Source organism: Centrocercus urophasianus, unplaced genomic scaffold (genome assembly GCF_019232065.1).
Source record: "Centrocercus urophasianus isolate 14NV4802_14NV808 unplaced genomic scaffold, USGS_Curo_1.0 seq_27, whole genome shotgun sequence".
In the NCBI taxonomy this organism is placed as follows: Eukaryota; Metazoa; Chordata; class Aves; order Galliformes; family Phasianidae; genus Centrocercus; species Centrocercus urophasianus.
This window is the reverse complement of record NW_024884833.1, coordinates 1,236,367-1,308,455: the sequence shown is the minus strand read 5'-3', so window position 1 is coordinate 1,308,455 and position 72,089 is coordinate 1,236,367. Positions and strand designations below refer to the sequence as shown.

The following is a 72,089-nucleotide window of genomic DNA, read 5'->3' as shown; positions in this document are numbered from 1 at the left end:
CTCCATGCAACCCCAGCCCGGTCAACAACACTGCATCAGCTCCCCTACCATCTGCACCCCACCCACTACAGGGACATAAGAGATGCATGCATAGAGTAGCTCTAGTGCCAATTTATTGCTGCACAACAACCACCTATATGTTGTGACACGCAACCGCCCCATGAACTCGTGACCCATTAAGCACCACCCAGAACCACCCCTTGTATTTCCCACCCACCATAACCTGAATACCACCCACACCAAGTATCGTCCACATCTCCCCCCTCTCTATGCCATGCTACCATGTCTCCAACTTTTTACTATTATTTCCCTCAGTCATTAGAACAAGAACAGCGTGTTGAAGTGCAGATATACTGGATCCGTCGAAAAAGATTAATCCTCGTCTACGGCTGTCATTGTGCAGAATCATAACACTAATTATATTAATAACATAATCATTATAACTCAATCAATGCCTCACTTGACAATGCTCTAAATGTGAGAAATACAAACAAAGCATAATGACAAGAAATACTGCTAACCTACTAAAAGAATACATACCTGTTTGGTCTGCAGCCCAACTTTCTGCAACCTGGAAATAAATCCCTGAATGTCCCATTCTGTGTTAATCTCTAACTGATTAGAAAGAGGTCTTCAACTTTCATATATTCTGATATACTGATTTTGAATGATCACTAAAATTTGTACAACAGATGCTTTTAGAGTGCTCATGATTATGCCTTTGGGCTAATAGAGAATTAATAGTCGGACAATGTTTGCATGCCAGATAGAACTAGGGGCATTTTTACTAACTGAGAACCAACAACATGCAGAAAAAGAGAGAAAAAGAACATTTGGTGATGAATGCAATAGGCAATGCCAGCAGGGCGTCCCTGCTTCAAGGTGCTCTTTCCTCTCTCACCCATCACAGCTTCTCTCTTGTTTTATTCTTCTCAGGGTCTGAAGCGTATTTTCCATTTGTACACTGCATTCACATGGCCAGTGTGTGATACAGAGCCCAAGCGGAGCACCTGCTTGCAAAACATAATAAACAATCAAGGTTAGCTCTCTTAGCGTGCGCCTTTGCCTCAGGTGCTGAGTGGTCATATTTTAAAAATCCTGATTAGTATGATGAAAGAGAGTTAATCATTCTATAATACAGGGTCATCCCTTTGCCTGGGATTTCTTTCCAGGTTTTGTCTTTGCAAATCAAGAAAAGCTAATTGATAGGCTGATAGCATCATAACCAAGAGTTACTAATACATTAAAAGGGCTATTCCTGTAGATTACAGCACTGGTAACATTAAATCCTGTTTAATCCACACTCAATCTACTACTAAAATAAAAGAAGCACACAACAACCTAGATAACGCCTAATAACTCTAATTCTTGAGACTGTATTGATAACACAGGAAAATCACCCACTATATCATACCACTACTACTGCTGCTATTTGCAATAGAAGAAGCTATAAAGCAATATCAACAAATAAGAAGCACACAATCGCAGTCATTATAAAGGCTGGATACTATTTTCTGCCTTGAGATGAGACCGAACGTATTGTGCTGGAACCAACTTAGGGCCAGTCCATAATCTTTCTTGTGGTGTGTCTCCTGTATTCCCCCTTTTTGTTTATTAAGAATAGATTTCAATGTTAGATGAGTATACTCAATGATAGCTTGTCCAGTGGGAGAATGAGGAATGCCTGAAATATGTCTAACCCCCCATTCTTGGAAGAAAGTTTGTGTAGCCTTACAAGCATATGCAGGTCCGTTATTATCTTTAACCAAGTTACCAGCAGGCTGCAGAGTTGCAGGAGCAGGTAATGTGGATGGGGCGGAGGGTGGCAGTGTCATGGCGAGTGACATGGATGGGGTGGAGGGCGGGGGCAGCATGGAGAACTTTGGGTATGGAGCAGAGGGCAAGAGCACGGTGAGCGTCATGGGCAGAGCCGAAGGTGAGAGTGGGATGAACGCCAAGGGGCAGAGCCGAGGGCAGCAGCGAGGGGGGGGTTGTGATTTCTCTTCTCCGTGGTCAGGGGTGGGGTTGAAGCTGCAGATCGAATCCGGACCAGGGCTGCTTTCTGCAGCAAGGGGCTGCAGCGGGGGTGGGAGGAAGGGCGATGGGGAATAGCCCGAAGAAATTCTTCCTTGTTGAATTTGTTTAAGTCCTTCCATTATTTGGTGCCAAACAGGCAAAGGTTTAGCAGCCATTCTGTCTTTAGTAATAGCCATCTGCACTTGTATAATAATTGTCTCTGCCTGAGTCCTCACCTGTTGCTCCCACACTGCACACTGTGCCAGTGTTAAGACTGCCCTGATGGTCTGCCACCAGTCAAACATAAGTGGTCCTGACGTCGTGATGGTATCTAACAGCAGCTGCACCCCTAATCCCGATATCCCTTCTGACTGAATAGCTGATCTCAACTGCAACAGAATTTTATAATCTACAGTATTCCACTGACAGATCCCAACTGGACCCACCAAAACCAGAAAAGCTGCCGAGGGCGGGGATGCGTCAGGCTCAATGGACCACAGCTGACAACCCATCAATACACAGTCCTTAGCCCTGATAAGCTACTCCCTTCCAGTTTCTTGCAGTGTGTCATTTAAGGCAGAGGCCTCAGTGTTTGACGTGATCCTCTTTGCTGCCCACTCTTCTTTTCTTTTATTGTCTCCTGCATTTTGCGTAATAGCCTCTGCACTGTTGTTTGCGTAGCTGCAGCCTCCTCTACACCCAGTTCCTGTTCCGCCTGCCCAGCCCCTTCTCCTCCAATCACTGGCCCTGGTTGCTCTTTTCCCTCCCTTTTTCGCTCCAATCGCAGGCTGGCTGCCTCCACCCCCTTGGCACTCACCCCAGTATACAGGGGAGGAGCTGTTGGTGCCGTTACTGAACCGGCAGTGGGCATAGGCATTGTCCCAGGAACATAGGAGAACGCGGGTGTGGCACCCCCATAACCCTCCAATTAGACACTGAGGGAGGCCACTCAGGTGCTGCCCAAGGCACATCATCTTTTGCCCCCAGAGTCCCCAGAGTGGCTCCCCCGACCCCACCATTCCTTCCAGGTGTATTCACTCCCAACTCCTCCTCCTGTTGCTCAGCCTCTGACTCTGACCTGCTGCTCTGTTCAACTTCTGCAACATCCTCCTCACCCCCCTTCACAGTCTCCACACCTCCATTCTCAGGCTCCTTCCCCGACTCCTCGCCTTCCTCCCCAGTCTGACCTAACACCAATTCCCAAGCCACCAGCCAACACCGCTCCTCTGTTCCCACTGCTTTCAGAGCTCTCTCTAAGCTTCCCAAGGTAGCAGTGATATCCACTGTGCCTTTTGCTCCTGATTTAACTTTTTCCCACAACTCCTCTCCCGCCTTATCTAAATTCCTGCAGGATAAGCATTCTGTGGGTTACTCCCACAACCACGGCGCTGAATCCAATTAATCAACACCGTTAGGGCTTTTGACAATAGCGAAACCCCTGCCTGCTTTCCCAGCATCTTCAGCATACTCACCACTTGCTGCACAGAAGCCATAATGTGAGCTGCTATCCCCCACCGTGTGCGCACACCTTATCATGTCGGGGACACGACTTGTTGCTAACCTCCCTGCAACCCCAGCCCAGTCAACAACACCACATCAGTGCCCCTACCATCTGCACCCCACCCACTACAGGGACACGACAGTATAGCTCAAGTGCCAATTTATTGCTGCACAACAACCGCCTATATTTTTTGACATACAACCTCCCCATGAACCCATGACCTGTTAAGCACCATAACCCAGAATCACCCCCAGTATCTCCCACCCACCATAACCTGAGTACCACCCACATCTTTCTTGTATACGGGAGTGACATTTGCTTTTTCTTTTTAATATATGTATAATTTTAATATATGTGAGATTAAGAAACAATGGTTCAAATGCTGGTCTGACTAATTTGTTATAAATCCTAATCAGGGAGAGGGGGAAGTGAAGGATGGCAACCATTCTGAATTAGGGTGACAGGGAAGGGAAGGAGGACCATAGAAAAAATAGGAAAGAAGCAAGAATTGCGTAAAGCAGCAATAGTCACCACCAGGATCCAGAAGTAGTCCCGTTGCATGACATTTCGAAGGTCCGAGGCAAAAGCACAGGGGAGAGCAGCAGCAGAGTGGCCAGGATTGGGCAGCAAGCAGGTAGCAGGAAGAAGTTGCGGAGCCAGTCCAGGAAGAAGCAGCAGGACTCAGGTAGCAAGGTGGCAGGCCCCGGACAGTCTGTCAGCATGCAGACATTCTGTAGTGAGGGACCTGATGGCAGACACCTTTGTTCTTCAGCATCTTGGTAGAGCGCAGAGCAAGTCCAAGAGGGAGACAGGCAGGTCATGAGGCTTCTCATGGCAGAAACCTCTTCTTCTTCATGAGGAATCTGTTGCCAGAAAACTTAAACCTCATGGTTGTAGGTCCCCCTTTTATCCTTCTTCTCCCAGCGTGGCATTCCTGGTTGCTTGGGTAAGAGTCATGTGCAGCACCTCCTGAGATGGTCATCTTCCTCGAAATAAGCTCACTCAAAAGACTGCTTCCTGGCCATTAATCTGTGGCTTATCTCTCTCATTGCCCCTGGCCTTGTCCATCTGTGTCCTTCAGACAAAGGATTTCCCAATCCTTTTCCAGGACTTGCTTGGACTTGTTCATCTCTGGCCCCAGCAAGCTTTGAGACAATGATGAAAAAAAGTAATCTCTTACAGGGGGAGAGATTTACTCCCCTATTTCCCACCTACAGGCTCAAGGATGTGGGCCTCAGTGATGTGAGAAATACCCTGAGAAGAAGAGCTTGGGTCTATTGGTGAACTAAAAATAAAACGTAAGTGGGCAATGTGTGCTTGGAGTCCAGAAAGCGAACCATATCCTGAGATTCATTGAAAAAAAAAAATATCTGGTAGACTGAGGGGCAATTCTCCCAAAAATATTCTCCTCTTACAAGATTCTACTTGGAGTACAGAGTGCACAATAAGTCCAAAGGAGGACAACAAGAATGATCAGAGGGCTGGAGCATCTCTCTTATGGAAAAACATTCATACAAGTAACTTTATATAGTTTCGAGAAGACAAGATTCCAGGGAGACTTTATGGCAGCTTTCCATTACTTAAAGTGGACCTATGAGAAAAAGGGAAAGAGACATTTTACCGGAGTGTGTAGTGATAGGACTTTTTACAACAAAAGATGGTAAAGTTGGATTAAATATTAGGAAGAAATTCCTTACTCTGAGGGTGGTGAGGCACTGGAATCTGTTGTCCAGAGAATGTGTGTGTGCCCCATCCCTGGAGGTTTCCAAGGGCAGGCCGGATGGTGATCTGGGTTGCCTGATCTAGTGAGTGGCAGCCCTACCAATGGCAGTAGGATTGGAACTAGATGGTCATCATTGTCTTTTCCAACCTAAATCATTCTATGATTCTATGATATGCAAGCAGTTCTAAAAATAAATACCTGAATCTTTGGTTTCTATTTGAGATTTTATCCCTCTCATTATGAATCTGAGCATTCAAAAGATTTGTACAGCCCAAAATACATTTATGGGAATACGTATACTGTATACAGTACAGTTTGGTTAACTTCATTTTCTCGTTATGGAAAAGCTCCCTCCATAACTTGCTAACCCTTAGCAATCAATAGAACTTGCCCTTTCATTCTTCGAAAGATTTCTAAGAAATTGTCAGTGCTTAGTTCACTAAAATTCAATTTGTATTTTACAATCTGAGTAAGGTGCATACACAGTAAATGAAGCCACCTCTCTGCATGTGGATATTTGTAACTACGTCTTATTAGTACTCTGTGGAGGAAAGATCAGGTTAAGGATTTGTGCATGACACTTCTGCAGAGATCATGGAATGATTAGTCTTGCTTATCCACCAGCTGAAACAAACAAGCAAACAAAGAAATAAAAAAACTTAACCAACAGATTTCCTTGTATGAAATTGTACAATAGTATTGGTCATTAAAAAACAGTATGTTCTGGCAAATGCTATGTTAATTACCATCTTGCTGTGTATGTATGTGTGTATTTTCTTTTCTTTAGGGCATGGGAGAAAACACTTTTTTGTTAGTCTGATGGACACTGTTCAAAATTACTTCTAAGTGGGTAGACCAGGTTAGGATATTTTGTTTTGCTATTGTGAACATCCTTCCATAGTCACACTTAATTCACTACTGATGAAAAAAATCCACGTTCATTTTTCATTAGTAAAATCCATTTTAAGGTCTCCAGGAGGTAATTGTTTTTAAAATTAGTTTTTATTTTATTAGTGAGGGTGTATGGTGTTAAAACCATGCTGGAGCCACTGGCACTTCAATCGAGTTTATTAATACTGCTACAGTCACTCTATGTCTCTGTTCAGTATGACACCATTAACCTTCTGAGACTAAGAAATACTTTTAAAGAGACAACAGATAATTTTTAACTAATTACTCTAGAACACATTTTAAAGCTTTTTTGTTTGTTTTCAGTAATTTAATTCTCTAAAAAAAGGAGCATGAGTAGCTATCAGCTGAGAATCAGAGGAGAAACATCAGCTGTCTGAAAGTACAATTTGTATACTTCCAGAAATTTTGGACAATGCATTTGAGTCTCAGATACATGAAAAGAGATGGAGAGCTAGCTTGCTTAGAGCAGTCCTCACAGTTTTGACATATGAAAATAATATGATAACAGAAGGAACTCTTTTAAAGATATCTACATTGTTTATGAAGTGATTAGTTTCCCATGTCAGACACTCACTCTTCAAATTTTACCCTTTCTCTACTGCAGTTTTTCCACTGGAATTGTCAACCATGTTAATTTGTAACACAAAAAAGCGGAGATAAAGGAAGAGAGCAGCACTTCATTCCCACTTGATAGCCCTAGTATTCTTTAGCAAACCTGACATTTTTCTCTGCAGGTTGAAGGAGAAAGTGATAATGACAGATAAATCAATTCTCGTTTCTGTTCTACACACTAACTAATAAATACATTAGCAAGACCATTAATATCATTACTGTAGACATTTTGTCCCTCACCCTTGCTAAAACTTCTGCATTCTTGCATATCAGTCCAATCATATTGTTGCCAAACTGCTGACTTATGGTAGGTTAAACTCAGAGGTAAAATGTGAGGTGATATGACAAAGCTGAATAGGCCTGGAAGATGGCACCTGAACCTAGTAAGCAGACATTATTTCAATGACATGACTGCAGAACTAAGTTGATGGCAAAAGAAAGTAATGAACATTTATTGAAAATTCTGTATACGCTGAGGTTAACACTGGGATCATCTCTGCATTAAAGAACAGAGATTTGGTCATTGTTTTGTTCAATACTATATCCCAAACCTTTAATGATTTTATGGAGCAAAATGAAACAATAGAGTTATTATTTATGTTACAGCCTTTGATGTGGGCCAACACATATGGAGAAAACTGAAGAGCTCAGTGACTTTTTTGCCTCAGTCTTCACCTGCAAGAGCTCTAACTACACCACCAAAGTTGCAGAAGTAGAAGGTAAGAACCAGGAGAAGAAAGAACTGCCTGCTGTAAGTGAAGATCAGGCTCAAGTTCATCTAAAGAACTTGAAGGAACACAAGTCCATGGGGCCTAATAAAATCCATCTACAGCTTCTGTGGAAGCTTGCAGCTGAAGTTGCCAAGCCACCATTCATTGTATTTAAAAGGTCGTGTCAGTTTGGTGAAGTTCGCACTGACTGGAAAAGGGAAACATAACCCCCATTTTCAAGAGGGAGAAAAAAGAAGATCCGGGGAACTGCAGGCCAGTCAATGTCACTTCTGTGCCTGGCAATATCACAGAGCAGATCCCCCTGAATTCCACACTAAGACACACCAAAAATAAAGATGATGTGATTGATAGTAAACAACTTGGATTCACCAAGGGCAAGTCATGCTTGACAAACTCGGTAGCCTTTTATGGTGGAGTTACAGCATCGATGAATAAAGAGCTACAAATATCATTGGACTGGTGCAAAACATATAACACTGTCCCACACAACATTCTGATCACTAAATTGGAGAAAAATTGGTTTGATAGACGAAATATTCACTGAATAAGGAATCAGCTGGATGGTCACACTCGAAACATTATGGTCAACATCTCGGAGTCCAAGTAGAGACTGGTGATGAGCAGCATTCCACAGGAATCAGTGCTAGAGACCAGCAGGTCAAAGGAGGTGATTCTTCTCCTCTACTCTGCCCTCATGAGTCCCCATCTGGAGTACTGCAATCAGTTCTGGGGCCTTCAACACAGGAAGGACATTGAGCTCTTGGAGCGGTTCCAGAGGAGGGCCACAAAGATGATCAGAAGGCTAGAGTACTTTCCCTACAGGGACATGCTGAGGCTCTTCAGCCTGAAGAGGAAAAGGCTCTGGGGGGAGATATAGTGGCCTTCCAGCACATGAAGGGGGCCTAAAAGAAAGCAGGAGAGGGACTTTTTATGAGGGTATGTAGCAATAGGATGAGGGGTAATGGCTTCAAGCTGGAAAAGAATGGATGTGGACTAGATATTACGAAAAAATTCTTTACTGTGAGGGTGGTGAGAGACTGGAATTGATTGCCCTGTGAGGTTGTGAATGTCTCTTCCCCGAAGTCATTGAAGATCAGGTTGGATAGGGCACTTAGCAACCTGATTTAGTGGCAGGTGTCCCTGCCAACCACAGAGGTTTGGAACTTGATCATTTTAAAGATCTCTTTTATCCAAACCGTTCTATGATTCTATGATTCTATGAACACACAATACAGTTTTACCAAGTCTTAATACACTTGCTATTCATTTTTTACAGGAAGACACAGACAGCAGTCGCACAAAATTTTTCACTCAATTGCAGTGATAGCTCACAAATGAAACCTAGGTCATTGTTATTGTTAAGGAGGGGAAAAGTGTGGAGAGGCTTCACAGAACAGCAGCAAATTGTGAATAAGGATATGTCTGCTCCTCTCTTGACAAAAGTAAATGCCTCTCACTTGCTAACTGTTTATACATTCTGCTCAGTTTATGAAGACAGTTTAGTGCCATCTATAAAAGTTACGGATGTGTACTCACTGGACAAAGTCTCCATGATGGTGAGCTGGAAGATCTGTTTTTTGCATTGTCTCACATGCTTCTAACTCTTATGAAATCCTAGTAAAGCAACTGAGAATTTTCAGTGGACAATATTTACTGTGTTTCAGGCTCTGAAACAATTTAATATTTGTCACTGAAGTGTTTAGGACCTATACCTGTTCTCTGTCACAATGGTATACATTAAGGGGAATGAACGTCATATATGAATCTTGATGCCATACCTTATGATGAGCCCCAGCTGTTGAGATATACTATCTCTAAGACCTGAACTCCATGTTTGAGTCTTCTCCATAAGGTTTTTTAATAATTCTCTGAAAAAGAAACCTGCTTTAAAATACTCTCCAATTTTTATTTGATATTTCAGTGACAGCAACTTTTTTTTCTATATTGCTGATAAAGAACTGTTCAAAGCATTTCTAAAAGCAGCCCTAGGTGACTTGTTACTCATTTGTTCATTCACTTATTTCTCATAGTCATACTAATGAAGCTGATTTGAGCCGAAGAAAACAATATGCTATTTTCCTTTCTTTTCTAAGACTATGTTGCTGGGCAACCAATGTTACACACAAATTGTGAAAACTTATGAAGTATTGAGAAAAAGGACTTAAGAAAAACATCTACATGAAGTACTACTGAAGATACGGTTTACGCTATCAGAATGTTTGGCTGAAATTTTTTATTCTATGAAATTTAAATATATTGTAAAAGAAAAAGTGCTAGACAAAAAGCTTTCTGTTCATCTGTTTAAAAGCGAGTATTAGTTTTTCCTGTATTTTCTTCTATACTAATATCTTCATAAATTTTTATATGTAGATTGCTTCAAAAATAATGCCTCCTATTTATTTCCATGGAAACTACAACAGATTAAAATAGCACAATAGCGATGTTTGATAGAGAAAATTCTCAGCTAAAAAACACATTTATTTTTTTTAACGTATTCACCATTATTAGATACTATTTTCATCAGTGATGAACAAGAGCCTGCATACAATGCTCGTAAATATATGTACCATTGAAGGTGATCCGCCATCACTGTCAGCACTGCTGAAACACATCACCCATCACCTTACTATGTTCACATCCACTGTTTTATCTCCATAAATGTTCAGCAAGCATCAATGAATATCAGTGGGTACCATTTTTCCTGCATGGAGGTGCTCAGTGACACTCATTTTCTTTATCCACACTTCCACGTCAGATGCCATTTTGTCAGACTGCCCTTCTGCTGCCAACTGTCACACAGTAAAAAAAAAAAAATAAAATGTAAAGGAAAATTGGAAAGAAGATTCAGCTTCTATTGTCACCCCAAAACATCCAGCTCTGATGTTCTGGGCCAACATAATAAAATAGGAGGCAGTGCTTTTGGAGCAATCCATGCAGTTGTTTCCAGAAATCTTGGGATACTGTCACGACAGTATAGCATTTAATTGCAACATTTTTCTAGATTATTAACCATTGCAAAAAATCTTTGCAAATGTGTATTACTTGCTTAAATTATTTTGATAACTCTTTATATTAGTAACATCTGATTGCAATCTTTGCCTTGTCAAAATGTGATTAGGAAGTTAAATGATTTGAACTTTTTTTCCTATATTGTCTCTCTTGATTTAATACAACGTAATACAATATTCTTCGAAGTTTTCCTGCTTTATACTAGGGCACACATCAGTTTTCTTTATACTAAATAGGTGTGTGGCAATGGCAGCTTTCTAAAAACTTAAGAGTTTACAGTTACAAATTCCTTTTTCATTTTGCAAATTTTTGGCTAAGAGAATTACCAAAAACACTTCTCATTTATATATTTGTTAATAATTTTCCATTCTCTATTGTTCATTTGTTCAGTAATTTGCAGTCATGCCTGCTCTTACTTTGTATTCCAGCATGACTTCAAGGGGCACCTTGAAGAGATACCTGCTCTTTTCTCAGTCCATACAGATGTATCAGCAATCACTATTAAGTCCCTGCAATCTAAATGTTCTTACTCTTGCTTCCTGAGTTACTGTTCTCTGATAAACAAGAGCTTTTTTTTTTTTTTTTTTTTTTTTTTTTCACCTTATTTTGCAATGTCACAATTACATTCTCCAGTTCTTTCAAATTGGTATAACATTCGAGTTCATTTTATGGTTTGTTTTCCTGGAACACACCCAAGTCTTTCACAGTCTGGTATGCTATAAACATGTCAGTATTCACTTCTTGCTTTACAATATTGACTCTACATTTATGCTAGTTACTACCAGCAAATCCAGAATTTCTTATGAGCCAAACTCCAAAATATGAAAATAAGTGTTTGCTTGTAGAAAGTACAGTTCAAGTTAAACTTCCCAGATGCTTGCCTTTCCTGAGTCTGAGCAGGGATGTGCAGCAGTGATTCTCGGTATATTATCAGTCCTCCTTTGCAGTGTCACAGACAAGTACATTCATAATTACCACATTTGTCTTCTTCATATTTTTGATAAACGGTTGTATCGGCTACTTTTCCAGGTATTATATTCAAAACCAAAACTGTGACGAGGGATTCTGTTCATCATCTGCAGCACTCTTCTATCTCACATGTCTGATGCCCATTATTATCGCACTTAACACTTTGTCTGATAGGCAGGTGGAGTACATAAATGATGTGGTTTTGCCAATCTCTGTGATTCTCTCCCAGTCTAAGGCACATTACCATCTGTTATTAAAGTTTCTGTCATCTGCTGATCTGCAGTGATATCTGAAGGAAACATGAAGCTCGCTATGGTTTTGAGAGTTTGTCTATTGTTATAGAATAGAATACAACAAAACAGTACAGAACAGGAGTTCAGATGGAAAAGATCTTCTAAGATGATCCAGTCCAACTGCATGATCACTTAATAGCTGATCAAAAGTTAAAGCATATTTTTGAGGTCATTATCTAAATGCCTTTTGAAAACTAAGAGACATGGGGCATCAACCATCTCTCTAGGAAGCCCATTTCAAGGTTTGACCACCCTCACAGTGAAGAATTTTTTCCGAATGTCCAATCTTAATCTCCCCTGACACTATTTTGTTCCGTTTCCAAGCACACTTTTCATTAATAGCCAGGGAGATCAGCCCCTTTGTGTTTCTCTGTTTTCAAGAGTTTTAGAAAGCAGTCTATTATCTATCTTTTCTCAAGACTAGACAATACAAGTGTTTCAGCCTCCCCACACAGTGAATGCCTTCCATTCTTTTTTCCAGCTTTGCTGATCTCCTCTGGAAACTTCAAGTGTCTTAACACCTTGTTTATAATGTGGAGACCAGAACAGTAAATAATATTCAAAGCAAGCCCATATCAATGCTAAATATAGTGATAGAATTGCCTCTTTTGGCTATACTATTTTCAGTGTATCTCAAAACATGGTTAGTCTTTGGATTCCAAGGCACTCTGCTGACATATGCTGACCACTCTCTGCAGGGCTGCCACCTTTCTTCCAGTCTGTATATGTCCAGCATTACTCTATTGCAGGTGCAGAATCCCACTTTTACCTCAATTGAACTTCGTGCCATTGATGATTGTACAATGTTCAAATGTATCTAGATCCTGTTTCAAGTTATTGTGTCCACCCAGGAAGTCAACAGCACCTCCAAGTTTATTGTTATCAACAAATTTGTTGATAATGTATTTCATTCTTACATTCAAATCACTGATAGAAGTGTTGAATAGGATTTGCACTAAAACTGAGTTCTGGGAAAAATCACTAGTGACTAACAACTGACAAGAACTAGTTCAATTGACTATCATCTTTTGAGGTCACAGATACAGTTCACTACCCAGCACAGCTCTGTTTATCTCATAGTCAGTTTGTACAAATAATTTCTTAACTAAATGTATAGAAGCTTTCATTAAACTCTTGACTATGAAGTGTATCACTTATCACCCTTTTAAAAAATATCTGATCTGCAAGCACATACTTTTTCTTCTTCAAGCAGCAACAGATTACTTATAGTCTTACTCAGAGCTATAATTGGTTATGATTTATTAAGTGATTTAATGATTTACTACTGAATGCCACCAAATAACTGAATGTGGTTACTCCTAGTAAATAAGTAATGAAAATCTGAGACTTTGTGGCATGGAAGGATAAAATATTTAAAGTATGCTTAACTTCATATACAATATATCACAAGTGAACTCCTGAACACCAAATAGATTGTTGACTTCGCTTCTGCTTTATTAATCTTTATAATTTAAGTAACCCTTGAAATACATATTCGTTAAGCAATAAATGATTGAATCTCAGTAGCTTTTTTTTTCTTAAGCATAAATTAAAATTTGTCTTGGCAAATTAGTTTCTGGAATCTGCTGCCTCTGCTGAAGAGTTCATAAGGACCAATGGAAAGGAAAAATATACATGAAAGTGTGATAATTTCTTCAGGAAAAAAAAAAAATTAGACATGCACAACTTATTGGTTGGACATAATAGGTACATTGATAAAAGATTCCAAATATTGTGACAGACATACCACACAACAGTTTATTAAATATCACTGGCAACACAAGTCTTTCTCATTTCTCCTACAAGTATATAGTACATTTCACTTAAAAGTGTGATTGACATTTACAGCAGGAGCAAATGTGTATGGGTGGTTAATAGTGAATGCAAATGAAACTTATAATCAAAGTGATCCATGCTGCAGTGAGAAAGATATATACTTTTGACAAGTAGATTTTTTATTGAACAACTTGTTTAAGAAGGGAAGAGAAATGAAGGGTGAGTAAGTAAAGTAAAAAAAAAAAAAAAAAAAAAAAAAAAAAGTGAGGATAAATATGTAAATAAAAATAAAATAAAACAGTTTTGGAAATCAAAATGGAACATTTAACGTTTATAATAAATTCATTGAAAATAGCATTCATTTTGATTGGAAGAACTCTATATGGCATTTATTTTAAGCCATGAGAAATATGCAAAGCAGACTAAGGAAGCATATCCTCACTACTTGGTTAATGGCAATGTTAGGAAATGCTTGGCTTTCATATATTATGAAATATTTCAGCATGCTCAGGAGCAGTTTTGACAAAAGCTGTGTGCTTTCAAGCTCACTTACAAAGTTGATTACTATACAGTGCTTGAAACCTGGACTTTGGGTACACGTGAGTCTGACAATCTTTCTTTCTTTTTTTTTTTTTTCTTTTTTTTTTGCTCAAAGCCTGCTTCCTGAGGTATTTCTAATGATAAGACTGATTTGTCTAGGAGATGAGTGAGTGATGGGTGTTGTCATGTGGCATTCAATATCACTGTGTGGACAATTTCAGCTGTTTGCCTTTGGAAGTTAGTGCTTAGGACTGTTTACTGGCGGAAGATCTAGCCTGCAACCAAATAACTCCAGCTTGCTATGGGAGACTGGGGGATGATGCCATTGTATCCTGTGAAGGCAAGATACAAGTTGGCACCTCCCTGCTCCCTCTTATCTGCTGGCAAGGCCAGGAAGATAAGAACAAAGGAGTTTTCTGCTGAGATCCCAGAGTCAGAAGCTGCCACTCCAAGGAGGGCTGGCTCAACCACTTTGGATTTGAGCTGTCACTCCAAAAAAGAACATGACTCAACCACTTTGGACTTACAAATAAGTCTGTACTACCACTGAAAGGTGGCTATCATTGCCGTGGTCACTGTCATCGTCAACAGAACAACAATGCCCAACAACCCGGCGTTACTGAAGGTCAGTGATTGAACTATGAATCACACTGTATCCATGGTGGTAACTATTCCCCTCTTGCTTCCAATAAAGACTCCTTGCTGCTTCTTTCCTATCTTTTCTATCTCCTTCTTCCCTTTCCCATTATCCTAATTCATAACAGTGCCCGTCCTCCCCTTCCTCATCTCCCTGATTAAGATCTGTAATAAACTGGTCAAACCAACATTTGAACTGCTGTTTCTTAATCTCATGCCGGGTATACAGATATTAAAAGAACCTCCTTTCCCTCCTATAAATTGAAGTGAGACAGTGAGCAATAGCTTACCAGATAACATTTAATCAGATGCCATTCACAACCCAGAAAGATGCAATTAGTCTTCATATTATCAAGGCCAAATTTTTTTACTAATCTTATTATGGGAGATATTCTCAGATCAGTGACAGCTTCTTAAAGAAGCATCTTAACTTCTTGTCTGAATATTAAGCAGCTGTCCTTAAAGAACAGTAACTACCATACCACTTCCTTCTGTGCATCGTGGATGAGAAGAGCAGGTGTATACACTTGAGTTTTGCTGACATTCTTTCAGCTATCCAAATATCACATAAGCATGTACTACTTCATTTTGAACAACATTACCTGTATGCTCACTAAGGAAACATCAAATGCACTTATTACTCTGAAAAGAATTCAGTGTCTACTTTTCCTCATTCTATCTATTATGATAATTTGTGGCTTGTAAATTTTTTAACTAACCCATTTTATGTAGAAGAAAATCAGCAATTGTACTTGGCATGTAATAAAAATGTTAAGAAATGCTATTTAATCTAAAAAGTCTTTTCTTCCTCTTGGATAATATGTTAAGTTCTTACAGGTGTTGATGTTAAACAGATAATGGAAAAAAAACATTTTTGGTTATGATAACTGATCTTTTATGCCTGAAACTGTGTCAGTATGGAAAGAATCATAGAATCTTAGAATCATAGAATAAGCTGGGTTGAAAAGGACCATAATGATCAACTCCCTTGCTATGCGCAAGGTCACCAACAACTAGACCAGATTACCCAGAGCCACATCAAGCCTTGCCTTCAATGCCTTCAGAGATGGGGCATCCACAACCTCCTTGGTCAACCTGTTCCAGTTCGTCACCAGCCTATGAGTGAAAAACTTCTTCCTAATATCTAATATAACTGTTGTCAGCAACTGCGAGACCCCCCACGGGTTGTGACGCGATAGGCCCTCTCCCTGCTATATGATTGATGTGTGGCACGTGCCCTTAGGGGCGTAGACGAAGCACATAGGTTATATAAGCTAGAGTTCACGTGTAATAAACGCCATTTTGCTGTTCATCGTATTGGTGTGTGTGTGCAGTCATTTGGTCCTGGCCTGGTTTTAGGTCAGTACCGTAGGAGGCAATGCAACATATAACTCTCCCCTGTCTTTAAACCATCCCCCCTTGTCCTATCACTATCCACCCTCATAAACAGTCTTTCCCCCTCCTGTTTGTACGCTCCCTTAAAGTACTGAAAAGCTACAATAAGATCTCCCCAGAACCCTGGAATGAATGTGATCCTGAGTACTTTTTGAAGGAAAAGCAAGTAAATACTTCATAATAATCCTAATGCATATAGTTACCTAAGGGCTCGTACAGGATTTTTGAAACATTTTTGTGTTTATTACTCAGCTGTCCTGGGACTATGTCATAATATATCCCAATTTTTTTTACCTTGTCTTGACCCAAATGATAATGTCTAGATTGCCATTTCCCTTGCAGAAAGACAATATATTTCAGCAATGTAGTTCTTCTATTAAGTAAAAGACTATTCCTCTACTTGTATGTCTATCTATCTGTCTATCTGTCTGTCTGCCTGCCTATGGAAAAGATCTCATTCAGTAGAGCTTGGAATATATCTTCACAACAACATCTTAAGCCGGGAAAAAAGGTCAGTTCTAGGAAACCTGATTGGAAAGAGAAGTCTTCTCCATTCTTTTCTTTCACAGTGTGTGAAAGGAAGGTGTGTGAAGGAGGAGGTTTTTCTCCTGTTCAGAAGAACCTGCACCAAAAAAGCTCTTGTAGTTGGAGGGATAGGCAGAAACAAAATACCATTAGGAAGAGGAATGACTGAGTGACTTGTACAAAAGGGAAAAAAAAAAAAAAAAAGACATGAGAAAAAAAAAAAAAAAAAAACTTAGAAAAAAAAAAAAAAAAAAGAGATGTAAGTGAGAGCAAAACTAAATAAAAGCACACTATTTAATGTGTTTTCCTCTCTAAGGTTTCTGTTTTCCTGAGAGGGTCGAGCAGGGAAGGCGTAGTTTATGCTTTTTTGCTGCAAGAGAAAGATGAGCAGAAAAAGGAAGGGTTAGTTGACTAAGGTCTCAGAAAGTATTATGAAGTCTTTGGAGAAAGAAGACAAAAGCAGTGGTTGCTCCTAGAGTTTTCCTGCACTCTTATTTTTACAATCTAAGCAACCAAAGGGCAACATAATTCTTCAGCTTTCAAAGCTCCTTAAAATGTTATTTTAGGATTAAATTCTTTGATTCCCAGCTTTTCACATAACAGCACATTTCATAATAGGAACTGCTGCAAGAAAGTTCATGACGTCCATTATATGAAGCCTACAGTCTATGCAGATGCTTGATTAGACGACAACTGATCACACAGGAAGCATTAAAAAACTGGCCAGTTGAAAAAGGTACTTTATTGGGTCAGCTTCAATCTTATGTTCCTATCAGTCCTGATTATAGCCAGCTAATTCCATTAGCTTCTTAAATACATTTTAAGCTACAGTACTTACTTTCAAGCTCAGAGAAAGTACAGCTCTATAATAACGTTTTACAACAATCTTTTCATTCTTCCAAGCTAAGAATTTTGCCATTGTGGAAGTTAATTTCATTTTTCTTTAACTAGAGTATTTTATACACACACACACACACACACACAACACAAAGCAAATTTTGCAGTGTATCACCACATGAAAGAAAAGTATGAAGAAAAGCTAGTGGAAATGGAATAAAATGCTTGATTTTTCAATTCTTGGTAAACTACAGAAGTTAACAGAGTAGGATACTACGATTGTTCCAGCACACCAAATGTTAGACAAGCTGCATCTGTAGGCTGCTTTTCAAATGTTAGGGTGCTATTCAGAGAATTGACATTCTTTTTGCAATCCGGAACTTGGCAAAATGGAATTAAATTCAACATTTTTTCCATTGTTTAGAAAGAAAAGTAAAAACAAACAAACAAACAAAAAAAAAAAAAAAAAAAAAAACATAAAATTGTCCAGAGGAGGGCAACTAAGATGATCAGGGGGCTGGAGCACCTCCCCTATGAGGACAGGCTGACGGAGTTGGGCTTGTTCAGCCTGGAGAAGAGAAGGATGCGGGGTGACCTCATTGCAGCCTATCAATACCTGAAGGGAACCTACACCCAGGAGGGGAGTAAACTCTTCAAAAGGGCTGACAACAGCAGGACTAGGGGAAATGGATCGAAGTTGAAGGAGGGAAGATTTAGGTTGGATGTTAGGGGGAAGGTCTTTACAAGGAGAGTGGTTAGGCCCTGGAACGGGCTGCCCAGGGAGGTTGTGGATGCCCCGTCCTTGGATGTGTTTAAGGCCAGGTTGGACGGGGTCCTGGGCAACCTGATCTGAATGTGTGTGTTTGGTGGCCCTGCTAGGCAGGGGGGTTGGAACTACATGATCCTTGAGGTCCCTTCCAACCCAGGTGATTCTGTGATTCTGTGATTCTGTGAAAATCATAAAGTGGAAATTAGGTTGAGCAATAAAACTTCATATCTGAACAATCTCACTCTTTAGGTGAGTTTGAAAACTTTTTACTTTAAAAGAAAATGAACACTTCTTTAACTATAATACTGGTCATACAGGTGTTTGACAATTATACACTATGATTAAACTGTCAGGCAAGAATTGCTCTTACACAATAATGGCACTGTACTTTTGCAGTATCCTAAGTGGCACATCTTGATACATTAAATCAATATGCTACACTATCATCAATTTTTTCCCCTGATGTCAACGTGAGTTCTAGGAAAATATCTTTTCTTCACAGAGGCACATCTGTTTGTACCTGAACTTTAAAAGTATGCATATATTTACATTTGTACCACTCAGATACATGTCCAAGAACTGTACTCCCTCTGCTATGTAGAGGCTATAGTCTAGAATTAGAAGAAAGGAAACAAAGGTCTATTTGTGTTAAATGTGCGCATGTATGTATGTAGGTCATTCCAAAAGTAATGCCTTCTAGTTATTTACTTGGAAACTACAACAAATTCAAATAGTACAATAATGTTATTTGATATATAAAATTCTCAGATAAAGAACACTATTTTTCAACATAGTCACCACCATTAGCTATGCATTTTTACCAGCAATGAACAAGAGTCTGCATAACATGCTCGTAAATATCTGTATCACTGGAGGTGACCCACTCACTGTCGCTGTCACCACTGCTGAAACACACCACCCAACACCTCACTGTGTTCACATTCAGTGGTTGATCTCCATAAACTTTCAGCAAACATCAGTTAAAGTCAGTGGTTGCATTTTTCCCACCTGGGCTTGTTCAATGACACACCTTTGCTTCATTTGCATTTCCATGCCAGACATAATTTTGTCAGACTGTCCCTCTGCTTCCATCTGATGCACAACAACTACTTGTAATATAATACAGCAGGAAGGTTCAGTGTCTTCTGCTTTACTACTATTTGCCTCTGATGTTTCGGACAAATTTAACAAAACACAAGGTAATACTCCCAGAGTAGTCCTTGTCCTACTATTAGCAAGTGAGGGTTAAGTTTATTTCAGCAAGTATATTTTTGATATTTGCTATTTACTCTCATGTACTGATGAGACAAACATTTAGAAGCTGAGGCAAATGATACTTTTGGGCTTTAACACTGTTATTCTCTGTTCTATGCTTTTTTCCTTCTGCATTATCACATCTTTCTGCACACTATTCTATTTTAGCTTTCTGTACAACTGTTCTCTGTTTTCCTAAAGAACTTTGAATTTTTGAAGTCTGCCTATCTAATTACAGATGTCACTAAGTTTTCTCAATTTAGCTGTAACATCTGGCTATTTACTGGAAGGCAAGGTGACATTTTTCAAAATAGACCCTACACAGATATCTTCAGGAATCATTTTTAACAAAAATGTAGACCTATATAAAGACTATTTAGCCTGTCTTGTAAGCTTAAATCAGAACTTTTATGGAGCTCCTTGAAACAGTTCCTAAAGCTGTTTTCATGCAAGTTAGGATAAAATTTAAATGGCTTTAATAACACCAAACATAAAGGAATAGACAGAATCACTTTTGAAAAATCTCTGTAGTTAATGTCTCTAAAGACTGACTTGGGCTACCCAGAAGCTGTCTACTTGACCTAGCACATTTTGGAAAAGGATGAAAGGAAAGGTACATTTGCAGTATAGGTAATAAGGGAAATACATATGCTATTGAAATTATTTTGTGATTTTTGGTTATCGGTATTCCACATCATAACATCATGTAGTGCACTGGGAGTTAATACTCCAGTTCTGGACTGGGAGGGAGCAACTTCTGCTCCGGTTATATTCTTCTCTGAGGGTGACAGCAGTACCGTTGTAGTTTGCTCTCCTAGCTGACACCATCGTTAAGGGTTGTACACACTGTATAGCGCTTAGTGGCTGAGAACCAATGGTGATTCATCTTACCATAACAAAGGAGATTTGGGAGCAAGCCTTGACCTTATCCTCTGCTGTACAGTTGTCCCTGGCTGATTTTTCAGGGGACATTTGAACATCTGTGAGGAGCCCTGTGGAGGAGTTGGTCTCTGCTATTGAAATACTACCAGAGCTTCCTTGGTCCTCGTGCCCGTTATTCAGGCCTACTGTCTGGACAGGCACCTCTGGTTGCTCCAGAAAGCTGGCTGTAGTCTGATGGGATGGCAGGTCTTGTCTGTCCCATGTGCAAATAGTCTACACAGACACCTCCGTTCAGATCCTGGAAGCCGAAGTGGTGGCTTGAGCATCCACAACTGCATCTACTCTTCTGTATAAGGCGTTGCAAGCACGCACTGCTCCAGTTTACATAGCCCACATCCACAGTCACTCAAATTTGCCAGGATGGGTGGCTGAAAGGAATCGTAGGGCTGATGCTTTGTACGTGGCCTTAACTCAAATACCGGCGCCCATTGCAGCCATGCAGTCATGTAGTACTTCCATCAGGATGAAAAGACATTGTCCCATATGTTTGCAATCCCTCTTAGCCAGGCTAGGGGAATCGTAGTGGCCTGTCCAGCCTGCCATAGCACAGCTGAAGCTCCATTAGACGTGGGAGTCAACCCACGAGGTTTGGAACCCAACACACTATGGAAAATGGATGTTATGGACTATAGGCCATTTGGCCTTTGGTGTAAACTGCATGTTACCGTTGACACCTGCATTGGGGTCATTTACACTACTGCCCAGATGGGTCAGAAAGCCCTTTATGTTGTTCAACACATACACCAAGCATTCCAAACATTAGGAATTCTGAGGTAAAAACAGATAATGGCCCGGCTTACTGCATTCTAAAGTTCTGTAGATTCATGCAAGAGTGGGGCACTCATTATATCTTTGGCATCCCTGGCAATGGTACCGGACAGGTGGTAGTAGAGAGGTCACTGAAATCCCAGCTCACTCGTCTTAGAGAGGGGGGAGACAGCGGCACCTATGGTGTGCTGTTGGCAAAAGCGTTGGTGGCGATTAATCATATGGAGGGGAAAATGACTGATTAATTTGCTGCTCTGTGACAACCCATGGGCCAGGTGGTGGTACATGATACCAGCACTGGGGAATAGTTAGGGCCTAGGACTCTACTTTGGCTGGGTCAGGGTTATGCTTGTGTGCAGACGCCTCAAGGCCAAGGTTCCCGGCAAGAAATGTACAACTGGTCATTACAGAGCGAGCACCCGTGACTGATGATCAGGAGCAGGAGAATGGGTGATTTGTAGCAGTCAAGCCACTGTTTACACGCCTGAGGAATTTCCTTTTTCCAGCATTTCCAGTTTGTGGGTGGTCTTATGTCTGCCAGCCTTGGTCCTGGGGATAGGATCCTCCAATTTCTGGCAGCAGCTGGCGAATCTCACATCACACTTCAACGAGAGCACCCCTTGCCTGGCCTTATCAGCAGTTGGCGATCCATTTAGTCTGTGCCTCTTCGGCAGCCCTCATTGGGCTGCAAACCAGGGCTATACCCTGAACAACACCAGCTCCTTGCCTTTTAACATTTCATTGGTAACAATATAGGGTGACAATGGGATTCTAGATATAGTTAAGGAGGCAGATCTCTGGCAGGTGATTTCCACTAACTACAGCAACAATAGTTCCTGTAGATATAACAGCTCTGGCAAGGAGTGTGCTGATGTTTGTGGTGGGGCATTTGGGGAAAATTGGTGTATCAGTTTGTCTGCTGCCAGAATGTAGGCTACTAAAGGGAATGTCACTCCCTTAGCACTCCCTTCTTGTCTGACATTGGGCACAGCACTTCATAATGACACTCGGAAAAGTGGACTCATATGATTCAACTTAACTGTGGAGAATCGGACTTTCCTTCAGCCTTGTTGGTGGCCGAATGCCAATATGGCAAATACATTCCCTCCCCACTCCTCAGTGTCTAACAGTGGCAACAAGCAATACTCCACTTTGGTTGTTATAAGCTCACCAGTCAGGCCACTCTGCCTGCCAAGAGGGAGCCTTTTGCTGTGCTGCAGCTGGCTGGCCTACCTCACAATTCCAGCTAATGCATACGGTGGGCAATGTGTTATTGCTACTCTAGCGATCAGCCCCCTTTCGTCAGAAGACATACACAACACCACTGGGATCCGCAGGAGAAAGCAAGCAGTCGGCCTGGAGAACCCTACATTGGATCCGGATTGCGATCACAATTGGTACTTAAATAGCTGGACACAAACCATTGTTGAAGCTCTATTCATCTGGTCACAAACTGATCAGAATACAAAACCATCAGATGGTTGGCATGCTGGGTACTGAAGAATGCAAACAGCACAGGAGAGGCGTTACTGTGATTGATTGATGGACTTACATTATCAGGGGCTGTCTATCACCAAGTCGGCGCTGGACTACATGCTAGCCTGCCCGAACATTGGGTGTATTGAACTAGAAGAAGGGGGGATCCCAAGTTTCTGTTGCCTTGATTGGGATCACAATGTAACAATGTCAATTGAGCTTGCTAAGGAAGAGGTGAGACTTATGTTGGAGAGCACCACGAAGAACCCTCTTAATGAACAGTGATGGGGTAGTGCATGGTTGGACTGGTTGAAATTCCCAACCTCTTGGTTTCAAGGGATACTTAGGGGCATGATAGGGTGGGTGCTTGGAAATTTTTATCCTGCTCTCTACAACACCGCTTTTATTGCCCTTGCTCCGCAATTTGTTAAGTAAGTTTACGCACTCTGCCTTTGTGATATATCAGCCGCTGCGTGGCCAAGATGAGAGATATGAAGGAATTGAGCATTTTTTATAACCTTTAGCATAGAGAGGGGGGAAATGTGGGCTGTGGCCAGGTGTAATGGGGCAAGGCAGAAATACCCGGCTTAAACATGAGAGTTAGCTATGTAGGTGGGGTAGTGTTTGGGGAGATCACAGGGCAGTTGGGCAATCACGGGTATGAGTATAAAATGCTTTGTTGTGCGGCATTAAATTGGCACTTGCTCTTGACACTGTGTGTGTTCCTGATAGGGGAGATCAGACTGGTGGGGGTCGGTTTAGCTGGCAGGGTAATGTAGATTGCTGCTATAGCAGCCTGGAAGACCAACTGTGTTCTGGGCCGCATTAGGAGTGGCCAGCAGGGAGAGGTAGGTGATTGCCCCCCTCTACTCAGTTCTTGCGAGGCCCCATATGGAGTACTGTGTCTAGGTCTGGGGCTGCCAGCACAATAAAGACACTGAGATCTTCAAACGGGTCCAGAGGAGGGGCACTAAGATGATCAGAGGGCTGGAGCACCTCTCCTACGAGGAAATGTTGGGGAAACCGGCCTTGTTTGGCTTGGAGAAGAGAAGGCTCCAAGGAGACCATAAGGTGGCCTTACAGTATTTGAAAGGAGCATATAAACAGGAGGGGGGACAGCTGTTTACAGGGGTTGCTAGTGACAGGATGTCTCACTCCAATTTATAGGAGGGAGAGGAGGTTCTTTTATTATCTCTATACCTGGCGTGAGATTAAGAAGCAACGGTTCAAATGTTGGTCCGACCAGTTTATTACAAATCTTAATCAGGGAAATGGGGAAGGGGAGGACGGACACTATTATGAATTAGGGTAATGGGGAAGGGAAGGAGGGCAATAGAAAAGATAGGAAAGAAGAAGCAAGGAGTCTTTATAGGCATCAAGAGGGACATAGTCACCACCATGGATCCAGCGTGGTTCGTAGTTCAGTCTTTGATCTTCAGTAGCGGTGGGTCGACAGGCAGAGTTGTTCTGTTGACAACGATGACGAGAAGCACAATGGAGAGACGACCATGGTGATGATTGCCCCTTTTCAATAGTTTCAGAGTGGTCAAGTCAGCTGTCTTTGGAGTGACAGCTCAAATCCAAAGTGGCTGAGTCAGCTCTCCTTTGATTGGCAGCTTCAAACCCAAGGTGGTTGAGTCAGTTCTCCTTGCGGTGGCAGCTTCTGGCTCTGGGATCTCAGCAGGAACCTCCTTTGTTCTTATCTTTCTGGCCTTGCCAGCAGATAAGAGGAAGCAGGGAGGCACCAACTTGCATCTTGCCTTCGCAGGATACAATGGCATCATCCCCCAGCCTTCCATACTTAGCTGGAGCGGTTTGGCCACAAGCCAGATCCTCCTCCAGTGAACACTGCTGAGCACTCTCTTCCGCTCTTCTACAGAGCAAGCAGCTCTGGGGGAAGGGGCTCGCAAATGTTCCCAAAGCAATATTGATTGTCACACAGTTAGCACCCATCAGTTGCCTCCTTGACAAGTCACTCAGAGTCTTATCACAAGAAAAACCTCAGGAAGCAAGCTTTGAGCCAAAAAAAAAAACAAAGAAGGATTCTCACACCACCCCGTGGCTCAAAGATTGCTTGAAATAAAGCATAAGTGACCCTTCACGGTGGTGAGGAAAAGAAAAGGGAGAAAATAAAAAGACAGCAAAGAAGCACGGGGGGGGGGAAGGAGGAGGGGGAGAAGGGGAAGATAATCATTACGCAATTACTACAAAACATTTCTTGGGCTTGGTTACAAATGTTGCCCTGACAAGGGGGAATGGTTTAAAGTAAGACGGGAGGTTTAAGTTAGATATTAGGAGGAAGTTTTTTACTCAGAGGGTGGTGATGTACTGGAACAGGTTGCCCAGAAAGGTTGTAGATGATCCATCCCTGGGGCATTCAAGGCCAGACTGGATGTGGCTCTGGCAGCCTGGTCTAGTGGTTAGCAATCCTGTCCACAGCAGGGCATTTGAAACTAGATGATCTTTATGGTCCTTTTCAACCCAGGCCATTCTGTGATTCTATGGTATTCTTACTAGAAAGCATAAGGATACAATACAATCAATATTCACTACTGTACAATTACCTTTTCATGACTCCCATCACACTTGAAACTTTTGGAAGAAATCTATCATGGTGAAGAAAGTGATTGAATCCATTGTTCAGTTTTCCCCTCCTAACATGTGACTTAATGCCATCAGTACCTACCAACCATAACTTTGCATCTTCCATACAGAACAATAGATGAGGAGGAAAAGTACAGCTTTTCATTTCAAGTGTACAATTGACAGAGGAATGACAGCTGACAAAGTCACCCTTCTTCAGTGTATCATCTCCAACACCATAGCTTTTAAGAAAAAAGAGTTGACCAGACTTTATTTCTGAAATTGAAACAATACATGTGAAAATGGGAAAGGTATTATTATATAAAGTACCGAGTGACTGACATTCCTGGAAAGTATATTAAATTGGAAGACACTATTTGGTAAAAAGTCAAAATCAAATTACATTAACACAATGACTAAAGCAAAAATATGTCTGTTTAATATTGCATTCATGAATGTGTGTTACCTTTGCAGTTTGCAAATAAAGATGTTTGTCATTTGCTTTACTCTAATTTCCTTGTCATATTTGTTCTGTCAAGAATATAGCTCTGATATACTTTGACTATTATTTTCTCCCCATAGGAAGCAAACTGCTACTACTTTGAGAACGGTTCTTAAATAAAGCTGAAAGGTGTATATACACAGTGAAGAATGTAAATGCCAAATAAGATGAACAGGCAGTTTTCCACTAAGAAAGTTATGCGTATATGTTTAATAACTTGTCCTTCCATTAGGGATCATCTGCACTGAAATATCTGTGTACAAGGATATTTACTAGAAGCCAGGTTTGTCCAGGAACATTACTCAATCTTGGTAGCCCTGCAGAAATCTAGTCTAGGATGGAGATTTCCAGGACTTGTTCCAGTGCTGAAAAAGCACACTTGTATAAAATCTGCTGTCTTTGTTAATAAGAATCTTCTACTTCAAGGAGTCATTGAAATCCTAACCAATATGTAGCAACAGATTCCCTGACAGGGCCCTGTTTGAAAGAGAGGGAAGTCAATAAAAGTAAAATGTAAGTGTACTGTTAATGGCAGCTTCTTGTAGGCATTTTTCCCCAAATTATACCATTCCTATTCAAATACCATCTCAAGAGTCTCAGACAGTGTCAAGTGCAATCATTGTTATTGCAGTTGCCAAGGTAATCAATTGAAATCATAATGAAGGGAACAGAAGGAAATCAATAGAGTCTGAAATTACAAATAAAGAGAAGCTGTCGTTTAAAAGCATTTGGCTGAAATCTTCCATATTAATGGAGGCAGAAATGGCTGTGTCATTCAGAAGCAGTGTGGTGCATAATTCACTTGAGTGCGTTAGAACACCTAAAAGCTATTGCAGCAATTAGAGTTGCCTACCAAGATAGTGTCCACCTTTGAAGAAGTATCACTGAATTGTTTGTTTTGTTCCAACATGTTTTCATGTCAAAAATTACAATTTTTTCCCCAAACAGTCAGCATGATGCAATCTCAGTAAACCTTTTTTTTCTTTTCTTTTTATTTTTTTTTTTTTTCTTTTAATGTTGAAGGATCTTATTTAATGTTCAGTTGCTCTTCTGGAGTTTTCCTTCAGTCAAAAGCCCTGCTTAGATACAGCCCCATTGCAAAGGATTTTATATCTCTTTAGTTTCTCTGAGCTTGCTAACTAATAACCATGCTGAGCATTTAAACTCATATTTTATACATAGAAACATAGAATCATAGAATGATAGAATATTCTGAGTTGTAAGGGACCAGTGAGGACCACTGAGTCTTTGCTCCACAAATAAATAGCACTGGCGTCCTCACTTTTGCTAGTTCAGTCAAACACTTGTAGAGTATATCCTTGTACTTAGTCGAATTCTAGGTGAGGTCAGAATGTCATTGTGCATTTCTATTAATTCAGCACTTATGGTTCTTGGGTAGGTAACACAAAATGGTCCTTTATTTGGTTTCAGAGAGGAGAGCAGAAAGAAAAGGAAGAGTTAAACATGGTCCTCTGCTGTGAATGCTCAACTACACCAGTGTTACTGTAGTTACACCAGTGTTCCACCTTACAAGGCTCGGTAAATAATTACTCAAGAGGAGGGGCGAAGCAGAGTGTTATAGTTTGTTGCTGCATTCACTTGGGACGGAAGAGACACAGGTCCCAGCTCCTGAACCAACTGGAGCAGGGAATTGAAGTATCCAGTGGAGCAAGAAATCCAGGCCTCTTAGAGTAAGCCATTATGTTATGCAGTCATCTTCCCTGCCTCTATCTGTCTGATGTGCAGGGTAGTGAATATTTAATAGTTGCATGCAAGCAGGGCTTGAGAAAACCTATTGCTCCCTACAGCTCTGCTCTTAGGCATTTTCTGTTCAAGGCAAACTACTACGAATCTAAGTAGGTTCTTCCTGGAAATAAGTATTTAGACAATTGTTTCAACTACACTAGTCAGCTTGGTGTCATCTGCAAGCTTGCTGATAATTCACTCAATCTAAGTAATTGATAAAGACGTTGAAGAGTTCCAGTCCTGTGACAAGACCCTCAGGTCATACCACTTGTCAGCAGCCATGTCCTGACCACAGACCCATTGACCACAACCCTCTGCCCACAATGATCCAAACAGCTTCTTATCCTCTGCCCACAACGATCCAAACAGTTCCTTATCCACTAAATAGTCCACCCTTCAAATCGATAGCTTTCTGATTTAGAGATAAGAATGTGATGAGGGAATGTGTCAAAAACCTCGAAGTGGGCTAGTGTCCATATTATGGTTCAGTTGTATTTAGTGGATTTATTTCAGGATGAGCGTTTTTAGCTTTTAAGCAGCTGAATTTACATCTTTTTCATGTGACTTGAAGGAAATTGTTTTTAAATTTTAGAAAGAAGGAATTAAAACACAAAAGAGGATAGCCCCATGCTGCCTGAATATGGAACTGCTGGAATAACCAAGCATTTTGTAACTAAGAGCCTTCTGTTCCAAAACACAATTGGCTTTTGAATGACATTTAATAAAATCATTCCATTACCAATTGCATAACCACAATTAAAATCCTCATCAAATCTATCTTAACTGCTTATAGGCTTCCACTAGGGAGCATTTTCCTCGGCAAACATCTGCAGTAAAGGCTATTTAATCTTCATACATGAAACAGCCAGTTATGCTAATTAATCTCTTTTATTATCAGTCTAAGTCAAATCTTATACAGATCTGTTCTGCTTTAGACGCACTTATGTGCATTTTGGCTAGTCCTCAAGCTAAAACTTTAATTTTTTTTTTTGCTCCAAAAAAAAGGAGCGAAACCTTTGTATTTTTTCTTCCACACCATATGAAGTTAGACTATGTATAGAGACATATTTGGTTAGTGGAGGACATGACTATGTGAGCATAGGCTAACGCCTACATGCTCTGGTGTGTGTTATACTGACAATGGTCAGTCACAGTCCTTGACAGGGTCAGCATGACTAGGGAGATGCCTAAGCACTAAAAGAGCTGCATTAGCAAAAGAGCAAAAACTTACAATTTAGGGTGAGGTAAGAAGTTTCTTATTGTCAATGAATCAGAGTAGAAAGTTAGGTGTGTGATTGCCTCGTGCCATCCACATACCAACCAATCAATTATGGAGGCATTACACATGATTCATGCCTGCATCCAATCAGAAGTTTGCTTTGTATGATTTAAGAGTTGCATTTTTTCCAATAAATTTTATCACTTTTATGAAGTCCAGAGTCTGTTCTTTTTCTCCTGACAACTATATGATACTGTGAAACTGTTTAAAATATTTTTCTCTGAAATCTATATTACATTATTTCAAGCAGTTAAAAAAAATCAGGGTGATTAACTCCTTGGTTGAGGCCACTCAAGCAAAATATAACCAGGTAAAACAAGGATAAACATAAAGGCATACAAAACAGTAATACAATTGCTAACAATACTTTCTGCTTTTTTATACGTACAAGTTTATTAATAACAACGTCAGATGATATATATTGAAAGGAACCAAATCTCCCCCTTCTTTTCCTGGCATTGGACAAATCCTGATATAAGAGTACCCTTTCATAAAATCATGATTTGCCAGGCATGTTGAGTTTAACCCATTTTTCAATCCCAATCTCTGATATTCCTTCTACTGCCATTGTTTGAGGTTTATTATCTCTTGGTTGTCTTTTTAAGAGTTTCCAGACAAATTCTGTCAAAAGCAAATGTGTAGCAGACTTGATGATAAGAAGTGTGCCTTCTAGCATCTCTAGCTTTGCCTTCTGGCATCTTGCTCCAAGTTTGAAGCTGTGAATCTTTTCTCGCTTCCTCTTCTTGATGTTCAGTTCTCAGTTTCATCACTTAGAGCATCAAATCTCTCCCCTCCTACTTCATTTTTTTTTCACTGCTCAAGAGGATTTCAGTTTTTACTGATGAAAACCAGAACAACTCCATCTGTAGGAGAGGCCTCAATACCATTTGTATTTTTAAAGAAAGCTTTGCAAAGGAGGGAAAAGACATCTTTTAAATGTCTGGATAAAAGCCAAAAATAAATCAAATAGCTATTTACACTTTAAATAAGATGATTAATTTTCCTGTACTGTAAACCTCTCATAGCAGATCAATACCGCTTCCACTCTTCACTTCAGCAAGCAGTAGAAGACTTTCACTTCAACAGTTTCCAGCCACTTAACATTGTTAAAAAGACAGTTAAAACATCAAGGAGGCGTTTTCTTCTCAACTAAAATGGATCAATTAGTTTTCATGACACTTACTGTGGAGATGCAGGATTAAGTAAGCAGTAATAAAGGAGAAAGAATGGAAAGAAGTCAGTGAATCTCATTTAAGTTAATGAAATAACTTGCATATTTCTGCTCAGCAAGAGTAAATCTTCTTGAAGGAATTGACTTTGTTATAATGCTGTGTTAATAACTTGTTCTTTACACATGTAGTATGGATTCGTTTATAAATTGATTCTGCTGTACATCTGCAAAAGCAATACCTTTGAGAGTCTAGTCTGAGACATTTGTCATGTTGAATCAGTTAACAACAGTATAAATTTGTGATCAATGAATCTTCATTGGGAATAGGTATTCATTATTAGTTAACACTGAAAGGGCTGTTCCTGGTAATTAAACATAAATGAATTGTTATGTTTTTATTTTGGAATAAAAATTAATGATTACTTAGTATGGCTAATGAATGCTGTTTCATGATCCCAGATTAACAAACAGTCATTAACAGAAAAATGAAAATGATCAGTTAGCAAGATTTTAGCACTTACAGTGCAAAAGGAAAGAAGAAAGAAGGTTCATAGGAATAAAAAGAGACAGACGGTTGCACTAAGTATTTTATACATTCAGACTTCTTCCTCTCTGACTGTCTTGTTTTTGTTTGTTTTTGTTATCATTTTTTTTTAATTATCCCATTGTTTTCTTTAATAATTCTGGTGTAATTTGAGAAGAAAAGAATATGTTCCCCCTTGTTCTTTAATTTTTTTTTTAAATGAGCAATGAAAGATGTATGGTTTATGGCAACTGAATACAAACCTGAAATCAGAAAGGAAATAAAGAGAATAGCTGTTCCGAAGGAGTTTACAGAATCATAGAATGGCTTATGTTGTAAGGGAAATTAAAAATCTTCTAAATCTCACTCTCACAGTCCAGAACACATTTTACTAGACCATCTGTATAAAATGTGGCCTTGACCATGTCCAGGGATATGGCATGCACAGTTTCTCTGAAAGACCTATTTCAGTTCCTCACCATCCTAAGTCTACTCTCTTTTAGCTTAAAACCATTACCCCATATATCACCATAGTATCTAATAGTCCTTCTCCAGCTGTCTTGTAGAACCCTTTAAGTACTAGACGAGTGCTGTGAGGTCTTCCCAGAGCCTTCTCTTCTCCAGAATGAACAACCCCAACTCTTTCTGTCTTCACAGAAAAAGTGCTCCTCGTGGCCTCTTTCACATCATTCGAATGATCCGTGTTCTTCTTATTTGTGGCTCCCAGAGCTGAACATGGTACATTCGACTGGGTCTCAAAAGTGCAGATGGATTTGGGTCAATGGAGATCGTATTAAAAATGTTCACTGCTTCATTCTAATGAGTTTAAGAGAGAACTGCTATGTTTTTCCTTCAGGGTTATTTTTCTTTTGTTTTGTGTTTTTTTATTTTATTTTTGTTTTTGTTTCTGTTGGGTTTTTTTGGTACTGTTAGTATGTAAGTATATATGGTATGCTGCTGTGGAATGTTAAAAAATGTCCTTCTTAAAAATACCCAAATGTGGGAAATGCCTCTGAAGTTTTTTTCTGGACTGAAGTGTTTTCCAACAGTTAATCCCTGAGAATTGAGAAAATGTCTCTTCTGAAAGTAATCTTCATGTTTTAGCAAACATGTACAATGTAACCAAGACTTCTGCCAGTAAAGGTACCACATTTTTTCTGCAGGTAGAGAATGCTATCTCTCTGGAGAAATGGAAGTTTTAATCTTGTCAGGCATTAGGGTAATTTTGCATACCCCTTCTACACTGAGCATTCTTGTAATAAGAGTTTGAAGATATCAACATGCACTAAAAAGATGGAGGCCTTGCCATACGTATACTTCTCTGTGAAATTAATAGGGTTGATTCTCAAAGGATATGCTTTTACTATTTGTTCACATACACCTGCCTCCTGAATGATGTAGTTCAATTACCCTGACCTTTTGTTAATGGGAAAGAAAGAGCAGATACTTCAGAGGAACGTCCGCAGTGTGTCTCACCCCAGTACAGTGGAAACAGAAGAGTAGAGTGTTTATTTTGTCAAGTGACTTTCTGTCTTCAGAAGGATATAACAATAATCTGAAAACTGTGTTCATAATAAGCTCAGGATGAAGTCAAAAGGAGGCAGGATTCTATCCCTTCATACCCCTAAGTAGTGCTCAGGCTCAAAATTTATATTGTGGTTTACACTGCAATATACGTTAATGAACCTGAAGGTTTGAATGTCCATTTTTCATTCCATTTTAATGAAGAAAAAGGTTTAAATGACCAAGCTGCATCTTTGCCCTGTTCTGCTACTGATTTCTAAAGTGACACTGGAATCTGTTCATTGAATACTTTTAAACACTGGGCAGAATAAAGATCTCAAATGTCTTGCGCACTGCAGTTTTGTCATGGTTTTGTGATTTTTATCTTTGATATTCCACATCATAACATCATGTAGTGCACTGGGAGTTAAAGTGTAAATGCTCCAGTTCCAGGTAGCTGTCCCTGTATGTCATGAAAGTCATGGGATCTGACCCTTCTTGGTTGGGTTGTCTCTTACTGCCTTGCAGTGGGTGCTGGAGGCTGCTTTCCTAGCCGTACCAAGCTTTTCACATTTGAACTGGTCTCAGGAACTCTCTCTCACGTATTTTATTTGATTTATTAGTCTCAGTTTCAGTTAGATTGTTTGATATTGTGTTACCTTGCATTCTAATATTATAGATACTAAAATAAGTTTTCCTCCATAGACAGCTGCTGCTGGTTTTTTTCCTTCCTTGAGCCCAGGTCCCATCTCCCTATTCCCTTTTCCTTCCCATTTTGTGGGGCCGGGGTAGGGGGCCAGGGGTCTACTCCCCCCCCTGTCATGGGCATAGATTGATCTAGTTAACTCCATGACAAGTTTTCATAAGCATATGCATAAGCATATGCAAAAAGTGACATGAAAGAGATCCCTAGAAAAGTTGCAGCATAAATCCTATATTTATTAGGCACTGGGAAAATTACACAAGAGAATTTATGAACACTTTATCTCCATGGAGAGTTTTCAAACTTTTAGACAGAAGAGTATCTGTGTATGAGAAGCGAAACACAATCCAAAAGAAAATGAGATTTCAAGTTCTGCTTCTCAGAGAGGCTTTCAGGATCTCAGTTGTACAACTGACTGCACAGGCTGGCCATGGTTCAAAAGCATTCATATTTAAATATTTCCTTGGCAGAGACAAGCAACAAAAATTTGACTGCAAATATTCTTTATAGGTTTCATCTCCTAATTTTTCTTGTGAAGTTACTAGAATCATGTCTTGTTCTTCAGGTACGGTATGAATGTTTTCTTTTTTTAATCAAAAATAGCTTACTGACATTTTCTTAAATTCAAATAGTTTCAATAAAAACTCCCGAAAAAGTACTGAAATTTGCCTCTAAAACTCTTCAACCAGAATCAGTGCAGAGCAGTTGAATGTATCTGATGTTGCATCAAAAGAATAAAAATAAGAAAATATATGTATATCTACAAATACCATGTAAAATAACAATTATTCCAAAACTCAGAACTCTTGCATTAGTCTATTAGTCTGAGACTAATAGTCAGCAAGATTTATATTAACTTGAAAGAGAGAAAACACCTTTAAGAAAATATGCTATTTGTTAGCTGTGCTTTTTATATTCTTTTTTTTGCATGAAGAATTTTATTTATTATGAAGTATCTACATTCATATTCTTACTATGGCCAATACGTGCACTTTGAAAATATAATTTGGGCAAAAGGACATTTTTGCAGTTTTATTTCATATTCAAATTACTAAAAATGCCAGCTTGCTGGTCCTCAGAATGGCATTTTAAAATGTAGTCTATAAAATCAAAACACGTCCCATGTGTGAACTTCAGCTACCTGCCAACAACACTGCACTGGTTAGTCTGTGGCTTTGCTGCCATTCATGAAGGAAATGATTGGAATCAACTAGAAACAAGATTCTAACCTTTTTTTTTTTTTTTTTTTCTTTTTCCTTTTTTCTGCTTTTTTTTTTTTTTAATCATAGGGTTGTTTCTGTATTTAAGCCAAATTCATTCTGGAGAAATCACACTCTGGCTCCTTCACTCCTTGTTCCGAAGGAGTGGTTGAGAATTTCTTTAGTCTTTATAGAGGTTATGTGTTTGTATTGGTACAAAGAACCATTTCTGGAGAAATCTTTCCTTTGTGCATGTTGTTCAGCTATCTTAAGACTCTTCTGAGTTTGAAATGTAAACATATTCTTCAGCTTACATTTAATAAAAAAGAACAGTTATAAAAAGTTAGGATGTAAAGGTATGACTGTAGTAGAAGTAAGGCAGAAATTTCCTAGAAGGAGATCAGTGGAGGGCAACAAAGATGATTAAGGGTCTGGGGTATCTCATGTATGAGGAAAGGCTGAGTAAGATGCATCTCTTCAGCATGGGGAAAAGAAGATTGAGGGGGAATCTCATTAATATTTATAAATATATAAATGGAGGTGGGAGGCAAATCAATGAGGCCTGGCTCTTCTCAGTGGTACATAGCAATTAGGACAAGGAACAATAGCCTAAAACTTGAACATAGGAAATTCCATAGAGACATTGAAAAACTTTTTTACAGTGAGGGTGATGGAGCACTGAAACAGGTTGCCCAGAGAGGTCCTAAAGTCTCCTTCCCTGGATATATTAAAAACTCATCTGGATGCCTGCCTGTGTGGCCTATTGTGAGGAACCTGCATTAGCAAGGGGTTGGACTTGATTTCTTGAGGTCCCTTCAGACCCTGCAATTCAGTGGCTCTGTGATTCTGTGAATTATATCTAAACTGTCATTTTTTAACAGTGATGAGTCTATTCAAGCAATAAAAATCTAGTAGGATAACTGTGTACATGTATGGTGTATATTCTCCATTAGGACACAACAGATACTTATATACCTCAGTAACTATTTTTAATCTGTTATTATTTCTCATATGTCAGTTAATTTTCAATTTAGGAGGTAACTGAATATTTAATAAATTGACAAATAAACCTCACATTATCTTGAATGTTATTTTCATGTTCCATAGTATATGACACCTTAAGTCATCTTTAGGATCCCCATATTCAGTGCAGTCAGAATTAAATCCCACTGCTGAAAACAAGAATGAACTTTCTACAGAAAAGCATTGGATATAAAGTCTTATGTATTTCTCAGTCTATTGTTATTATCTAAGTGCTTAGAAAAGAGCGGAGGCTGAGGAAGTGCTGAGGAGTCTACGGCAGTGATGGTTTCACCCTGATGAACAGATATACTCCACCACAGTTCTCTCTCACTGTGCATCCTTCAAAGGAAGAGGGGGGACAATGAAAAAGTCTCAAGGGCTGAAATAAGGACAGAGAGATTACTCACCAGCTACTGTTATGGAGAAGCAGACTCAGCATAGGGACATTCATATAATTTATTGCCTGTTATTAGCAGAGTAGAGCAATGAGAACCAAGAGCAAACTAAAAACACCTGCCCTCCAACAGGGAATGGGGGCTTCTGCCAATCCATGACACTTCATCTCTGTCAGTCCTCCATGGTAACTCTGTTGTTGCCCACAACAGGTCCCTCCCATGGGATGTTGTTCTTCCTGCAATGATCCATCTGCGTGGGCTTCCCACAGACTGCAGCTCTCTCCACAGAGAGACACAGCTCCAGTACAGCTCTGTACCACAGGATCCACCGTTCAGGCATTGCTCCACATGGATCCCCAAGAACAGCAGGTCCCCCAGCCCTCCTGCCCCACTGCAGGCTGCTCACCTTGGGCTGCAGCTCCAGCCTGGGGTGCTCCTGCAGGGGATCCTCCATGGCTCCATATGGAGATTTGCTTCACCCAGAGCCTATGAGCTGTAGGGGGAGACCATGGGTCTCTCCTGGGCTGCAGAAAGCTTCTATTCTATGCCTGAAACACCTCTTGCACTCCTGCAGCACTGATCTTGGTGGCTGCAGGGCTGTTTCTCTGTTTCTCACTCTCTCTCTCCCATCTGGTTTTGTGCAGCAGATTTTTCCCTTTCTTAAATCTGCTCTTACAGAGGCATTGATCACTGGCTCAGGTTTGGCATTTGGATTGTCTGGAACGGCTCTGGTCTGACATGAGGAAGTCTGTGGACTCCTCTTGTAGAAGTTACCTCTGCAGCCTCCTTTTTACCTAAACTTTGCCAGACAAGTGAAGTGGCATGGCTCAGTGAGCAAACGACAATAGTGACAGGAACTTCCAAGTTCCCACTTCAACAGAAAATTATTTAATGACACTCTGTTCAAAAGAGGTTGATTCATATTTTACAATCTGATAGAAATAGCCACCTGTGCTGAGAGACAGCATACACTTTAACAGGAGATTAAGAGGGTGTGCACTTATTATTAAACATAAGCATTTACCAAACATTTACATGCAGATCCTGCAGTCAGGTCTTTTCCAAAAACTTCATTCTCCCATAATTCCCTCTGTATTGCAAAATATATGTTAGTGCTCAGAATAGGATCAGGGCTCTGCATGCCTGACTTTCACTGGCTATGAAATTGTAATAATAACACATAATCAGCCATCTTGTAATGGTGTTGTGAAGATCAGTTGATTAATGTTTGCAAAACACTTCCAATGTGTGCTGTGCTATAATTGTTATTGTACCAGCATCTTCTGTGTAGTTTCTTGTATCTTCATTTTGCGCTGTACAGGGGGAATCTTTGTGCATGTCAGTTAGTGTGGGTATATGTGTACTATGTGAAAGAAAATATAGTACAAAAAGCAGATCAAATATTTTCAGAATGGTCATGTCAGTGCTATCGCTGGCATGTTCAGCCATAGTTAATGGAGCTTCAAAGAATGATGGTAGCCCTGGAGATTTTGCAATTAATCACAGATGGTTAATGGAAGTTGAGGAAGTTGCTTTGAAAAAAGCTACTACCTTTCCTTTTTGATTGCTAATTATTCATGAAAGACTATGAACAAGAGTACACTGCAGCAGGACAACACATTTTTAAGCATTAAAAGAAAATTGATCACCTAGTTAGTATGCAAACTGCTAAGTACAGCAGGGTCAGCTGTGCTAATTCAAGAGTCAGTTGGGAGCTTAGAAAAGCCTCTTAGTGCCAAGTGGCTTATTAAAGAGTTTCAGTTAAAGATGAACTGAACATAACCATGTATGTCTGAATTGGGATGTTTACTCACTGCCGTTGCTATGAAACTGAAAATAGCACTGGCATTTTCCAGCAACAACAACAACAAATTTTACTTAGTTTTTAGGATATGGATAGATGTTTTCCAGCTCTGTGAAGAAGTTTAATTTCCTGATTGGTTTGCCTTTAACTACTATAGTGTAAAGAGGAAGCTTTTTAATGATTTGCCCTTTCCTAGTTCACATTCTTTTAAGAACGTGCTATTTGATAAGGCAGAAAATCATCATAATCATCATAAAGATTAGGCAAGTATTTAACCAAGGAATGAAGTACAACTAATAAAATCTTTCCCATACTTGCCTTTTCAAAGTATAATTTCTTGAGGTCTTGTATTCAGTTTTTCAAAGCTGACTAGTACATCTGGGTTCTTTCTTTCTAAGCCACTGTCTATACATTCTACTTTTTTCCACATAGACATTCTAATGCCATGAAATCCTTTTTTTCTGTTTTGTTTGAATGATTTAACTTATTTATAAGTATTCCAGGATTGACAAGGAAGAAGAAGCAGAGATGCAGCGGATTCCTCATGAAACTCATGGTCTTGTATTTATCACAATATAAGCAAGCGTAATATCTATAAAGATAGACAGAAGAAATAAGAAAAAAATTGCACTATAAAGAATATATTCACATTTCTCCTAATAGGATAGGAAAAAAAGTAGTTTTTATTGATATATACAGAAATATCAACCATACTGCTGCATCCAAACTGCAATTAATTCTGTCAAAATCATTTTGTTCAATCGTTTAAGGAATGCCTACCTATTTTTCTGAAAGCAACAGGGTATTTATAAATTCTCCTCGCATTTTTATCGAAGAATGGAAATATGAGGAGGGGTCTGAGATTACAGGTCTTTAGTTTAGTAGGAAGTGTTTTGTGGGGTACCTTTCTCTTCTTCTAGAGGTATGGAAATAGGAATGAGATGACAGATTAAGTAAAAGCGTATTTCCACTTTTCAGATGTTTCTCTAAGGGAGAAGGTAGTGGAGCTGAGGAGAAACCCTTTAAGTGATGCTGATTTACTCAATGCAAAAGCAGAATCTTAGTGACATGCTTCTCCAGTAAAATAAAGAGCACTCAGCTCATTCTAACTCCCAGAGCAGACAGATGAGATCTCAGAAACAGCTGGTTTTTGGACCTCACACAGCAGTAGTATGTCCCATCTATCACATCACCATAAAGCTATGGAGTTCTATGAGACAAATGGAGTTACAGTATGAAAACACAGCTAAGATCATTGCTTGTTTTCAGTCCTCTCACTTTGTGAATGGAGAACACCGAGCCTGTAAACTAGCACAAAACAGATAAGAGGGAAAGAATTTCCAGCAATCCTTTTCTCCCAAGTGCCGATGAAGCACTCTGCCTCTTAGCTGAGCAAAAAGGAATCAAAATTAGAGTTAACTGTGACAAAGATTTAGAGGGAAAGATGATTTAAGCAACTGGGTCCATTGGAAATGTGACAGAGCCAATACACATGAATAAATATTTCTACCTCTGTAATTGTTAATGTGAATGCAATGCAGTGCAATGCTGTTAGGCCCTGTGCTAACAACAAGAAGATATATGCAATGAAATTTAGCTATGGAATAGAACACTGAAGTTCATGCAACAATTTAGAGACATCAGAGCTTCTTCTGCATTTAGAAAATAGAAAAAAGAGACTTATAATGGAAAAGCATAGTCGTAATTCTGAATTATGCAAATCAAAAACAATTGTTATTATGCTGCTATAAAAACACAATGGTGGGATTTCCAGGAAACAAAAATCCATGTTTTGATTTTTCCACTTTCAATCTCCCTTTCTGCTCTATGTGGTGCAATCTACTGAGGAAAGCGCACTGATCTAGTTCATAAACAAACCTCTCCTCTACACTTGTCATTTTCATTTTCACTGAACACTGAGGTCAAACTCTCATTAACTTGATTTGCCACTATTTATGAGTAAACAACCACAAGAGGAATGTGCACAAATGATGACCAGTCTGCATGTCACATATTTAACAGAACAAGAGATAAATTTGACAAAAACAAACAAAAATCAACATTGCCAACAACAAAAAAATTCTTATTTGTCACTCTAAACTGATAAATCACACTGTGAGGAAGTCTATCTCACTGAATTGCTCACTTTCTACCAAAAAAAAAGAGAGAGCCAGTTAAAGCCAGTAAAACTGAAAAGTTATTATGTGTTCTCAAAGCACAGCAAATTTTGCCATTGCATTCCTTTCATTAAAGATTTTTTTCTTGAAATATTTCAAAGCATCAAGGAAGCTGCACAGATGAGATATCTTTGTGCATTTAGGAGAGAACAAATGGAAAAATGTGTTGAATATGTTAAGAGACAGCTATGTTTTTTGTTGATTTTGTCTCATTTTGTTCTTTATTTACCTACCAAAACCACAAAATTATAAAACTAAACGTGAAATGCATATAGTTTGATTAAATGAAGCGAAATCTCATCTTGACGAAAAGTAGAAGAATGCAGTAGAAAAATGTGTAAATGTGATATCCAGTCACCCTGTACATTAATGCTATATTTTAATTTGGATTTCAAACAAATTCCGGTTTTGTTTTCATTTTGTTAATTGTATCTTTGTATCATTAGCTTTTTCCTGTGGTTACAGAGTAGAAAACTTCTCACACAGATAAAAGTGTTACAGCTCCCTTCGTAGGGCCTTTTTTCTGTAATTATTTGAATGAGTTGCTTTATGGTAGAAGACTAATCAGAAGTGACAAATATTATTGTTCCTCCAATATACCATGGATCATAAAATCATAAAGTGTTGAAAAGAATGCAAAAATTTCCTTTATACTAAAATAAATACTATTTTTAATAGCAAAATGCACATTTACCTTTATAAACAACTTAGTCTGCAGTGGAATATTGAAGCGTCCTCCCTTATCAACCTGCATCTCCATATATCTGAGGTTGTCTTATTGTTTGCATAGTAACTTCTTCCTCTCTCCCAATCTACGGATTAAAAATATTGAGGTCATATGGACAGCTACATAGTGAATGATTTTTGATTCTTTTTAACTTGTTTCCACCATGCCATGGTACCAAAACATTAACCAACAATTTAACTGCAGTTCATGTGTAAATAATCATGGCAGTAATTCACTGAGTACCACTTAGTGGACACAGTCATGCTTCAGTGACTGAACAAAGGTGCACAAAACTTCAGCAGTGACAACTGCAGGGTTTGCTTTCTTTTTTTATAAGTTAAGAGGATTGTTTTCACTGCAAGCATTATCTTTGGTCAAATCAGAGTAAATTAGCACGTGGAGGCATGGGATTAATTCACATTCATGCTCAGTGTTCATGAATCCCAGCTTTTAAAAACAATATAAGGAAATGAAAACTATACAGTAGTTTTGAAACAAAGTCATTTGTATATTTCAGACATTTTAATATAGACACCAAAATAGATCTTTCTACTGCCTTTGGACTGGGCACTGAAAGCAATACTTAAATGAACAGTTATAGGTATTAAAAATAAGACTGAGGATTTACACACAAGAAAATAACAATTGGTTTTGTGAGTCATACTACATTTCTTCCAACTTTTCATTTAAAAATGAAATTTACATGTATATTCATGCTTGCAAAACTCCAACTTGATCTTGGCCAACTGGCTACATTTTTCATTCCCTGTTTCCCTGTGTCTGACTATCACATGGGTGTCCTTACATTTCTGTAACAAGACATACATGCTACTTTTGAGTACCATTAACAAAGCGTCCAAACTACATACAACTCAGTCTCAGTATTGAACTAAAGAAAAAAAAGAAAAAGTACGTTATGAAGGACTACAACCTTTTTTTTTTCCAGAATATTCTGCTAGACTTCCTCTTATATTCTGTCTTTTCATGCCTCTGGACTCAAGATTCCTGAATGAAACTCAAGATACAAGCTACAGAAGCAGTGTAGATATTTCCATTTTTATTCTATTGAAGCTAGCTCTTGATAGCTTTCTTGCTTATAGTTTGATAATAAAAGAATATTTTAATCACTGCCTCAAAAGCAAATCTGATAGCATGCATTTCATATGGTAATCTGTGTTGTGTTGGAACATGATGATTGTAGTAGGATGTTCCTCATGAGAATGGCCTTCATAATTTGACCTTAATCCATCAAAGAGACATCAAAGAGACACTAGATGTCTATATGGATGCTATGCACTACAGAAAATAGCTGCATAAAATAGATAATAGAAAATTATTAACTAACTTTATTTCATACATCAGATTTAAAACAATACTAAGTTCATGCAGTGATTTTTCACTCTTGAACTGGAAAGATGTAATGTTAACAAGTATGCTTAACAGTGAGGTAGTTAAAACTAATTGGAATTCCTTTAGCTAACATTACGCAGAATTTTAATAAATGTAACAGTACAAGGGGATGAGAGTATATTTAGACTAGATGTTAGGAAGACATTATTTACTGTGAGAAGAGTGAGATACTGAAACAGATGGCCCAGTGAGGCTGTGGGTACTCCCCTCTGGAAGCATTCAAGGCCAGGCCACATAGGGTTTTGAGCAGCCTGATCTTGTGGGAGGTGTCCTTGCCTATAGCAGGGAATTAGAACTACTTGATCTTCAATATCCCTTCCAACCCAAACCGTTATATGATTTCATAACTCTATGATGTGACTGAGAAGATAATTCTAAGAAAGATCAGTTTGTTCTGTGGATTAACCTGTGCCAAACCCTTATTTGAATGTACTACATCTTCACGGACATAAATACCTGTCATGATTTTATGATTTTTATCAGTATTCCACATCATAACATCATGTAGTGCACTGGAAGCTTAACTGTTCATGTTCCAGTTCTGGGTACCTGTCCAAAAGAGAAGAAAAACTACATACCCCGGGGGGCTTTGCAGTCAGAGAGGAGATAGAACTCCTGGCAAGGTCACCTGATGCGCTCTTCTTCGTTGGCTCTTCTTCATCTCCCTGCTGCTGAACCAGACTGCGCATCTCACCTCAGTGTTATGGTGAGGCCTTTCCACTTGTTGGACATTCTCTCTCTCATTATATTTGATTTATTAGCTTCAATTCTAATATTGTATTATATTGTGTTATTTTGCATTCCAATACTATATTTAGTAAATTTGTTTATCCTCATATCGTTGCCGCTGTTTTTTAATTATTTTGGGGTCCCCTGTTTCTCTTTTCCAGAGGTGTGGATTTTGTGAAATCCCTCCACCCCGCTAGTCACAGAACCAGCCCGTAAACCATTGACAATATCATAGTTAAGATATTGATTGTGGATGCAGCTGTACACAAGAAGTGAACCTGTACATTTAAGCTGTATGTATAAGACATTCAGAGATATTTATGTTCAAGAGCACTACAGAAAAGAACAATAATAGTTTATTGCTAGCTATTCAGTGCCCCAGAGGGTGATTTACTAGTAAGATTCTGCTTCTTTAGTGTCCTTCACCACATAAGTTCATATAGTAAGAATAACAAAGTCATAATGCAGATCAAATAAAAGAAGAGTTACATGCAAACCCGTTGCACAACAAAAATGAACCAGCTCTATAACAGTATAATTGTACTACGGAATGTCACTCATTCACTGGAATCTGTTTCCTGCTTCCAGCTTTCTGATCTTTTCATTCACTCACACTCACTTACAGAACCACAGAATTATAAAATGGCATGGGTTGGAAGTGATCATATGTGAGAATCCTTCTTTGATTTTTGATAATGGTAAAGTTGTTAAACGAATTGCCCATGGTATATGGAAAATAGCCCATGTTCCTGTCCACACATGGAAAGGCCTTGACTTTGATTTCTCTTCCTGGCTTCCAGGTGGCCCATGGGTCAAACGTCTCCTATTTTATCTACTCTGTGTTGTTGCAACTCTTATGTTTGTTCCTTGTATGATTCCATGTTTGATTCATCTTATACAACGTGTTGTACCCTCCATGTGCTTTGTAACCACTTCAACTGATGATGGACAAGTCCAATAGATCAGGGCAACATTTATAACCAAGCCCAAGAAATGTTTTGTAGTAATTGTGTAACAATTATCTAACCTTCTCACCTTCCTCTTTCCCTCTTGCTTGTTTGCTATTTTCATTTTCTTCCTTTTCTTTTTCTCACCACTGTGGAGGGTCACTTATGCTTCATTTCAAGCAATCTTTGAGCCACGCGGTGGTGTGAGAATCCTTCTTTGTTTTTTGGCTCAAAGCTTGCTTCCTGAGGTCTTTCTTGTGATAAGACTCTGAGTGATTTGCTAAGGAGGCAACTGATGGGTGCTAACCGTGAGACAATTGATATCGCTTTGGGAACATTTGAAAGCCCCTCCCTCCAGAGCTGCTTGCTCTGCAGAAAAGCAGAAGAGAGTGCTCAGGAGTGTTTACTGGGGGAAGATCTGGCCTGTAACTAAAACCGCTCCAGCTTGGTATGGGAAGCTGGGGGATGATGCCATTGTATCTTGCGAAGGCAAGATACAAGTTGGTGCCTCCCTGCTCCCTCTTATCTGCTGGCAAGGCCAGGAAGATGGGAACAAAGGAATTTCCTGCTGAGGTCCAAGAGCCAGAAGCTGCCACCACAAGGAGAACTGACTCAACCACCTTGGGTTTGAGCTGTCACTCCAAAAACAGCTGACTCGACCACGTTGAAAGCATTGAAAAGGGGCCATCATCAACATGGTCGTCGTCCTCATCATCATCATGGTTCTCGTCGTCATCAACAGAACAATGCCCAACAACCCACCACTACTGAAGATCAAAGACTGAACTATGAACCACACTGGATCCATGGTGGTGACTATCTTCCTCTTGCTTCCTATAAACACTCCATGCTTCTTCTTTTCTATCTTTTCTATTTCCCTCCTTCCCTTCCCCAGTACCCTAATTCATAATAGTGTCTGTCCTCCCCTTCCCCATTTCCCTGATTAAGATTTGTAATAAACTGATCGGACCAACATTTGAACCATTGTTTCTTAATGTCGTGCCGGGTATATAGTCAATAAAAGAACCTGCTCTCCCTCCTATAAATTGGAGTGAGACATTTATTTAATGGCGTAGTCGGTAGGATACCTACCGTGAGAGTGTTGTCCTTCCAGATGTAGTCTGAAACTTTCTTTGTGTGTACCTCCTGGAGTTGCATGGAGCGATATTTTTTGAAAACTTAGACGTGAGTTCTTCTCCAGGAAGACCGCTCCGTATTCTGAAACTTTGCAGTTTATGTGTATACTTCTCGGGGAAGTATGAATTAATTTTGAATACGTGTGTGCCTCCTCGGGAAGACCTCTCTGAATTTTGTGATTTAAGTATTTTGTAACTTAAGTGTGAAATTTGGACCTTTTTCTGCTCCCCTCAGAGAAAGGGAATAGTGCTTTGAGCATTGCATTTGAAAAGTGTCTGTTTTCCTAAGGAAATAAGGAGTCACTTGAGCTTTTGAATACATGCACCTCCACCTCCCTTAGTGTAGGTCTTTCATTGTATTGAAAAAAAAGAGTGACAGCATTGCCACCATGAAAAGTGAAGATGTATTATTTGATCTTCTACAAAAACATGGTGCTCGATCTTCTTTATCAGGTATGGATTGGGCACGACAGAACTGGTATAACTTGCAGAGTGTTTCAGACCATATTAGTATCCTGCAAAAGAATGCTCGTATTCGAGCTGGAAAAGGAAAGTCCTTTATTTGTGCCATACTCGGGGCTACTTTAAAAGCAGCCGCGGATTTCTGAGATGAAAAGCATTTGGTAGAAACCCAAACTATACAAGCACTGCAGGAATCGGTTAAACTAACACAAGAATTGGTTAAAAATTCTGCAGAATCGAATAGTGAACCTTGAGGAACAATTAGAAAGAAACGTAATTCAGCTTTGTTGCAAATGGCTTTTAAGGAACTGTTAATGTGTAAGCATGCCAGTGATACTGTCATCCATAGTTTGCCTTGAGAGAAAACTTTTCCTCAGGTAGAACTACCAGGAACGATGGAAAGGCTAGACAAATTAAAAACCCCAACAGCTCCATTGCATCCTTTGATAAAAACTGAATACACTTTAGATAACAGCGAGGATCTAGATCCTCAAATGAATGTTAAGGAAATTCCCTTCTCAGCCACTGAACTAGCAAAATTGAAGAAAGATTTTAGCCGCTCTCCAAAGGAATCAGAGACAGAGTATGTGTGGAGGGTTAGCCTCACTGGTGGAGACCAGATTCTGCTAACAGAAAAGGAGACAGAAGGTTATTGGGGACCAGGAGTATTTTTAACTATCGGTAACAATTGTGCTTCCTGGTCATTAACACAAAGGGCTGCCTATTGGGCAGGTGGTCTCAACCCTTTAGAAAGGGGAGACCCTCTTGCCATTATTGGAACAACTGATCAATTAGTAGAGAGTGTTCAAAAGGCTGCTTGTCTCCAAATGATGTATAATAGAAAGCTGCAGCCACACCATGAGTCACCTATGATGATGCCTGTTGATTCTGAGAGAATGACTGCTTTAATTAGGGGGCTTCCAGAGTTGTTAAAACCTATAGGTATACAACTGCAAGAAAAAATAGAGGCTATGTCTCAGGGAGAGAGAACCCAGCTAGTGTTAGAAGGAACTGTAACCCCCAACCATCTGCAGTCAGGAAACAAAGTATGGACGTGGGGGGAGGTTGCCCAAGTGTTAATTAACTATGGAAGGAAATATGGGCCAGTGATTTCTTCCTCCACTAAATTTGAGCCAAGTGAAGTAAGACTTGCAGCAGTCAGCCTTGCCCCCAGGCCACCTAGCCCAAAGCTCAGTGGGACTGGAAGGGTCTCATTGTCAGTAAAAACAGGTAGGCGAAATATTGATCATAAACGTAATTGTCTCTGGACACTGGGCTGGCAAAATGGCGTTCCACGAGATCTGATGAATGGATTACCCACTGTCAGGTTAGTTAACTGGTGGCCAGAACAAAAGCTCCAGAATCTTGAGGAAAGCAAAACCCCAGGTCTGAGGGTCTCTCCCAGGGAACTGGAATGGCTATCCAAGCCATTAGAAAACTGATGTCTTCGCCCCTTCCAAGTGAGCGGGGTGGGGGCGGTAAAGGGTGGATGCATTAGAAAACTCACAACAAAAGGAAACAAGATCCTCCATTTGACACCTTCTGTCCAAAGGCCTCACCACTCTTGCCAGTTATCCCTGTGAGTCAGGATCCAGTGGCTGATAAGCCAGGGAAACACTCTTACCTCCCTGGCCAGACTGTGTCGATTGACTCAGCTAACCTGAGGCTGGTTTCCCTAAGCTTAACAGGATCCCTTAACAAATATGCTTGGAAGGCTAAAGACATCCCGAAAAAGGAATATGAAATCAACACTTGCTGGATTGTTCCCTCATTTTTTAACCATATTAACAAAGCCCAAAAAGGGCAAGTCAGTGTCTTGTTTTATTTCACAGAAGATCCCTATGGGACCTTGACAGAACACAAAAAGGCTAATAGCTGATTTTAACAATTTGTATTTTGTGACAGAAATATTGAAGATTTGATCATGCTAAAACACTGAATGTACCTCTTGATTACATTTTTCGGTTGCAATAGTGTTATGTTTTGTGTTGTTACGGGTCTGGGTGGTGATTGATATCAGTCCTTGGATCTGTTAAACTTCACAACTGGGTTCAGGGTTTTTTACAGGTTTTTACATCCTGGCTTACTGGTACTCCCTGCACAGTGATACCATTTCTTTCAACCCCTTCTTCCACCCCTTTTTTACCAAACTGATAATGATTTGCATGTAACTCCTCCACAGTGTTTCCAAATTCCTAACAAACCGGAAAATGAATCAAGGGACCCATCTAATGTCTGTTAGATGTGGTCACAAAAGAAATCTATCATAAAGCCTTTTGCACTGATGCTTTTCAGTGTCACACCAGTCCAGGAGTTCCATCCAAAACATGGATGTTGGAAAGTGTCTATGTTTTAATAAGAGATGTGTATGTTTCTGGGATTACCCTCTTTGATGGTTTGTACTGTGGGGGTATCCTGTACACACTGTCCTGTGAAAAGTTCTGTGGACTGTAACAATACTTGAACTTGCCAAACTAATATTTATATATCTCAGCATTTGAATTGCTTTGGAAATGCTCAAGTGTAAAGTTTTCAAGACACTAAATGATCTTAGAAAACATTACATAGTGTCATGGTTTTGTGATTTTTGGCTTTCGGTATTCCACATCATAACATCATGTGGGGCACTGGGACTTTAACTGTCAATGCTCAAGTCCTGGGTACCTGCCCTGAAGAAAAGAACTACATTCCCCAGGGAACCTTGAGGTCAGGGAGAGGAGATTTAACTCCTGGCAAGGTCACCTGATATGATTTTTCTCGCCTGCCCTTCGTCGTGGGCGCTGCTCCCTTCTCCCTGCTGCTCAACTGGACTGCGCATCTCACCTCAGCGTTGTGGTGAGGCCTATCCACCTTTCGGACATTCTCTCTCTCATTATATTTGCTTTAATAGTTTCAATTCTGATTATATTGTATTATAGTGTGTTATCTTGCATTCCGATACTATATTTAGTAAATTAGTTTGTTTCTCCTCAGATCGGTGCCGCTGTTTTTAATTATTTTGGGGTCCCCTGTTTCCTTTTTTTCCAGAGACGCAGATCTGCGGATCCCTCTGCCCCGCTCGTCACGGAACCGGGCCGAAACCATTGACACATAGCAAGTCCACATATTGTCAAATTACACTAGATACACTTTTAGTGAATTAACTGAAGTGTAATATTTTATGGCTATTCATAAACACCACAACCTCTACTGAAGAATTCCCATCTGGATCCTGGCTTACACTGGGAGTTCCTGGGTGGGGAAAGCAACTGACACAAATACCTGTTTGTTTTACTTATTTGTTTATTATTATTGGTTATTGTTAAATGTATGGTCGTTGCCAAATGTATGGTTGTCTCATGTCATCATGTAATATTCGTGTCACCACTCCTGAGGTACCACAAAGTGGTGTCTGTGTCAAATTGAATGATTCTAATTGTTCTCTAAAGATTGGTGATAATGGTAAAGTTGTTAAATGAATTGCCCACGGTATATGGAAAATAGCCATAGAGATTCCCTAGTTTCAGGACACCAATATGAGTGGTAATATTTTCCTGTAGATCAATTTGACCAAAATGTCAGCCAACCTGGTCTGGAACACTTAGTTCCACACCTTAGAGCCACACCTTAGTCTGTCATTACAGCCCTCAATAAATAGCCCCTTCTCAGGTTTCTAATAGGCTCACTTTAGATACTGAAGGGCCTCTACAAGATTATCTTCTCCCATATGTAGAGCTTCTCCTTCCATGTGCCCATGCTTTTGCATGTACTCTTAGGCAACTATCCACCATACACTGATCTTCATTTTGCTGCTTAAAACAGCCATTTTCCTTCAGTTTCCACTTATGACTGAAAATATTCCTTCTCTTTGTCTCCCTAATTTTTATTTTTCTGCTCTTAACAGCTTTGTAGTCTAAACATGTCTTTCTCAATTGGGTTGAACAAAATCATACCCTACCTAAGTTATCAGTAATAGCAAGCATAATTTCATTAATGCCTTCCTATCTGTACAGGAAATACCTCTTCTACTGTATATTAACATCATCTATACTGACTGCCGAAGGATCACCTTTTTCATTTTGATTGCTTTCCTGTCCTCCGTTTCCAGCTAATGAATCTCTTTCTTTCCTTTGGAGTAGAAGCAAGCAAAGGACTAAATATGTGGTTTTATTCATTGCCCCATTGCATTTAGTTCCACTTCTATTACTTGAGTTCTCAGGAGTATTCAGTTTCCTCCATTAGATATTCTGCCATTTCTCCTTATTGAAATGCCTGCTCATTTTGTGCCATCAGAAAACTCTAATAGCATGCTCTTACTCTTTGATTATAATGCTGAAATATTAGTCACTTTATTTATAAAGTCAAAGAAGAATCAAGGAATTCCAATATATTTAAGGAGAAATTTTGGGAATGAGATGAGTTCTTATGGAAATCTCCTCTGCAGATCCAAAGCTTCACTGTAGCCAAAGGTTCCCTTTTTCTTTTACAGAATGCTTGCCTAAGGACTGTATCAAAATGTGACAGGTATGTTTTTTTATTTCTCCACTTTGTTTATTGACTTTTTCAAAGATAGTTATTGCTAGTATTGGTAACAATAAATACCTTCAAAACTCTAGTTGTTTATTTAATATTGACCGTGTTACACACAGAGAACAGCAAACAGATTCATGCAGGGTAAAAAAACGGTATTTTTGTGCCATCAGTTGGCATACACTCGTTTATGCTTTCTTAGGATTTGATTTTTCAGGTCTTGCTCAGATTAATCGTTATTCATATGGTTTGATAATGTTGACTCCCTTTGTTGAGCTCTTACACACTTGAGTAATCCCATGGCAAAATGAATACACAGCAAGCTCATGACATGGTAAATATAGTGGAGAAATAAATATATATATGTGTATATTATTAATCCTGAATCTGTGCTAGTCTTGGCATTTGATTATAATGGTTAAGCAGCTTTTATGGGGGACAGAGGGCCTCCTGTTTTGTGTGATTTTCATTTTTTAAAGCAGATATTATTTTTCGTTTAATATGCTGTGGATAAGTGAGAATATGAACAGGGTTCATAAGGCAGCTAGCATTATCATAACATATGAATTCAAATAGTGTTTAGATAATGTTTAGGGCTCAGTGCAAAGACTGGGCAGTCTACCTATTATTTCTAATAGATCTCAGATAAGATCCTAACGAATGAATGATACTATTAAATTTTCAGTCACATCTATACCCTGTAAAGAACCATTTATTTCACAGTTTTTCAGCGTGTCGGCAATGATTAAGACACAAATAGTGCATCTGATAGTTAGCTTTCTTTTCTCCCTTTGGCTTCTCAGAATTGTGTAGTTTTTTGTCATTATTGTCTATTACACTTAGAATGATTAAATGAGCCAAAGGGATGCCACTACCATTTCTTCCTGTGCTCTAACAGTGTGCCATAAAGAACAGGACTGAAGGAAGAGCATTTGTAAATGGTCATTCAAAAGAAAAGGTAAAATTGAATTAATGTGAGAAGAGCCTTAAAAAAGAAAATCCCTGAAGTCTATTTCATTTAGATGGAAAAATTATGAGAATTTCAATACTATGTAGAAAGAAGAGATTTCAACAACATTTGGAAGAAAATTCGACCAAGAAAACTGAAAATATAGTATGCCCATTGATCTAATAATGGCAGCATGAAGTCAAGAAGTCACTGCATGCTTCAGCTTTTTCAAAAAAATCCACTCTATGTTCATGTTGTAAACTTTTCTATCAACTGATAACAAATACAAATGCCTGAATTGTGCATTTCTTTGTTATCTTCAGGAATGCTCACTCACAGATTGCGTAAATAAGGGACAAAGCAATGAGTGTTTTCCCAGTGATGAAAAATTGACTGACTACAAATAAAAACAAGACACATTGAATTTTCAGATTGTTTTATGAGCATTAACTCAACAATTTTGCTGACAATAAAATCTGAAAAATAATTCTGTTCTCCTTCCCAATCTGCACTCACTAAATAATGAGATCTTCCTGTAGGAATCAAAGCTCAAAATGATTACTTAAACTCTTTAAAATGTATCTATGGATTTATTCAGATTTCCTTGATAATTCAGTGCTAAACTTACTCCAGTGTTATAAAGCTGTGTACCAAAATTCTGGAGTAATTAGGAAATATTCATGCTGTACTGAATTCACAGGAATCTCAATTGTTTCTGCAGGAATGGGTAAAGAATGGAGCCTTAGTGAGCCTGCAGATGACATTAAGCTGAGTGGCATAGCTGACATGATAGAAGGAAGGAATGCCATCCAGAGTGATCTGGACAGGCTTGTGAAACAGGTCCATATTAACCTCATGAAGGTCAGCATGTCCAAATTCAAGGTGCTTAATGTGGGTCATGTCAAACTCAAACATCCATATCAGAACAGGAAATTAACACATCAAGAGCAGACTTGTGGAGAATGATCTAGGCGTAGCAGTGGATGAAAAGCTGAGTATGTGACAGGGATGCATTCCTGCATCCCAGAAAGCAAGTGGTATCCTGAGCTATATAAAAAATATGGCCAGAAAGTCAAAGGACATGATTATCCACCTCTACTCTGATGTCATAAAATTCTATCTGGAGAATTATGTTCAGATTTGGCACCCCAGCAGAAGACACATGTGGGCCTGCTAAAGTGGGTTGAGAGGAAGGCTACAAAAATAATGAGAGGGCTGGAATACCTTGCCTACAAAGAGACGCTGAGAGCGGTGGTTTTTAGCTTAGAAAAGAGGAGGCTTCAGTCAGATCTTACTGAAAACTTTCAGTGCTTAGTGGGGGCTTATAAGAAATATGGAGGGAGACCTTTTACAAAGGTGTTCAGTGTTGAGGCAAGGTATAACAGTTTTAATTGAAATTGAATAGATTTAGATTAGATTTTAAGAGAAAATTGCTTATTCTGAGAATGATGAGGCACTGCAACAAACTGCCCAGGAAAGTTGTGGATGACCCTTTTCTTGTAGTGTGCAGATAGATGTGATGAGAGATGTCCCTGACAATGCTGGTGAGGTTGTTTCAAATGACCTTTAGAAGCGTCTTCCAACATAAATAATTTTTTGATTATATGATTCTGAGCTTTTTGGATAACTCATCATGGCCTGACACACATCCACTTTGTCAGTGTAATTCTTCTTAGGTTTATATCAAGAAAGGTAAGAGGTGTTGTTATATTACTCATAAGCATTGCTTACAGCAATCCATGTTTTTGAAAACAGTAATAGAAAACTTAGCAGTCCTAATAAGATCAAAGTAGAATTTCCAAATAGAAGTTGCCCACATATCTGTTCTGTGCTAGTCTTCAGGTACTCTGGAAAACATATTTTGTTATGTTTTTCTTTTCTTAGAATGCATTTCTATACATTTCTTGGTCAATACTGTTCTTTTATATGCATTACTTTGCATATAAATGTAGTCTACTAGATTCAATTAACAAATTTCTTATTTTATGATGTCTGCTTCTTAAGGTTTTGCAGAACCTAAATTAAATCTGAGATGAATAATGTAAACACAAACTTATATGTGTTGCTTGGAACTGGAAAGCGGTTAAATGATCACTGAAGAATTTCTGTGTTTTGTAGGACAATTAACAATGACATAGATGTATAAATAGTGGGTCTGAGAACAATTAGTCTACACTACTGAAGAAGAAGGATTATTAGAAAGTAAAACAGAATGAAGGTAATGTTCTCTTTTTCAGGCTTTAAAGTTTCAGAAAGAGTTGAGAAGCTTTTAACCTATCAAACTGTCAGTTCAAGAACTCATTTCCTATTACAATTGCTACTGATGATTGTCCATTGCAGAATTGCTGGTTATGGTGTACTGAATTACTCTCTCTTTTTCATACCACAGAGTGATTTTCATTCATATTTTAAGTTTTGCCATTTTTCCAGGTTGAGTATTGGTATGCTAGGCAGGCAACTAGAGATAAGCTAGAGACCATTTTTCATTTCCTCTGTTAGGTCAAGCATGTTGGAGAGAAAGTATTTTTAGCCTCAGTGTGTGGGATCATAAAAATTGTTTCTGTACTGGACTAAATGCACATTTAAAAGAGCAGGAAAAGTGTTATTTTTTGTACTCTTGTGGCATGAAATATGACACTGCCGTGATTTACCTCTTTCCTCAAATGGTGAAATAAGAATCTCATAAGTACAAATTCCAGTATGTTATTTTTTATTTTTATTTTTTTTTTAAAAAAAGGAGAGTGGGAGAGAGAGGTTACTTTTATTACTTACTGTCAATGAAGAACTCTTCCTTTGCTTTTCATTTTTATCTTGTTTTAGAATTTAGTTCTGAGCTAAATAAAACCTTAGTGGATACTTACTTTGCACTCATGCATAAGCCTGCAAAATTTCTTGTTCCTCTATAATGCTGTGTGATAAGCACACTTACACTAGTGCCAGTCAGTATATACTTGTTAATTCTGCTAATATGCAGAATCTACTTGCAAATTTTCAACATCCTGCCATTTATTCCTTCTCAGAATTTGCTGGTTAGAATTATTTACAGAACAAAATTTTGAATGTTGTTCATCAAAGGGTTTGAAATTAGGGAAGCATTTTTGTCTCAGCTGTGTAAAAGTATTTCATTTCCATTAACCCTTTCTACTATAGAACGTAGCAATAAATATTATGAATGACTAAAATTAATGTCAAATCTGTGTCACATGTACAACAAGGCAGATGATTCTTAAAAATACAGGATGCTTCAGTAAAGCCGAAGACTGATTTCTATTACATTTTTAGATATATAGACATTTTTTACCAACTCTGCACACCTGCATGTTCACCAAAAGATCACCATATTTATAAAAAATAAACAAAAAAAAAAAAAAAAAAAAAAAAAAAAAAACAGGGAAAAAGAAAAAAAAAAGAAAGACAAACGGGTCTTTTTAAAATGAGAACAAAATCATTTCAAATAATAACATTTATTGTATTTTCTGTTATTCTTTATAGTGTGTAACAAAAATTTTGAAACTCAGTGATCCTATGCCAATGGAAAAACAAAAATGTGATGAAATGTGGTATGTGGTATTAAATCAAAATAATTTGTTTTAGTTTTCTAAAGAGATTTTAATATTTTTATACTGATAAGTGAACACAAGACAAAACAGTCCATTTACATTTTACTTTAAAGTTTGAATTTAATATTTTCCTTAAAAAATTAATAATTTAATTTTTAATATTTTTATATTCATCAGAAAGTATTCTCTTCAAGTTTTTTCAGCAAGCACTGAAGATTTTATGCAACATACTATTTTTGCATAGCAGTGCTCTCCATGTAGATTTAGTATGATATTTAATAGGCAGTACAAGCACAAATTGATTATACTTTCTACAGTGCCTTTAGGAAATGACATTTTTCGTCCATTCTGTATCAAATGCTCCCTGGTAATATCTACAACTGTAATCACAGAATCACAGAATCACAGAATTGTAGGGGTTGGAAGGGACCTCCAGAGATCATCGAGTCCAACCCCCCTGCCAAAGCAGGTTGCCTACAGCAGGTAATGCAAAAACCGTAACAAGAAGAGCTTCTGCAGGAAAAGAAAATCTTTAATTTATTGAGATATTTTACACAGGACAAGAGCTGGAATCTCTCAGATTGGTTAGTCATAGGATGGAAGGTTACAGGAATCTTCACAGTAAAAACGCTTACAGTAACAACTTCAGCCGGGTAGGAGGAGATTCTCTGCCTACTTTTTGCTCAGATGATTACTGCACAACTCATCTCTCATGTTACGTGGACACATCAGCAAATGTACAATCCATTTCTATCAATTACATAAAATTATTTACAAAGCATCTGTCATCTCAAGCATTTGTAGAAACAGTTTCCAGTATTTATTTAAAATATTCTAAATAACTTATTTACTTGTGCAGCAACATCTACAACCTGAGATGTCCACATTCTTCTCTAGTAGTTACCAACAAAACTCAAGTCCACAAAAAATGCTGATCACCTGGACTAGTGACAGCAACGAGTCCTTGAGTAAGTGTCTGGGACAATCCCAAGTGTTATTCATGAGGATATCGTGCACCAGAAATAAAAATACATTGACATAAAATTTAGGAATTCAGTCAATCATAGGGTCTCAAGCTGGTCCATTGATGCAAATCCATCCTTTGCCTTTCTTTTGCAGAATCTAAAAGGGTACTTCATGATTAAGTGCACCAGATATGCACACAGGCAGTATCTTGATACCCAACTACAGGACAGACTTGCATTGTTGATCTCATAGCACAGTAATCGCTTGAAATCCACAGTGCTTGCACTAGGCTCCAACAGGGCTAGACAACATAGCTTATATTGCATGGAAAGAGGTTAGACAGAGCTCAGAAATGTTGTTAGCATCCTTATTGAGGGAAAGTCTACTTACTCATTTTCAGGAGAATTTAACTAGGCTAGATTCACCAGTCTTTGTTCAGACAGGATTCTGACCTGAGTTCAGACAGGATTTCTGATCACAATAAGAGTTGTTGGAGAGAAGTTAGCAGTTACGAACTCCTTCAAAGTCAAGATAAACATTATTTTCAGAATAGCAGCTAAGCTTGATACTTTGAACTTTTTATTTGTGAAAATATGGGGGTTGTAAGGGAGAGGTAAAAGAGAAAACACGTGGTGACTATTTCTCTTGAAACATTTTGCCTATGTGGTTCAGAAGGAGTACAAAAACTTTGAGGTAGAAGCACAAATGTATAATTATTTTCTTTCTTTGCACGGTCTGAAAGAAAGAATGATGTTTTGGAGGAACACAAAGTATCAAGTATCACTTGGCACTGATTAATAGTTACAAAACATAGCAGAGAATGGGATAGTGGTTAACCTGATTATATATGAAAACATGCATTTAAACACTATCGTACACTAGCAGATCTGCACTTTGTATTTTAGTCAGAGATTTGCTTTCAAATAATAGGTATTGATTGATCTAGCAATGTACATAACCTTTTAGTATTCTTTTTCTAGTGAAAAATGAAGTCCTTTGATTTTCCCCTCTGTTCATCCACCCACAATTTAATTTTGTTTTTTAATGGATGCCGCTTCTTCCAAGTTTGAGGCAAATGCCAATTGACCTGTCATTCCTCTCTGAGTTGACTAATGGAGATAGGGACATAGTACACAATAAATGTGTGTAAACATGAAGAATAGTAGGAAAATTATTACAGAAATTCAGTTGAAAAATACATGGAAAAGCTTATATGCAGAGCGAAATACCAAGGACAAATATTTCCTGCTCTGTGACAGAGAGGGAACTGACAGTCTTTCTTTAGTAGAGTATCAACAATGTCAGAATCTGGAGTGAAAAAGAAATCAGCAGCTACATGTATAAGCTTAAACTATGACAGGCTCTCTGGTAAGGGTGCAAGTTTGACACACCTGAAAGTAAAAATTTGACTCCAGGAACTTCATTACTTGCCTCTAGTACAATCCAAAAGGTATCTGAGCAGTGAAAATATCAGCTCCAGTCTGTTCTTCACAGACATCTGCAGTAGTACTGAAAATCGTATCATGAGGGACGTGAAATGAAAAAGAACACTGCAGCAGACAGATTGCTTTACTGTAGTCATCCTATTTGACTTTGGATTAATAAAGTACAGCATTATATCTGTTTTACTTGCATTCTGACTACAATGAAGCCTTCTGACTTGTGTTTATAAGCGAAATTACGCACTACACTGGGAAAGCTCTGTACAGCTACTTACAGACCAACAGGAATACAATGTTTTTACCAACCTGAATGCTCAAGAGTGACCTGTGCAGTTCACAAAAACAATTAAATCAATAGCACTTCTTGTCCCTTTTGTTCCCCAGAGAAATGTGGAAGCTAGGTCTGGTGAAGAGCCACCCTCTGCATCTGTGAGTGAGAGAGAGGAGACTCTGTTGCCATGGTGTGCAAGTGCTTTTTCATAAATGTTTCAGTAAGGTCATGCCCTGCTTGATTAATTCCAAGAGTTCACATACATCTACTGCCACACAGACAGCTTACAGCAGATGTTCACTGAAGTCATTTCATGCTGACTTATAACCCTTCTCTTTCTTCAGTATCTAATATATCAGGATGGTTGTGTTCTGGACTCAGAAATAACTGGTACAACTACTGAAAACCAGACTCCTTTATGCCCACCTCTGTGTTTCCATCCCAGTAGCATTAGTCCACAAGTAAATGTAGGAAATTTTGTCCACTGGGACTAACTGCACGCTGTTCCTGTTACAGATATGACAGAGTACACAGAGCTACTACATTATTTTCTTTGTAACCTCATGGAATGGCCAGCAGCATGGGCACAGAAAGCAATGGCATTGTTTCTGTCGAATCTTGTATATACAGTCCAAAGACAGGGAATATCACCTCAGGGGCAATGAACAGCAGGAATTTTGTTACATCTTACATCCCAATCCTCTTTTCCTTTCTCAGCAAGAAAATACTGTCAATAATAAAGTTAAAGGGAAGGACAAGGAGGGGGTGGTTTTGATAGACTATTGCCTACCATGTAGTGAGAGTAAGAAAAACCTGCAAAGCAAAAATTTTTGTTACTGCACAGAGGGCAGCAGAGGTGGTCATAAGTGGCAAAATTTACTCTTTGGTATCTCATAACTTGTGAAACTCCATGCTTCTGCTTAAACTTCACAGATGATTTTCTTTGGGAGAATTTTTACTTGCATAGTTTTTAGATTTTTTTTTCCACCAAAATTGAAGGACAAATTCTTGGGACATGAATCCACTTAAATTAAACTAAGCCAATGTTCACTCAGTTGTCACTGAGGTGATGAAATAATTTTAATGTGACTGTACCTGGTAATTACAGCAGGTTAGTAGTACTCTTGGGAATTTTGACTCGACTTTGAAGATTGTGAGATAAGATCAGACACAAAAATAAAATGATCATTTCAGTTTGTTCTTACTCAGATAATTTTTTCCAAACCTGCTATTTTTATTTGCTACTAAAAAAAAAGAAGGTTTGGAAAAAAATATCTGCCCACAGATTTCTGGAAATCACATCATTTTAATTACAGATCATTTTGTCCCTCAGTTGAATTCTCCCTCTACATACATTCTGACTTTAATTTCTTTTTTTCTTTCTTCCTCTTTTTTTTTTTTTAACTGTCTTGCACTCCCAACTCAGGGCTTGATTGCCATTTGCCTTTTGCCAGGAGCAGAGAGTGTCCAAGGAGCCAACTTTTCATTCTTATTTCATCATTCATGTAAGTGAAGGTGTTCTCCAGACATGTTGGAACTAAGCCACCCCCTCCTCTTTCGGGAGCAACCAGCTTTTTCTGTTCCTGTTTGTGTTTGCCACCAGTCAAAAAGGAAAAGGAAAAGGTAGTAGTGCTGTCATGCAACAGTCCATGGGACAGTGCAGGAGGTTGGAAGAAGCCTCCCAGAACCATGCTGGTTTCAGTTATAGGCATTACCTACCTCAAGCTACACTGAACACAACACATGCCACATAGGGTGAGACAGAAGACCACAGAAATACGTTCCATTGACTACACTGAAATCTTTGTCCCTTACTCAGTATTCATCACTGACAGCTTCACTACCCTCAGGAACATAACTCCAGGGAAAAGTCAAGAATGACTGTTACCTGAAGGACATAAACTCTTTAAATAAGTAATTGTTCTTTAAGAATCTTTCTGAAATTCCTTGTAATTTGAAGGAAGAGAATCAGACTACTCCATCACATGCTGAGCTTGTTTTTGTCAGCGTGTGCTCCTAATCACTTACCAATTACTTATGCAAATTGGAGAAGCAGATGCTGAAGGTTGTTTTCAAGGCTGCCTTGCAGGGGCCCCATACAGCCAACAGTTGTGGATATTCATGGGATTTGATTTTTTGTTTTGATTGGGTACATTAGAGCTTCATAAAAAGATTCTTCATTTCATCTAAGCTCTCCCAGACAGTAGTGTCTTAGTACTTCTGTGCATGTTTTTCTTCAGCTCTTAGAAGACAGCAGCTGATGGTTATGTTATAGAAAATCATGAAGTGAAAGTATTATTTTTGGAAAAAAAGAAAGACAGAGAAAAGTTGGGAAAATACTGGTCCTAAAGGCCTTTTAATTCCAAACAAGGCTTTGTTAATACACTAGAATTCTCATCCAGCAGTTCTTGAGTGTTTTGAATTATTTTTAGAGCTAAGAGCATCTCTTCTTCCCTGTGCTTCCATTTTGTGATCATCTTTTCTGTGTGCAATCATATCATAGCTGTTATTTATTATACAAACAGTGTGAAGTGATGTGCATAACTGTAGAAAAGTGTTGATTGAAGTACAATCCTTTAATTGTGCTTCTTAACTTGGATAATTACAATTAATTAAATCACACAGAGTATAAGCTATATTTTGATGTGCTGTGATGACCAGCAAAAAGTGAAGGGACCCTTTGCAAATTCTCTGAGATCCTATAGAGAAATCAGTGAAATTGTAATAGGAATTAGACGTAGTTCCTGCAGAGGCAAATCTAAGCAACCCTGATTCTTTTGGGAAATAAGACATCTTCCTTCTTTGACATCTTAGCACTGTGAAGATTTTCTAAAGGAAATTTTCAAACTATTTTTTTGATATATAAGATATTTGTATATTTTTAGGAAAAAAAATTTAAAATTTGTGTCAGGTTAAATACAAGCAATAGAAAGATTATATTTTTTATATCTGATCTTTTGAAGATTAAAAGCAATCCACACATAATCCCTTCCCGCCAGCCAGAATGCATTTTTTAAAACATTCCTTTAATTATCTAAACACCAGGGCTTGCACGTTGTGTAACATCATATGATCACTTCCAGAATATAATTGTTATGTTAAAAATATAGGAAAATCTCTCTTTGTAATTTCCCTGTGTACTTAGTTTCATTTCCCTTCAATGTATTTGACATCTTGCATTGCTTGTCTATAGAAAAAAACATCAAGGAATGCTTTGCCTGGTCAGTCTAAGCACCTCAATGATCCTAATAGCCAAATTCTCACAAGCGGAACTTGCTGGAAATTTTCTGATTTCAAAACTCTTTTTGAGGTGTCTTGTTGAAACTGAAATGCTTTCAGAGCAGTGTAATTTATTTTGACAAAATTATCATTTCCATTAACTTCTTGCATTTCTTTAGGTTATCTGATAGGAGTTAAGCTTTCAGGTTACTTATACTAGTGTTGTCTCTGTGTTAGGAAACCCAGACATTTGCGTTCCCAAGTTCTGGACAACTACAGCAGTTATGCTGTAGTATGCACAGAAGTACTATATACTGCTTTCTAGCATCTATGACTCTGGAATAGTCCTGGTGTGCATTTCTGAAAGTCTTAGTATTTCTGACACTCATTATGAGGAGTTTTGCTGCAACACGCAAATGGGGAACGCTAAGGATACTAGAAATGTCCCTCTGCCTCCATGGACTGTGGCTTGTTTCCCAGGCTGTCAGCTGGGAACTGTGCAAAGAGTGGATGTTAGCACAGAGAGGCAATGTTTGTTGTGTTTCAGTGATGGCAACAGCATATGAAATATAAGCCATGTTCCAGACATCTGTGCAGATTTTCACGAATGTGGCATGTAGGCTCTTCTTCATTGATGGTGAAAATGCATAGAAAATGGTGGTGACTGTACTGAAAAAAAATAGTGTTTTGTAGCTGAGAAATTGCTTATTCAGACAGCAAATAGGAGACATTTCTTTTGGAATGACCTATATACACATATTTATACAGTATTCCAGTATATCAGCAAAATCTTAATATATGAATGTATAAAATGATCGTTGCTTTTTGGATAAAACTTATCAGTTTGTAAATGACTTCAGTACACAAAGATAGTACAAAATACTGGGAAATTCATCTAGTTTCTACCATTGGCTGGTGGCTCAGTTTTTTTTTCACATTCCAGCTTAATGAATTCATTTTAACGTTTGGAGAAATAAAGCCCAATTTACAATGGGGACTAAACCCATTTTTTTAATTACTTTCCCATTCGTAAGATATCTAGAATAATATCACCAATACTACTGTTGTGTTTTATGCGTATTTTTGTGTGCACTTTTAAAAATCCTTGGCTTTAACAATGTTTCCTTAGCAGGATAAGTGGGATCTTGAGACCTCCATGGGAAAATAATTTTTTCAAATGTTTTGAAAAGCAAATAACAGATGCTACTTCAAAACTCCCTCCACCTACTATTAAACACATCCAATTTTCTACACCTATATGCATTTTTTTCCTTGGACATCCTCACTCTTTTTTAGATAATCCAACTTCTGCCTTGCTAGTGTCATTAACTGCCTAGTATCTGTGCCAGTGTTGTCAGGAGCTATGCTTCCTAACAACATGTTACACCTTTTCAGGATGGAAGAGCATTGAACGCAAACAAATATAATGTTCTATAAGCATTAGAATCAGAGATAAATGTTTACATGTTCTATTTAGAAAGAGAGTAAACAGTATGGTATGATTAACCTATTTAAACAAATCAAAGATTGGAATTCATTCAGTGTTAATATATGGTTTAGAGATGCACTGATAGGAATGCCCAGAGGTGTCTTCTGTACTGTTTGATGAGTGCTGTTATAAACACAAAATCTCAGTCCCAAGGAACATGGAATGTAATGTGAAACAAAAAGACCATAAGTGATTATTTCAAACTGAAGATATGAAGGAAATGTGAATCTGAATATATCCATACAATTTGAATCATTTTATTTTCCTTAAATAAATATCATCACTGTCAAACTCCAATTCACCTAAGTAAGATTAGTGACTGATACTTGCAGGATGTAATATGGTATGCTTTCCTCAGGAACTACTACCGAGAGAAGAGGGGACTATTATTTGCAGGAACATAGGGAGTATTTTGTCACTGCTGAATATTCACTCACTTTAAGGTAGACCACTACAGAGTTCAAGGAAAAAGAAAAAGAAAAAAAAGAAAAAAAGAAAAAAAAGAAAAGACTAAACAGAAAGGTTATAGTTGTGAAGGACATTGAAGGTGGGCATAAGAAATTTGCATATGATGCTATGGAAAATGAGGATATAATAAAGACGTTCAGATAGGAATAATATAGAGTGACAAGCAAAAAGGATGCTTTTAGATGATGCATTTTGAAGGGATTGAAAAGTTCCCAGCTTGCATAATGACGTGTTAGAGTTGAGCACTTTGAAGGTCAAAGCAATGTTTTTATCTGTGAACCTTCTGGTACCCACAAATTATCCTTAAACCAACAAATTCACCAGGGTTAAAATAAATTTCCTCAAGGTCAGCACATTCTACAAATAGAATATCATGCATGCTTCTTTGGCTAACATGATCTCAGATTAGCACAATATCCAGTCTATAAGTGACTGCATGTTTAGTGCACTGGAGGGAAAAAGAGTTTACATGAGTAAAATCAGAATAAAACTGCTGTAAAGAGTAAATAAATGAGTCGTTACTTTGTGTCCGATATTTGTCAAAAGGCCAGGGAGATAATGACTTGGATTTTCCTGCAAGGATCATCAATGCTTCTGGCATCTATCATGTTCAGAGCTCATCTTGCTTTGATGGTTAAATATGATGGCTGTATTTATGTGCAGTGCAAACCTTTAGGAGTGGATTTAAAGAGTAAAGCATCAGCTGTGAAGATTTCAATTGCCACACAATAAGTATATCAGGAGAGTTTACTTCACATGCCTTTCAGACTCCAAGGTCCCATGGAGCCAGTGTTCACCAGCAGCTTGTGGAAGTTGGATGTGGCTGTATTCTCAGAGAACATGTGTTCTGATTTAGCTCTGTCTGAAAGGAAATCAGTTCATGAACTTTGTAATGCTCAGTGATGTGAACAGAGATCCAGAGATGTGAGTCAAAAGTGCACACATGATCTGAACCAAAATAATGTGTGCGCCGTACTTGGTGACATGGCATGTAGATTCACAGATGTGGATCTGGCCCTACAGTCTGATGAAAACTACTTTCTCCCTATAGCTCGTAGAGCTTGCAAAATCCGCAGAGCATTGCAGATCCACTATCAAACAGCTTCAGGGCATAAACTGTAAGCAGATCTCCTTGTTCCTTTGGAACACATTATTGTAAATTCTAATTTCACCATATTTGTATAAGCTTGATGAAATGATTAAGTGAATTTTCTAGACATTAGCCAGGAAACACTAATTTTGCAAATTGTATAGATTCTCTAGGGATAAGATGAAGCATGAGAGAGAGCATTATGTTACCAGAGCTGGAAACTTCAGGGAGAAAGATTAAGGGGCAAATACTCAAATGGGGGGGGAGAAATGGAGGGAAAAACAAGGAGAGAATTTTGGTTTTAGGCTGTCATAAAACCAAATTTTGCTTGTAACACTTGTTAGAATAAAAAATAAATAATTGAGATGTGATAAATATTAGTTTCCTCTTTTCCAGGTTGCATCACTGGGTAAAAAAAAAATTTATATTCTTTTAAAAAAAAAAAAAAAAAAAAAAAAAAGAAAAAAGAAAAAAAAAGGAGTGAAAAAACAAATACCCTCTGAAGGATATTCTTCTAACAAGGTTAAATGACATCCTTCCCTTAATTATATTGCTGATTTATGAGATAAAGGAGAAACAGAAGTTTCCAATCTTCATTCTGGGTTCCATCAGAAGAGGTGTGGCCAGCAGGGACAGGGAAGTAATTGTCTCTCTCTCCTCTGCCCTTGTGAGGCCCCATCTGGAGCACTGTGTCCAGGTCTGGAGTCCCCAGTACATGAAAGACAGAGAGCTGTTAGAGAGGGCCACAAAGATGATCAGAGGGCTGGAGCACCTCCCCTACGAAGACATGCTGAGGGAACTGGGCTTGTTCAGCCTGGAAAACAGAAGGGATGACCTCATTGCAGACTCTCAGTACCTAAAGGGAGCCTATAAAAAGGATGGGAATCAACTCTTTGAGAACAGCAGGATAAGGGGAAATGGTTTTAACCTGATGGAGGGAAGACTTATGTTGGATGTCAGAAGGAAGTTCTTTACCATGAGAGTGTTGAGGTGCTGGAACAGGCTGCCCAGACAGGTTTTGAATGTCCTGTCCCTGGAGGTGTTCAAGGCCAGGTTGGACCCGTCCCTGAGCATCCTAGTCTAGTATTAAATGGGGAGGTTGGTGGCCCTGCCTGTGGTGTGAGGTTTGGGATTCATGATCCTTGATTCCCTTTCAACCTGGGCCATTCTATGATTCTGTGGTTAATTCTTAGGCAGGACAAAGCTGTAGAAGCACTTCTCAGTGTTCCATACTTAACACTCTCAGTCACTCCTCCTTTACATGAAGCTGGCATATTAAGTCTCAAAATTCTGCTGGTGACTACAATGATGTTCAGATATCCATGGCCCATTACTCAGATTAATGGATGCTGAGAGAATTCATGGGACAGTATGGAATTTACTACCATGTGGCTTAATAGGAGCCATAGATATTTTGGTAGTAGAATCCACCAGACTGCAAATGTGGAATATCAGATTGTGTGGCCAGTTTTGTGCTTTTTTTGTCCTGTTTCTACTCATCATGGAATTCAAAGCCATCTCTTACCAAATAACAATTTTATTCTGTCCAATTTGAAATTTATGTAAATTCTATTTCTGAGATTATGTTACTTAAACTTTATATTTTTCATATACACTTTCATTTAAAGTCTTGAGTTAGTTTAATTTGACGAATTTATGGAAGAAAACTTCTTGTTGTTTTTCCCTTGAAAGCCTTTAGTTTTCCCTAGGCACAATATCAGATAATTGCTTTTCTGCACAACTTGTAATCAGCACTGAAAACTCAAATAAAAAACAGGACAGACAGAAAGAGGAAGGAGAATGCACTTTATTATTCTACTTTCCTACCCTTTCTGCACTTTCCACCTTCCATTTCATCTTCCCTTCACTATTCAGCCATTCTGATTCTGTTGTTCTTTCAACAGTATAAACAATCTTAGTTTAGTCTGTCTCTCTTTTACACAGAATTGTTTTTTATCTCCCTGGTATTGCCTGATTCCACCATTGTAATAAACCTCATATAGGCTGATGAATTAAAGTATTAGCACATCTGAACGATGTTTATTCTGAAATAAAGTTCACTCTCCTTTTTGCCCTTGCCACCATACCCTCTGCTTTTCCTCTTAAATGATGATTAGAGCTTGTTATGGTTCTGCCCTTTCTTTGCACATGTAAATCGATATTTTAAGGATATTTGCAGCCCCAGAGTTTTAAGAAAGTTTCAATTTAGCTTTTATTAGGTGCTGGGCAGCATAGTGCCAGACCATGTACACAGTTAAACAAGACTTCTCCCAAGGGTGTATATTGTTGCAAGCTTTGGCATCTATATGCAAATTAGACTTTCCATATTTGCTATCAGTTACAACAGAAATTTTCCACCCAGGCAAGACATTTTTTTTCAGTAGCTATGTAAAATACTGACAAGCCATGAAGAAAATATTCTGCTTTCAGTGGCTGTGCAAGTTAGAAAATCTCTATTGGTTTCAGGGATTTTTTTAAGAGGCAGGCTATATTAAAGCATGGTTTTAATAGTGCTGCATAATATACCATAACAAATAAGGGTGAAAAATGAAGTCTGCTCGTGAAAAGAGAAATAGAATAATGTCATGAGGAGAAAGACTCATGAGGAGAACAAAGAATGTTTTCATGAAATTTCTTTCAGGTTCACTAAATTCTGAAAGCTGTCCTCAGAGGATTTTCTGTTGAAGATGTGCGTTTGTGAAGCTGAACCCCATAAAAGGAAATGTGAACATAATGCTTGGCCAGTAACGTTTGGAGGTTGAGCAAGTAAGCTGCATTGCAGAGCGTGATGATGGAAGATGTTCACCCCCCAGCCCTTTGCCCCAGAAAACAGTAGTTTCTGAATTCTGGAAGGATAAACATGCATCTATTTCCATGTTACACCTGAACTGTTAAAATTGACACCTGGGACTCCCATGAAAGATATCTATGATACCCAGATGGATGCTGGAAGATGCAGTGGGCATGAAAGTGGCACACAGTGAATCTGGAGCTAGTTGGTTGTTTTTTTGTTTCTTTGTTTTCTCTACCCAATTTATGCAACAGAATAGACACATCTGGCTATAAAATATATTTGTTCCTTTTCATGTGAGGCACTGATGCACAAAAATAATTTTAGTGATAAATAAATACCAATTATGAGCAATGAGTCACCAACTGTTTGAGAAGAAAGTTACTCTAGTGCTTGAACTCATAAAGAAACAGTGCCTTTAAATACTTGTTACCTTGCAACTGCGCTGACATTCATCTTTTTATCTCATGCAGCATTAGCATTTTCCCTTTACCTGAAAAAGGACATAGTTCTATCTTACCTACCTGCTCCTTTCCTTCATGTCCCTGCAGTTGTTGCATCCCCAGCAATGTGTGCTTCAGAGTATACTCTGAGTAGAGCAGTATCCTGATGTCAGCTATGAAAAAATAAGACACGGTAAAAGAAAGCAAACAGGGAGCACCACCTGAAAAGTTTGAGGTCATCTGCAGTCTAGGCCAAGAAATGAATACAAATGTGACTATTTCACCAAACCAGAAGCTCTGCATATGTAAGAGTCCAGTAGTTTAGTAATGATGGCCATGCTCGTCAAGAGCAGCCATGGCACTGGCTACCTATACAATAGCTTGTCTGGTTGATTTTAGTTACATAATGATGCTATAGGATAGACTTGTGCAGTCCACAGCAACATTTCCACACGACAAGGATGTAACGTTCCCTTTGGACGAGCCAGTCAGTACACACAGGAGTTGCATTTGGCTTATAGCCTGGGCTGAGACACATATCCAAAATTAAATACAGACCCACTACTTTGTTTAAAAAGGGGCAACACTGAACTGCTCTGGCTTTGTTATGGAATATTTACATCCATATTAGATGATAAAGGAGCTACTGTATTATTGAGGAGAAAGAAACAACTAGAATTTAGATATAGAGGGACAGATTAATCTGAAGAAGCAGACTTTTCCTGAGCATCAGGTCAAGGAGAACAGTTCACAAACAACAAAAGCTGGCTCATGAACAAGGAAAAGAGGGCCTTCTTTACCTGTAGAGGCAACCTTTCCAACTGCTGAAACCATGTATGAAGCAGAGAATCACACTTGCCAGTTTGTGTAAAAATCTTCATACTTGACTGACACAAAGAATAAACGGTGCAATGTGCTTGAGGCAAAGAATGGTAGGAATACCCACAAACTTTTTAATTCCATGTATTTTGTGTTAACATCTATGTATTACATGCTTCTGTTTGTGGAAATTTAATAGAGGGTTTGCACAGATGTAAGGCTGTAGAGGTGTCCAGGACTCCTAAGTGCTATTAAAGTAGATGAGAATTTCCTTATTGGCATATAAGGAAGTGTAGTCAGTAAGTCAAAGAGAGAATTTTCTGTGCAAAATACGTTTTTCTTTTGCTCACACATATAGAAGAGTGAAACACAAACATAGGAGCAGCAAAATTTTAGCTCAAAGATCTTAGCCAGTGTTGGCAGGGGTTCTTTGAAATAGGCTGAACAACTATGATGCTCTAATCTCAGCTTTGCAAAATACGGATAATGGATAATGTGAAAGGCAGCTGGAAACTGCCAGAAAATCATGGATTACACAACTTCTACAATATTTATTTCAAGACTAGCATCTGGAAAATGAGTGCCCATATGATAGGGTAGGTAGAATGAGTGAACGTAATGCCTCATTTGGATAATGCTGTTGCTGTTATACTGTTTAAATTTAAAAGCAAACTCAAAACTTCTAACATCCTAATGATAGAAACAAAACAAAGCTTCTATTTGACAGAGCTGGGAGACTTTTATTCTTGTCTTCAGAGAAATCAGGACAACTTTTTTTCACTGTTCTTATTTCTAGTTTTTTTTTTCCTTCCAGTCTATGTGAGATTACTTTGATTTTTTGTTCTTGTAATAATAGGCATCAAACATTTACACAGCTGGAGACCCCTCCCCTGCATCACCTTTAGGCTGATTCTAGCTGGCAAAATAAATAAATAAATAAGCAGGAGAAACTTTCTGTACACATGTTCAAGGCAGAACTATCTTTTCCCTGAGTCTTTCAGATAGGTAACTGCATCATGGCAGGAGGTAATCTGGCAGAAAAGCAAATGCATGCTGTCTTCTGCTGAGGTAGATTGCTCACTGAGTGCACACAAGTGAACACTGAGAGAGAAATAGAAGACTTTCCATGGTGATTTTTTCCTTTAAGACAGTTGGGTCTGATTCAAATGTTCTGCTACGCTTCTGGAGATGTCAATCCACAGCATGGAGGTGGGGAAGGGGCACCCCAGGAAATCAAAGCAAACTCAATTATCTATCTGCTGACAATGACAAAACCATTTCATTCCTCAGCTCTTCACAGAATGTGAGGGGGGGGAAATTAAAAGCGTGAACATTTTTAATGAGTGCAATTATTGAATCATCAGTCACACAGTCCATCTGCTTCAGAGTGTTTCAGTGACTAGAGAAAGACTAAAATATTGCTTTGCCTTTTTGCATTCGTATAATCATATAAATATTCTTTAAGGAAAAGCTAATGATATTCATATATCATATCCACCAGTTCTAATAATTTGCATTTCCCTCTCACTTCACTTTATTAATCACAAATTTTGAATCTGACACAAGGTTGGTGAAAATATCTTGGCAGATGCATGGATAACAGCTAACCCCACGACATTAGGTACAGAGTCATGTAATAGTAAATTGGAGATAATTATTAATTATTAATTAATAAATAAATTAATAAAATCAAAGGCCTCACTTATCCCAAAGTTTAGTAAGCAAAAGAAACTTTACATTGCAATAAAAAAGGGGGGTGAAGGCAGACAGGATTTAAAAATCCTTTCCCCTATTGCTATCAATTCACTTGATACACATTTCTGAGTGTGACAGCATATCAGGAAAGAGCCAAAACTTACTCAATAGAGTTTTAAAATCTTTTCAAATATTTAGGACAGATAGAGGAGGAAAGGTTTGGATAAATGCCTGAACCTGAGGAATCGTGACAGAGCTATAAATCTGTTTTGATTGTGGTATCCTAAAATTCATCCCAGAAAGGCAGAGAAGGTAGAGATTTGGATCCCAAATCAGTAACAGGCTATGCTATACGTTAACTTATTATGTTGGGATTTGTACTACAAGCATGTGACTGAATGAAAAGAAGGATCATTTTGTACAAGGAAGGTGTTCTGGAACTGCAAATAAATTCAACATTCTGTAGAGATGTCCTTTGACTAGAACTTTTTGGGCTTCCTCTGCAATACACAGATGAGAATCATTCTAACACAGTAACATGCACAACTCTGAGATACATTATTTGAGAAATCTTTGACTTTTCTACTGGAATTGGCATCTGAAGATTCGAAACCCACATACAGGATTCCAAAAAAATACGCAGTGTTTTCTCTGTATGTGGCAGAACAAAAAAATATAGCATGTTAACCTCTTTTTAAATCTGAAAATTCTGTTTATTATTCTGTTTGGTTTGTTTATTTCTTTAGTTTGTAAAGTAATAGTCTTAAAACAAAGTTTCGTATTAGAGCATGAAATTCAAACCAACTGTTTCCAATTAACAGCCCCAAATAAATTAGAAATGTTGAGTTATGCAACATTAATCTTGGTACTTGAGTTAAATCCTGGAGAATTGCATGAATGGTGGTGAAATCTCTTTGCCTGTTGTGTGGGATAATAAGGTGAACTATTGTTTTTACTGTTACATTATTCTATCCAGTTTGTGAAAAAATTATTTATCACATTTTGAGGGTATAAATTTTGTCAACTTAACAAAGATCAAATAAACAAACAACTAGTAGTGTTATCATGGCAACCAGGCTGTGTCTAATCTATATGCTACTAACTTTTTCCTTTTCTCCAAGTTAATTTCTAGCTAGAGCTACAGAAACAATTTTTGCTATTGGGTAAAGAATCATTAAATAAATAATTAAGGCCTGAATTGCCAATTTGTTCTCTTTGTAGGAATTAATTAGATACTGGATTAGTTTTCTTTTTAGTTTTAAATGTGGAAATGCACTGAACCAAATCTCTGTGAAGAAATATGTCCCCATTTTCACAGATCTATGCTTTAGTAATTTAAAAGTAATCAGTAATCTCTTGCGTCTCTGAGAAAGTAATCAGTGACATGTAGGAGATTATTGTTAGAATCCAGTGACTGGTGCTAGATTGATTTTTTTTCCTCTTTCTCACTAGTTTTGACAGCTCTGCTTAATGACTGACAGTAAATGGGTTTTGTGCTGTGTCAGGTGTTCTGGAAAGGGCTCTGGCAGGAAAGATTTGGCTTATCACGTTGCAAACTAAGGTCCTGATCTAGCAGACATTCAGAGTACTAAACAACATTCCGTTAGGGACTTATCCCTTTCATTTCAATTAGAGAATTTACTTGTAAGTATTTTTAGTTTCTCTTATGCAGATCCCAGTCCTGCATTTTCCTGAGAGCCTCCTGGGCAGACATGTTCTCAGAAAGCAGAGGGAGATGGCATTTAATGCCTCTTTGAGTATTACTAAATCCATCATTAGAACAATAATTATTATTTGACATTTGCACACTGCCCACAGATTTGCCAAGTGTCTCACAATATGAATATATAGATTTTAGCTTCAGTAAGCTTAAAGTCTAGACACAAAAAAAGAAGGGGAAAAAAGTATAGACAAAAAATATGACATAGCAATGCATAATATTCTGTGGCAAGACAGAAAAAAATGGCAAAGCTTAATTTGACTGTTAGGCTTTTTGTAGTCTTAGGGCAGGCAATAGAATGAGACTTATCAGGATGAATTTGAATGAAATGAAAGTGGTGCCTTGGCAAATTGGTTTGGGGACACAATTCAGGGAAATTTTTAAAAAGAGGGAAAAAAAGCAAAGGGAGAATGTTATGAGGGGATGAGCTGAATGTCCATTTGATTAGAGAGAGGATTATTGCAGAAGAAAAAGCAGTACGAGGGCTAAGTACAAGGGCGGCACCTAACAGCATGGCCAAAAATTTGAACTTAGATTCAGCAGAAATCATATCTGAGACAAGAAAAGAAATTCCTTTTTTTTGTTGTTTTTGGTTTTTTTTTTTTTTTTTTTTTTTTTTTTTTTTTTTTTTTCATGTAAGACAGACTGTTTTTAAGCAAGGAGCCTGTCTGCTGAAAATAGCAAAAGGTATGGAGAGCACAAATAGATGATTGTGGTTCTCAGGGCAAACCAAGCAAACTTGCCTGTGGAGATATAGGCACCTGCAACACAGCACAGGGAAAAACTGTAGCAGAAGACCGTTGCTGTGATTTAGCACAAGAAGAGAGGACAGGCTCAGATGTGATTCCTAGGTTGCAAGACTGCATAGCAGAAGGGGGTTTACAGAGGAAAACATTAGAATCTGAGTTTCAGCCATTCTGATTTTGAGATTTCAGAGAGACATAAAAATAGGAGGTCCATTGACGCGAGAACAGAAAGGCTGCATCACATTCATGGGGTGGAGAAACAAAGATGAGAGTTATGTAATGGAAGCACAGGAATCCTGAAATCTGCAGAGCAGCTGAAGTGAGACTTAGCTTTGGTAGCAAAGGGAAGGTGCTGTTGCTAGTTCTTTCTATATTATGAGTCAGCATATCATATTACATTTAAAAATAGTGGTTGAATTTTGTGCTGAAACAGTGATAGCTAACTGATATGCTTATATCTCACTATTTTGCCACATTGGGCCAAATATTGTTTGTTGTTTACAAAAATGTACTTACTGTAGACCTGGTCCAAAGAGTTCAAAGACTAAAAGGGCAGGCATAATGTGTATACAGGGAAAGCAATCTATCATCAAGTTGTCCAGAAGGTTAGTAAAATAGCAAGGATGCAACGCCGGCCATATCGAATGCATTGGCAGACTTCCTATTGATGAACACAGTTTGCAAAGATATTAGTAATCACAGGAATCACAGCTAGTCTCCTGCCTCACCACAGTCAGAGCCATACTTCTATGGTTTGTATGGTAAATGCAAGCTGAAATAACCTGATGTTATCCTGGTCCCTTTAATGTGACTTCCAAAATGGATTACATTTGGCCCTGACAGGAGAGCATCTCCCACTGATGCTGGATTCAGTTCAGCTGACTGTCTTGTCAAAATGAGTTTTCATTAAAAAATAAATAAAAACTCATAAAAAATCTCTTGTTATCCAAAGTTAACTGCTAGGAACAGACTGTGGTAAAATATGTTACAGAGTACAGTGGCAATCAACTCAGAGGGCTTATTGCTACAGTAAATTTTAATGTCAGCAATATTTCCCACAGATGTTAACTTCGGCAAACCATTTTGCATAGCCATCAGTGCAAAACTGTCAAAAGAACACGTCTAAAATTTCTTATGATCACACGCATTTTTATGTGTTTTTAATTTGTGACTTTACCTTTGAATTACTATTTTTGTTTGCTTTTTGTT

At 38.6% G+C, this 72,089-nt stretch overlaps 1 pseudogene; it reads left to right on the top strand.

The window, feature by feature from the left end:
• Window positions 1-22,473: 22,473 nt before the first annotated feature.
• LOC122164602 lies at window positions 22,474-51,127 on the top strand (annotated as a pseudogene).
• Window positions 51,128-72,089: the final 20,962 nt, after the last annotated feature.